The following is a 72089-nucleotide window of genomic DNA, read 5'->3' on the forward strand; positions in this document are numbered from 1 at the left end:
CCGTATCTCGTGCGAAATGCCGTCTTCGGAATGTCTTCTGCTCGTGCCTTCAATTGATGGTATCTCGTTCTCAAATCGATTTTTGAAAACATGCTTGCTCCTTGAAGTTGGTCGAACAAATCGTCAATCCGGGGCAACAGATACTTATTCTTCAACGTCACTTTGTTTAACTCTCGGTAGTCGATACACAACCTCAAGCTGCCATCTTTCTTCTTAACGAAAAGGACCGGCGCTCCCCACGGGGAAACATTAGGTCGAATAAAACCCATGTCTAGAAGTTCTTGGAGTTGTAGCTTCAATTCTTGCAACTCTGTTGGGGCCATCCTGTATGGCGCTTTTGACATAGGTGCGACTCCAGGTTCAAGGTCGATCGTAAACTAAAGCTGTCGATCAGGTGGTAAACCTGGTAAAGTTTCAGGAAAAACATCTTTATACTCTCGCACAACTGGCACGTCATCAAAATCTGCTTTGGATTCCTCCCTCTGATTTAAATATACGACATACGCGGTCGTATCTATCCTTTGCAAAAGCTTCTTGGCTCGTAAAGCCGAGATGATTGGCGTTTTCTTCCATTTTCCTTCAATGCCAACGAAGGAAGTAGGCTCTTGGCCAGGTGGCTGGAATGATATCCGTCTCTCCTTGCATTGTATCTTCGCATGGTTCTCTTCCAACCAGTCCATTCCCAAAATTATATCCAAGTGCCACATAGGCATCAACCTCAAATTTTTAGCCCCGAGCTTTAACCTTCCTAACTCGAATTCTAAGTTAGGACAAACGTGTGAAACCGTAGTAGTTCTGCCTATGGATGTAGTCACTTTCAGACATTGTGGAGCAGGCTCTACTTTCAGTTCCAAAGTATCTACACAAGTGTGAGAGATAAAAGAATGCGATGCTCCAGTGTCGAACAAAACTACTATGGGTACACCTTTCATCTCGCCTATACCTGTTAGATTACCCCGATTCTGGCCTTGAGTTTTCTGATCGATCGCAAACATTCTTTGATGGTGTTGCTGTTGATTCGCCTGCGGGTCAGCTGGCTGTCTTCCCGACTGATGTTGTCGATGGCTTGATTGATGGCGTTCTGGTTGTGGTAGCGGTAGGGCTCCTTCCATGGCCTTGAGTTACGGCTGGAATGGTTTCGGTCTTCCACCGGTTCCACTTTGTTGTCGGTTCGGGCATTGGTTGGAGTAATGTCCGACTCTTCCACAGGTGAAACAGCTATTTATTCCCATCTTGCACTCTCCCAAATGTAACTTATTGCATTTTGGGCAGGGAGGTATTCCTCTTGGTCCTTGCGCTGCTGCCGCTGGGGCTGCATAAGGTCGTTTATCTTTGCCTTGAAAATATGGTGGCGTATTCTGACCTTGCCACGGCTTCTTGGGACCTTGGTTTCTCTCGTCCCACTTTCTTTTACCTTTCTGTCCTTGTCCATAAAAGGATTGACTCCCCGATTGAACATTCGGGTTCAATTGGAGTACAGAAGGTTGACTCGTCTTTTCTGGCTGCATTGCCAGCTCCATGTCCAGTGCTCGGTTCAGTGCTTCAGCATAAGTAAGTGTGCTCTGACTTGCTAGAACGACTCGAATTTCTTGCTTCAAATCGGCATAAAATAATTCTGACATCTTCTCATCGGTATCTACTCGATATGGTGCATATCGAGCTAAGTCACAGAACAATCGGTCATATTCGGCTACCATCTTATTCCCTTGCTTCAAACTCACGAACTCCATTTATTTCTTCTTGCGATAGCTACGTGGTATGTATTTCTCACAAAGAGCTGCTTTGAATTGCTCCCACGTAAGTTCGTCTACTTGTTCTGGGGTCAAAGTTTTCTGTTTGGCCTCCCACCAAAAATCTGCGGACCCCTTGAGCCGGTAAGACATGCACATGAGGCGCTCAGCATCGTTACACCTAAGGAATCTAAAAATCCTTTCCATGCTTCTAATCCATTCTTCCGTTTCAGCGGGATCTCCAGTTCCGATGAAAGTAGGTGGATTTTGTCGTAGAAAAAGCTCTTCTACTCTTCTCTCTTGCTGTGGGGGAGGTGGAGGTGGTGGTGTGGGATCTCTGTTCTTCCTCCTCCTCTTCCTCTTCTACTCGGTTTTGATTCTTTCTTCTCGGAGGCATGCTATAAGGAAATAAAAATTCACATTAACCTCGGAACTAATCTCTCTATGTTACATAACTGATGAGGAGTAATATGTGCAGAGCAGAGAAACGATATAAATCAGAGGAGCAGGCTCTATCAGAGAAATGGGCTTCACCAATGGATAAATCAGAGAAATGGATTGTGCCAGAGGAACCACCTTTGTCAAAGGAATGAACCTCACCAGAGAAACGGGCTCTCGCAAAGGAATCAGAGGGATAAACTTTATCAGAGAAACGACTTACACCAGAGAAGCCGCTCTCGCCAGAGAAGTCGTTCTCGCCAGAGGAACGGTCTTCGCCAGAGGAATCACTAGAAATGCGGAAAATCCTCCCGCGTGAGGGCAATTTTACTATTATGCCCTTGACCACACAAGGCGCATGCTCCAGTGATTAATTTACCATTTTACCCTTTATGTGAAATCTATATCCCCTCGATTAGGTTTCACCCATAACGTAAGCTCTCTTTGCCTCTACTCTATTGTATTTCTCATCATCTCATAGTTCTCGTTCATCGGTTACTCAATTCTATCATCACACATCAAGTCAAGCAACATCGAAGATCAAGTAAAAATAAAGACCCTCTGGTCATCATCATATATATAGTGAAAATTGCCTCTTCGAGGTCTTTTACAAAAGCTGGGATCTATGTACAGCAAAATAACCCCTAATACTACAATGATGCTCCATCTAGACCAGCATCATAAGTACTAGGCATCTATAAATACGCACTACTATACTTTACCATCTATGTACATCAGCTATGCATCACTAATATATACTGACATCCATGCTAAACAGCACGGTCATCGCCCGTCATCAGCTCCAGACACTCCACTCTCTGCATCATCAACTAACATGTCCTCACTCGGCTCGGTCTCTTCATCCTCGTATTCATCGATTAAGCGATACACGCTGTCATCATCCGTCTCATCCTCCACATCGGTATCCATCATCGGCCCGTAGACAGGCACCTCGGGAATAGGTACCCACTTCTCCTCTCCATTGGCAGCCGTCTGACGCTGCAGTGGCCGGGTCTGTCCATAACCAACTGTTATCTCGGGAGTTTCCTCATCGGAATCCTCCTCATCACTATCGAATCGTGCAGGCCACGATCCTCCCTCCTGGGCGTCTTGGGATGGCGGATACAGAATCGAATGCATATACAGCTGGAAAGCCCGCGTGCCCGGCTCGGGTAAAGGGGTAACTCGCGGGTAGGGATCAAAAGGCACAGTCTCAATCGGCGGCTCAGCAAACACAACAGGCGGTGCTATCTCTGGGAGCGGTAATGGCAAAGGTTCCGTCACCGAAATAAAATCCCATGATGGTAAATCGGCACTGGGAAAAGGCATAAGTGACAAGGATGAAAACGGATCATGATCTCTCACACGCGAATAAGTCTCGAAAATAATCGGATCGGAAGCAACTGGCTCAGGTAAGACTGATATAGGATCAACTGGAGGTGGGGGAATAATTGGATAAGGATCCGCTGGCAATGGAGGTGCCTCTTCTGCTCTTCCCTGCGCTGGTCCGTCGAGGGCTCCATAAGGCGGTGAAGGTGGCTCGTCGAAAGCGTAGTAGCGGTAGCTGATCATCGCAATAAATCCACGGAAATCGGCGCTCACGAAGCGTCCAAAGTCAGTCCTGAAGATGTACTGCGATACTAGCGAAGCTGCCCAATCCTGCCACTCCGGAGGTAGCTGCGGAATCAAATGAGTGATGGCCTCTGCCTCGTCAATGCCATAAGAAGTAGTCTCTATCCAACGTCGATGGTAGAGTGCTAAGAATTCTCCCAGCGTTTCGTCCTCTCGAGGTCCAGCCTCTCTGAACCATCTACGCATCGCCTCTCCCAATTGTCGCTGCATCCTGTAATAGTAACATCGTTTTTATCAAAAGTGGACGTAGCACTTGCTTGGTATTCCTCAATCAACAACATACTCGTTCTCATTTGGTACGGTGGTGCAATGGCTATACTAGCCTCAATATCTCTCCACAAAAGGAACAATCGTCGTCTCATGTCATACTCCATCACCTCAAGCAGTCCCATCATTAAACCAATTCGTTAACTTATTAGTGAAACAAGCTTAAAACTCATCATGAAAGCAGTAAAGAACAGCAATAACTCTTACCTCAGTAAGCAGGCGGAGTTGGGGTGTTGGGGTGTCGTTTCGAAAAAAAAAACTCTCAACTAGTCTAAGATTCAAATTTAGACTAGGATTCCATTTAAGGACAGGTGCTAGCAAAGTTCGACTTAGTTAAGAAACACACTCAGAGCAGACGACCTGCTCTGATACCACTCTGTCGCAGCCCGCCGTCTAGCCAGTGATAACGTAGACTGGGTATCGATACGACTAAATAAAAGAAGGAAATAAAGGCTGGAAAACTGATCTCATCTTTATGCGGAAGCAAGATAACAATTCATACTAACTTTAGCAGCATAACATCCTTTCTAGATCATAAACATTGGCATTGCTATAAAAGCCAAAGCATCGGAGTTTTTGTCAACATTTACAAACGGTCGTAGTTCAATATTTACAAGGATTCAATATATACAGAGTTACACAACAAAAGGGTGATCAAACTATATGTATGGAGACATATAGCTGAGAGTGTATTCCTTAATTAAGTCTAGGACAACTCAAAAACATAATGCTGCCATAGAGATGAAAGTATGACAGAAGGTGATCATCCGAAACAACAATCCCCGCCAACACCAAGCCATCCTCCGACCATGCTTATCCTGCACATTTAGAAATATATGCAGGGCATGAGTACATAATACTCCGTGGGCAGACGCCGAAAGATAAGAAAAGTGCTCTTAGAGCTATATGTTTGAAGCTTGCCACATCGTCAGCAATACACAGAAATAAAGTTAGCGTAAATGAATCTGTGCATGCAGTTTTAATCATAAACATCGTAAATAAGTGTCTGCAGACAAGTAATCAACATGTATGTACCGCATCTACAACTTATCATCATAACCAATGTACTGAGAAGTAGGCCTCCTTCTCAAGCACCGTGACCGGCCGACCCGAAGACGGCTCACAGTCACCTCTGTGTACACAACCCCGCTTGTGGCATGATCCGAATTCGTCTCATCAGTAGAGGGTAACACACAAGTTCATCAAAAATTGGCAAGTCAAACAGTTCTTAAACATCATTTAACTCAACATTTGATAAGCTCATAACATCATTAAATCATTTCAGAAAGCTCGTAATATTTGCATACTCAAAGTATTGTCCACGTAATAGTGGTTATGAACATACTGCCCACCTGTAGAGCTCGGCTTACTGCAGGTGGTACTCGGAGAAATCTTCACTTGCGTCCTCGACTGGTCTCTTCAGTTGTAAACATCGGAGTAGTGCATGCGACAAGTTAGAGGAACTAGTTAGAAACTTCCTCTCTAAAAGCTTAACCTTAATCTTATTATAACATCCATCATAATTATTCTTCAGCTTATCTCCGTCTAATCACTCAACTCTATGACAATAAACTCTAATCTTATTCTCAACTTAACACTCAAAAGGCTAGATTAAAAGCAATCAAGCACATAGGCATGCACAAACAAATAAGACTACAACTCACATATAAACATATCACAAACAAGCAAACATAAGTTTGACTCGGTGACCAGAGCAGAGAAATGCTCGGTGGTCAGAGTGGAAAAACTCAGCAGAGCAGAGCAGACTAGCTCGGCAGAGCAGAGAAGAAATACTAGCCAGAGCAGAGGAATGCTCGCCAGAGCAGAGGAAAATTCACGTAAGAGCAGAGGAATGAACTCTCTGTCAGAGCAGCAGAGAAACGAACTCTCTATCATAGCAGCAGAGAAATGAACTCTCTGTCATAGCAGAGAAATGAACTCTCTGTCATAGCAGCAGAGAAATGAACTCTCTGTCATAGCAGAGAAATGAACTCTCTGCCAGAGCAGCGAAATGAAGTCTCTGCCAGAGCAGCGAAATGAACTCTCTGCCAGAGCAGCGAAATACACAACACGGCAGAGTAGAGCAAGACTCAAGGCAGAACAGTGCAGTCAAGAGCAACTCGAAAACTCATCAACTTTTTCATTCTCAAAGTTCATCAAACACTCCCAAACATCAAAATACTATCATTCAGCATCATAGCCAACTCACGAACTCTTACAAACACTAAAATCATCAAATATCACGTTAATCCATTCATAAGTTCTTACTCATCATCAAATCATCATTCAAGACATAACCTACAGATTTTTCCCAATTTCTTATATCAAACAAAATTTTGTAAAAACTCATATCTCAAGACAAAGTTTTGCAAAACACACCTTAATCACTTCAAATCATCACATATGACACATTTCTCATCTTGATTTAAGAAAAGAAAGATTTTTAAAGGGCATGAACACAAATTTTCGAAATTGAAGAAAATGGAGGAGGGGGAGTTTCTCATGCTTAAATCATCCTTTTACACACATATATCTCACAAAAAGTCTAGACCCAAAAGATCAGAACACTTACTCAAATAGTTTCAAGAAAAATGAAGTCTTCTCTCTATTCTTCAAGCTTTAAACTCCACTAATTTTCTTGAATATAAAGTAGAAAGTGTTTAAGGACTAGATTTAGCGGAGTATTTTATCACAGTTATGACTTGAGAAGCTTGAGCTTAGTCTTCAATGGAGGAGAGAGAGAATGGCGTGAGGGAGAGAGAAGAAGGTGAAGGGCCGAAAATGAGAGTGAAGGAAAGAGAGAGAGAGAAAGTCTTTTGTTTTAATCACAAATCTTACTCTCTAAGCTAAAAGCATTAAATGCCCAAATAGTACTTTGTCTCCCCACTTGGCCACTTGTCTAATCCCACATGTGAGGAAGATTAAAATAATGGGAGTGAGTGTAGGAATGTGTGGTGGTAAATAAAAATCATGTATGCTATTATTCAAAAATCACAATTACTCAATTATAAGTGCACACGTATCAAGTAAATCACATAACGTCAATCAAATAGCTCACAAGTTATCACATTAAAAACGGATCATCACTCGTCATTAATCTAATCGTCACTCTAGCTTAATCCTCTTTATAGTGACTCTCAACCACTACCTCGACTCTATCTCTCGCACTTCGTCTCAACTCGAAAACAATTAACATCTCCATCTCAGCTCTATCATCATTCTCAATTCTCTTAACATCTCTATTTTACTCATATTACCATCCAACGATAACTTCCTCTCGTCTTTAGTAAGCTAGTCCTTAATCTCTCAATAGTATTTCGATACTATTGCAGGGTAAACAAAATACGGGGTGTTACACGTGGCATACAAACCGTTGATTACATGCAAGGCTACCGTCCCCGGATCGCACTTCTAACATGCAACTCCTAATAGCTCATAGGATTAACGCTCTCACAAATATCAATTCCCTTTAGAATTAAATATAAGTGTTCTATGTTCTTAGTTCATGTAATAATTATCATCTCCCGATCTCAAATTAAAACCTATGATTATGCTAAATTGGTGGCCAATCAATAAAGCAAACAATAATAACAAGAACATAAAAAGGAATAACAATCTCAATTAATCGAATCAAACAGTCATAAATTCAAATCATGTCTACTCCCTAAACCCTGGGAAAAAGGGATTTTAGCCACACATAGACATATGACTAAAAATCAATATCTCAAATAAACCAATGAAAATTCAACAATAAAACCGTAGGAAAGTTGAGAATCTTCAGTCTTGCTCTTGCTCTGTTCTTCGTCTCTCTCAGCTCTCAGGAAAAGTAAAATATGATATAAAGTGATAAAAGCCTTTTAGAATAAGTTCTTGGGGAGTATTTATATGCCCTAGGTCAAGTAGGACTCAAAAATACCCCAAAATCGCGTAAAAGGCTGAAAAACGGACTTTTGGGCGAAAACTCGGCGACTCGCGCGGCCGCGCGCCTGGACCGCGCGGTCTTCCAGCAAATTCTGCTTCGTCGCGCGGCCGTGGCATGCGGCCGCGCGAGCCGACCGCGCGAGCTCAGACGCTTTGCGCAGCAATTTTGTTTTGGCTCGTTCTCCTTCGTCCGAACTCCGATTTACGATCTATTTGCGCTCACGAATTCCTATCGAGACGAACTGCAACTTGTATTTCAGCCAATTCTTCCAAATTCTGCTTGATTATTTCTGAAAATTCGTTCAAAAAACAAGCAAGTGACAAGTTCTTGACCATAAACCAATATAAGCTCAAATAAATCAACAAACACACAAAATCCTCATAACTAAACATAAAAAATGACACACCAAGAGGTAAAAATGCATGTTTATCACCCATAAGAGTGTTTTGAGTGATTCGGAGGTCAGAAGGGTTTTCTGACTCTGAGAGTCTTAGCACGGGTTGTGTTAAGCAAGGGAAATCCGACGCGAGTGAAGCGTGGGTACTGGAGAAGGGTTTTCTTTAGTGTACGGTTGTGTACACCCGGCAAGCACACTGTTCGGTTTGCAGTGCACCTGTTAAGCACTTGCGGAGTGGATTGTTGGTCTGATCAACCAACCGTGGATGTAGGAAAGGGTTTTTCCGAACCACGTAAAAGTCTCTGTGTTGTTTACAGCTTTCAGTTTTACATTCTTACTTGTGTTATTTCATTTGTTAAAACTGAACACTGACTAATTGCAAAGAGAAACCATAACCAACAACTTGCTCCATCGAGGCTATTTCAAAACTAAGTTTAATTTCCGCTGCGTATGATATCAGTCTGACTGATCTATCTTTTAATAGTCAGGAAGGGTGTTATCATCTCTGTTTTAGCAAACTCGACTGAAGCCCTTACTTGCATCAGTTAAGTTCCAGCAACTTAACTGATAACTCTTTACTGAAGAGCTTTCAGTATCAGTCGTCAACCCTGTTTGGTCAAAACTGATTTCAGTAAAACATGCGTCTTTGTTTGCATGCAAAGTTTCATTTTGATCTCTGACTGAGATCCCTCTGATTGAGGATTAATTGAAAAATAGCCCATAGGTGTATTCCCCCCCCCCCATACACCTATTCGAGACCCTCAGGACCTAACATCTAAGTTGTCTGGTAATCTATCATATTTAAAGCTCTGTGCCGGAGAGGTGGCCACCTCTCACGGACACTTGACCGGCCAACCCGCTCGATGACTCACGGTCACTGGTGTACACTAGCCCTAGCATGATAGCTATCAACTGCTCAAGACCCGAATTTGATTACATAATTGCTGATAGATGTCATACTAAAACTGAAATATTTATGGCAGACAATAATTGAAATAACTTTCAGTTCAAAGATTTTGTAACGAAATAACTTGTTCAAATGAAACATATAAATCATTTGATATATATATATGAAAGTAAACCCACTTGTCTTCGGTGTAGGTGAAGTAGAGCTCAACATCGTTCTAACATCGACTATCACTCGTATCTTTAGTAATTGCCGTCGTCGAGGTTGCCATGTGACTAAATGAATTCTAGTTAGAAATTAATCTAACTCAATCTCAACATTATATTCTTATCAAAACCCTCAGCCTTAGCTTATAACCCTTTTACTAATTACCCAAGTAGACTTCTCAAGTAGGCGACATCTTGCCTAACTATAAGGTTCTCAGTTCTATAGGTGAATAGTACTCAAATAGTCCACATAAGTCATCACACACAAATAAAACTCATATGAATGTACAAGTACAAAATCTGGAACAACCGCACTCACTACCTCTGCACTGGCTCAAATTTGGAGAATAAACTGCTTTCACTCGGAACTCTTCTGGGTTCGAAATTTATATCATTGGAAAGATCTCTGAGTCTAGTTTCATTTCAAAAAAAGTAGGCTGAAAAACTTCAAGTGGATAAAAAGATATGACCATTTTCCCACCGTTTTTGCAAAATATTAAAATGATCCATTTAATTATTTAATTATTTTAATTTTAAGTTTTCTTAATACTTTAATTTTAATAATTTAAATTAATGTAATTATTAATTTAAGAAAATGTATTATTTAAATTGATGTCATTTCAATTAAATTAATGTAATCTATATTAATGCTGAATTGAAATTTATTGAAAGAAAGAAAGAAAAACCTAAAAATCTCGATCAAAGCACATAACGCTAACTAAGGGGTCGGGCCTTATCAAAACCTTTCTGGAAACCCTGTGGAAAAAACGTCGATAAATCAAAAAGTCCAGAACGAGACATGAGTCTGATAAAACAGACATCGCGCAAAAGAGAAATCCAACGGAGCCAAGTTCCAGCGCACCAGAAACCTGAAAGAAGTCGCCCAACCACTCCTAAAACCAACGACCATGTAAAATAAATGCACAAGAAATTCAAGCACAAACATGATCCACCATAAGAACAGACAAAACCAAGAAGACATAAAGTGTCAAACAAGAAGACATCAAGGTCTTGGGTTCGAGTCCCTTGTGGCACGACCATTAAATGTTTTTATTTAATACTGTTAATTATATATGAAAAAAAAAAAAGCAAGAAGACATCAAGTGGCAAACAATAATTTAAATTAAGAGTAAAATTTTGAAGTAGCCAAAATGAAGCATAAAACACAATTTATGGCCACACATTGAAATAACACAAAATTTGGCCATTTTTATTGATTTTGACGTTTTTACCCTTAATGAGGCGGACCGGGTAGGATCAGGCACGCGGGTCGCGTGCCGGGTCGGGTTAGGCACTTATAGCACTATTAGTGCCATAAGTGTCAATATTTTACTTTGATTTTATTTTGGATTTCCGTTGGCACTTATGGCACTAAATAGTGCCATAAGTGCTAACGGAAATTCAAAATAAAACTAAGTAAAATGGTCATTTGGGCACTTATGGCACTAATAGTGCCATACGTGCAGCACAAATACAGAAACAACAACATCATTTAAACCCTAAATGGAACATCTAAACCCCAAATGGATAATATAAACCCTAAATAGAATATCTAAACCCAAGGGGGAAGTGTGCACGTATGGCACTTATGGCACTATTAGTGCCATACGTGCAGCACAATACAGATCAGATTAGATCTGTCGATGGCTGAAATCGAAGGAGGCGGAGATCAGATATGCCAAGGGAGGAGGCAGCGCAACGATCAGATTAGATCCACTGTCGCCGCCTCATCAGATCAGATCCACCGCCGCCGCCGAGGAAGGAGGGAAGCATGCCGCCGAAATTAGAATCACGATCAATTTCTACCGATTTCTGCTCTTCATCGACGCGGAAGAGAGAGAGAGGAGGGAAGCACGCCGCCAGAATCACGACCAATTTCTGCCGTTCATCATTGACGTGGAAGAGAGAGAGAGAGCGCGAAAGAGAGGGCGCGAGAGAGAGAGATGAGGGAAGCTTGGATCACACGTACTGTTACTTGGTTGGAGATGGGTTGGAGATGGAAGGGTAAGTTAGTCATACCACCTAAAAAATGGCCAAATTTTAATTTTTTTCAATTGAGGGCTAAAAATTGAGTTTGTAAGCTCAATAGGGCCATCCGGCCCTATTGTTTCTTAAATTAATGCAATTAAATAGGCAAAAGCAAAACTAATTCATATGAGTCACGTGGATGAGTGAGACCAATGCAGGCCTTGATTTATAAGTGGTCTAACATCCATACTCAACTTATAACCTCAACCAATATGGATGCTCTAACATCCATACTCAACTTATAACCTCAAGCCCATAGGTACATAACATGGAATATTTCATAGTTTTTCACAGTGATATTGTAAAATATATTGGAAATATAAAAACATCTCTAATTAATATGATATTTTTCATAGATATACTAGACATCCTTTAGTTAAACATACTAATATTCCATGACCACACAAAAACATGATGAAACAGTCGCATGAAGTTATGGTATTCGCAAGGAAGAATTCCATATATATTTTTTGTACAACTTTATAACTCAACTTGGGCTTGTTCATTTTCACAAATTCTCACATGCAACTCAAACAAACACCTCATATGCGCACATAATGAAATAGCTATTTTATTAGAAAAAAAAAAAGAAAAAAAAAAAACAAAAGAAACCCATCAAAGCAGAGCCCTCATCAAATTTTTACAGACGAAAATTCAACGGAAAAAACATCAAGTAAAGGAACAAGAGTACACGTCGATTACATAGATGAAGACAACAAGGACGAGATAAAAGACAAGCGCCAAACCAAGAAAGAGACGCAACTTAGCCCACCAAAGAGACCTGGCCTATCGAAGCCCAAACCCGAGTGCACCAGCTGTTTGTAGAGCAAGTCATCCCTACCACCCCTGCCAAGTCGTACCAACAAACAATCGCACAGCTACAACACAGCCACGTGAACTCATGCAACCAAGACCAACGTCGCGCAGACGGTAGGCCCGTAGCCAAGGGCTCTGAAACCTAACATGAAGAGCATCTACTGTGAAATTAACCTTATACGCACACATACAATAACATAGATTGGTGAATCTATCACGTAGTTCACATTTCATGTAAATCAAAATCCATAACTTCATTAATCAACCATATGAATCAACATATAACCACAGAAAATCAACACACAATACTCGAACTTATTACCCCAATACACATCTTTTGTAAATCTAAACCCACATATAACATCATCTATCCACCATAAGATTCAACACGCAACTACACAAAATCAACACTGAATACTCAATCCTGTTAATTTTATGTAAATTATGAACATGCAAACATATGTCTTAACAAGTTTATTAAGATCAAGTAACTAGTCACTTATGCATATTCGGGTCGGCTCCTATAAGCTTCCACAATAACGAGATCACCTTGAGGGAAAGATTTCAACAAGGATTTAGAAGGATCAGGAAAAAAGATGAAGTTTTGGCTTGAGATTGTATCACTACCACTTTACGCAATGGAGCTCAAGAATCTATTCAATTGCGGAAAAATAGTTTCCCCTTATAGAAGATGAAGATAGTGAGGAATTTATCTTCAAAGTATGAGAGATAAGAGGTGGAGTCCGCACCTTAGGAAAATGGTGGTCGTCGGTCACCTTTCTTATGGTCGAGGGATGCAGCGGTGCTAGAGAATGAGAGTGCATTTGCTTTAAGGTATAAGGAATGAATAAGCTCATTTATCACTTTATACCTCGTTTGTTTAACGTAATACAATAATTTAGGTAGGCCATATGAAATTTCGGGCAATACATTTTATCTAGGGCAAAGTATAATTTTGTGAGAAATCTACAAGTCTTGTTTAAGAAGTGAATCGATTATTCATCCCAAAGTGACAACAATTCAATATATTATTATTAAGATGATGATGATGATGATGATGATGATGATGATGGTGATGATGATGATGATGATGATTATTATTATTATTATTATTATTATTATTATTATTATTATTATTATTATTATTATTATTATTATTATTATTATTATTATTATTATTAATTTCTTATTCTATAAAATCAATATCAAATTCATCTATTTTGGCTTCACTATTTTAATGTATGTTTCAATAAATGACTTGGCTGAATTAAAAAATTTCCTTATGGCATAGCATTATAAAGCCCATCAAGAATTATTTGTGGTGTTACAATAATAAGATTTTAGTATCTCCAGTCTTGGCAACTTCATCCTGCATTTAAGTAATAAAGAAACAAATGATTATGTATCCATAGGGAAAATAACTTTATGAGGTCTTACCAACTATCATTTAGACTTCATTCCAAAAATCGATGTTTGATTTTCTGCAGCTCAACAAGAGCTTCTTTCATGTTAATCCTTTCCATAGGGGAATCTGAAGAGCACTTGAAAGCTAACTCCAATATGGATGATGTGAATTTGATAATTTTGTCAGCATATTCTTCGTCAACATTCATTAGTAAGTTGGCATCTATAACTTGATATGTGCTTTGTGGGATTGACCCTTCAATCCAAACCTTCAAGCTTATATCTCCAGCAAACATATCATCATTTGGTCTTTTCCTTGTAAAGGTTTCCATCAACATCACACCATAGCTATAAACATCGCACTTTATGGAGACTAGTCCTTCAAAACCATACTCTGGAATGACAAAAATGACTAGAATTTAGTATAACGTTATAGTATTCTTGAGGCAGCGATGCAAAATAATAATCACCTGGAGCAATATAACCCAATGTCGCTAGAGTGTTTGTTAGAACAATACTTTCCCCATTACCCAATAGTTTGGATATACCAAAATCGCTCACATGAGCAACCATTTCTTCATCTAACAAGATATTACTAGGCTTCAAGTCACAATGAACAATTGGAGTGGAATAGCAATGATGAAGATACTCCAATGCCGTCGCTACATCAATCATTATGTTCAACCTTTGTATGAAATCCAAGAAATAATTATGTGAATACAACCATTTTTCAAGGTTTCCCTTGGGCATGTATTCAACTACCAAAGCTTTGAATTCTTCATTGGAACAACTACTTATGACTTTTGTCAGATTTCTGTGACGAATATTACGTAGAACTTCACATTCAACATCAAAGCTCCTAAATGCAGCTTCAGATTGCAATTTAAACACCTTTACAACAATAACCTTACCGTCTATAAGAATTCCTTTATAAACAGAACCAAAACTTCCCATGCCTAGTAAGTTGCTCTCATTGAATTGTTGAGTTGCTCGTGAGAGTTCATAATATGAGATTCTTTCAGGCACAACAAAAGGAATTCCCTCAGTTTCACTAATTGCTTTATATTTCCTTTTATATAAGAGGAAAATAAATCCCAAACAACAAATTGTGGTAAAGGCCACAATTCCAACAATAATGAACAAAGCTAATTCCACTTTCATCCTTTGTGACCTGTGTTTATTGGCAATGTGACAAGGTGGGACATGGAACCTTGGAATTCCACATAGTGCTTCATTACCTTTAAATGACTCCATTGTGAAGTTCACAAAAGGACCACCACTTGGAATTTCTCCACTTAGAGCGTTGAAAGAAACATTAAAGTAGATGAGGTATTGAAGTGCCTGCAAAGATTTTGGCACTGAACCAGAGAGGTTATTGTAGGATAAGTCAAGAGTGACCAAGTTGATCATATTATCCATGGACATTGGGATGGAACCTTCAAATCTATTATGTGCTAAAGATAGATTAACCAAATTCTGCAAATTACCAATCGTGCTTGGAATAGACATAGACAATTCATTTCTCGATAGATTTATGTAGATCACTGCTACCAAATTACCAACATCCAAAGGTAAGAATCCGCTTAATGAGTTCTCAGATAAGTCTAGAATCAACAAATCATTTAGGAGCCACAAGCTTGATGGTATGGTTGAAGTCAACATATTAGAGCCCAGAGAAAGCTGTCTCAAGGCTGTGGCATTTCCTAAACATTTTGGAATTGGACCCGATAGTTGATTCTCACTCAAACTCAATTGAGACAGACTGTGTAAATCACACAGATCATCTGGAATGAAGCCTCTCATGTTGTTATTTCCTAGATACAAACCTTGGAGCTTTCTCAAATGCTTTACTGTAATAGGAATATTACCAGACATGTCATTGTTACTCAAATCAAGGTTTACTAAGTTGTCTAAGTTGCCGATCTCAGGAGGGATTCTTCCTTTTAATTTGCAGTCGTATGCAGAGAATGTTTGGAGTTGGGAGGATAAGTTCCCAATAGAAGATGGAAGAGTGATATCAAGAGGATTAGCACCAAAGCTCAAATAATACAACGCCCTGCAATATGTTAAAGAAGTAATGAAGCTCACTTCAGAAGTTGATGATCCAACGGTTAGACTGTTGCTTTCGAGATTTAGTCTTTCAAGGAATGTTAAGCTTCCAAGAGAGTGAGGTACAATGCCATTAAATTGGTTATAGCTGAGCTCGAGCTCTCTAAGTTGAGAGCAGTTGGAAATGAATTCGGGTATTCGTCCACTCAAGTGATTAATCCCAAGGTAAAACATCTCAATAGAAGAAAAGTTGTTGCACAAATCGGTTGGAAGAGCACCTGACAGCCTATTCCCTCCAAGTGCAAATACTATAAGAGTTGAGATGTTAAAAATGTTAGGTGGAATTGAACCACTTAACATATTCGATTCTAATCTAAGTTTCTTCAGGTGGTAAAGACGTTGGTCAATTTCTCTCGGTATAACACCTGCCAAAAATATTAAAAAAAAAATTAAATTTGAACTCCATGAACATTGTTATATAAAAATATTAGTTCAAATTGGTAGAAGAGTCTATTGTGTTCACACCTATTAAATTGTTGTACGCAAGATCTAAATATATAAGCATTGTAAGATTCCCGATATCACTTGAAATGTTCCCAGTGAATTTATTGTGCCATAGTTGCAAGGTTTGTAGAGAAGACATATTCATGAACATTTTGAAATCAATCGAGCCTCCAATCTGATTTTTCTCAACACCAAAAGCAATCAGACTTTGAAGATTGCCAATCTCCTTTGGTAGTATACCTGCAAAAAATTTATGATTATTGAATACATTTCCAACTTTCCTCAAACTAAATTTAATGAAGCTCTCAACCTAATATATATAAACAAAAGCTAAATCATAGCAGAATTGTTTTCCCACCTAAATTATTTTTAATTCAAGTAGTATGTTATTTCGTTACTAAGTTAATTATTACTAAATTAATATAAGTAAATAGATAGAAAGAATCTATTGAGAAAAATCCTTATAATGAGAAATGAGAATAAATCTAGAATGTTAAATATTTAAATCTTATGATTAATATTCATTTAAATTAATCGAGGGAAATGAGATTAATGAACAAGTCAATAACATCTACGAACAAATCAATGTATCGCACAAATAACATTCACACCTGAGTTCGAATATTGGAGGGGCAAAATTTCATCACATTTATTTAATACGACTGTTCGTGTATTATATTTTTTTTGGTAGATTCTATGAACTTTGTTCGTTACATTGATTTGAACATAAATCTAGCATCTGTTAGATTTGGACCATAGATATGACGATCCAATGGTCTATAAGTTATCTTATATCTTTGAATAAGGCGAATTTTTCCTCTATCCACCCCTATTAACAATAGACAAATTTGGGTTAATGTACATATAGACAGTGGCAGAGCCATATGTAGGCTAGGGTGGACTCCCTAATTTGTACTTTTTTCATATAGTAATTGGGGAAAATAGTACCAAAATTCTTGTGGTTTCGCGAAATTCGCATATTTCCCTTGACCTTCAAAAGGTAGTGATTAAATCCTTGAACTTAATCCCGATTCTTATTTTTTTCCATAAAATTGATCGGCCCCTAAACTTATGCTGACATGGCTGTCGGAAATCTACGTAGGATTAAATTTTCGGCGAATCGCTGACTGTGTTTAAGTGAGAACATTAAACGTCATCGTTTTAACTGAAATTAGGGTTCTTCAGAGATGATGAAATTAGGGTTCTTCAGAGATGATCTGCCCATGTCCTCTCTTCTCCTCCGGCTGCCGCGACTAGGCCGCCGGTCACCTCTCTCCCGCTAATCCCTCTCTCCTCTCTTTACAGATCCCCTCTCTTCTCTTCTCCTCCGGCCGCCGCGACCAGGCTGCCTCTCTCCCGCTAATCCCTCTCTCCTATCTTTACAGATCCCCTCTCATCTCTTCTCCTCCGGCCGCCGCGACTAGGCCGCTTCTCTCCCGCTAACCCCTCTCTCCTCTCTTTACAGATCCTTTTTCCTCTCTTCTTCTCCGGCCACCACCACGGACATACAAGCACGAGGCGGCCACCGCTGTAACTCCGGCGAGGAGCGTTGGCCTCGTCCTTCGTCTGTACTCTCTCAAATTGAAACACCCTCCGAATCTCCCTCTCTGTCCTCTCTCATCCGCCCTTAGTTGGGCAGCGCAGCGACACCACCGCCGCTGATCCCAGCCTCCCTCATTTCTCTCAACTCTGTCCCTAAGTCAGACGACGGCACATAACCGCCGACCGCCTTGTTCCCTCAACCAAACCAAACACCCTTAACAAGAAGCTCCGCAAAACGGCGAGAAAACATCATTTTAAGGTCAAGGGAAAAACGAGAATCGCGCCAAACTTCAGGGATTTTGACGCTATTATGTTAGACGTAAAACAACATCGTTTAGCTTCTAATTAATCTACTCAGCATAAGTGTGCCATGTTGGTGACACGTCATCTAATTAATGGCCGAAAATATCACTTAAGGGAAAAAAGAGCATCGAAGCAACGGTTAAGGATTTTATCACTACCTTTTGAAGGTCAAGGGAAATATGCGAATTTCGCGAAACCACAAGAATTTTGGTGCTATTTCCCATAGTAATTGAATCAAGATAGGGGAAATATAATAGAACCAGTCACTTACCCACTTCTGAAACATTTAGGACACCGCTGCAATTAGCAATATGGAAATTTCAACAATTTGGAACATATCTACTTTTCGAAAAATTGATCGAGGTACTGTACATTATTGAAAAAAAGGATTTTTGGAGGTGCAAGCATTTGAGACAGAAGATTGTTGTTGCTTATTAATTGCTGAAGGTGTTATGAAGAAGGAGCATTTTATTATGATTGAAAAAGTTTATAGAGAGAAGATATGAAAAAAGAAGATTTTTTATTATCTATTAATTTTTTTAGTGTAAGGAAGAAGGAGGTTGCCACACAATTACTTCAAAAACAAAGTCGTAAATATTATAGGAATCCTAAACTTTTTTGTAGTGTGTTTTCTTCTATCTATTTTATGTACTATGTCTGTCTTATAAGAGTGTGAATGATTGTTGGCCATACGAATTTTAATAAATATTAGATGCGTGTGTTATGAGTGGAAAAATGACCCCACTTTTATTGTAGTATTATGATAGTGAGATAAAAAAGTACTCCCTCCGTTCCAATAATAACGTTCCAAATTTCCTTTTTGAGTGTTCCATTTATAACGTCTCGACCTAAAAAAAGATATAATTTACTTTATCTATTCTATCTATCTCTCTCCTGATTTACTTTATGTACCTCTTACTTTGTCACTACTCTCTCTATCTCTCTCTTCATTTACTTGATATCTCTTACTTTATCTATATTTTCTTAATTTGCATGCCCCATTTTTTTGGACGTTATTATTAGGACGAAGGGAGTAAGAGATTTGTAGTGGGCCATATAAATATATTGATACACTAGGAGTAAAAAAGAATGAATTTGTGGTGGGGTAGTATCCAGAAATACCAATACACACTTTTGTGGGAAGTCGCAAAATGGATAAAAGTGCAAACTATTATGGGATGGAGCTAAAAGGAAGTTGAGTCTTTTAACTCTTTTTTTTTTCAAAATAGGTTAATGGGTTAAGTAAATTGTAAATAGCGTTGGATTTTTTAGTGATAGGTTGTTTGTATATTGCATATCAGAAGATAATAAATTTTGTATTATTAACAAATAATATTTTTTCTCGTAAATAATAGTTGAAATGAATTTAAGTATTAACTATATAAAATAAGAATTATTTTTAATCTAGGGTTTAGGTGCAGATGGACCCCTGAAGTAGAGGACTCTAGATCATATACCCCTCATTCTCGACCTTAGATCAAATACCCTCCATAGTCCAAAAAAATTGTGCAATTAAACCTAGGCCTCTAACGACCGTTAAGCGTCCGTTAGCTTTATTTTTTTTTAAACTCTGGGGGGACCCACCAATCCTCCACCACTAGAACTCTAGCTCATCTCCCTGCGACTGGCCGAAAATTCAGTGCTACGGTGACACCATCACCGGAATCATCCTCAGTGGATACAATCTAAACGGCACTATTCCAGAATTCATCTTCTCCCTCCGGAATCTAACCGTTCTCGATCTTTCCCATAATAATTTATTCGAAGATTTTCCGAAAAAAATTTTGAATTGCTCAAATTTTTGTTATCTAGACCTATTGCAAAATATGTTCGAAGGGAAAATTCTAGTGGAAATTAGCCGGCTGAAACAATTGCGATACCTCAACCTCAACGGCAACAACTTCACCGGATATATCCTTCCCACCATCGGCGAATTGGACGAGCTGATCACTCTGAATCTTCACATGAATTTATTCAACGGTAGTTACCCTAAGGAGATTTCCATATTAGCTAATCACTTGAGTCTATAGCTGGCTTACAATGACTACCTCTCGCTGGCGAAAATACCGCCGAAATTCGGGAATTTGACGAAGCTGGAGTATCTCTGGATGACGGAGGCGAATGTGATTGGCGGACTGCCACGGAGCTTCACGAATTTGTTGAGCCTTCAGCATTTGGATTTGTCTGTGAATGAAATTAATGGAGAAATCCTGCGCGGATTGTTCTTGCTCAAGAATTTGTGGTTTATTTGTACCACAACAAATTTCCTGGCATGATTCCTCAAACAATCGAGTCGTTGAATTCTGGTGGAGAAGCTGGTGTTGAAGACATATAGGTAGGCCCCACTTCAGAATTTTAAAAAATAAAATAAAACTAACGGACGCTTAACGGCCTAGGTTTAATTGCATCCTTTTTTTGGACTATGGGAGGGTATTTGATCCAAGGTCGAAAATGAAGGGGTACTCGCTCTAGGTGCCTCTACTTTAGGGGTGCATCTCCCCCTTAACCCTCTAATCTATTTAAGTGGATTCTTTATTTTGTTGAATGAATTTATGATCCAGAGTTCGAATCCCATAAGTGACGAAAATCTTGTATTTATTTTAATTCATATTTTATTTACATAGTAAATTCAAAATGAGTCATAGCAAATTCATACTGAATATCATTTTATATGATAAGTGTAGTTTACATGATAACCATTCCTCCCTCCCCTCTCCATACACACACACACATACACACATATGATAAGTGTAGTTTACATGATAACCATTCCCCCCTCCCCTCTCCACACGCGCACGCGCGCGCACACACACACACACACACACACATATATATATATATATATATATATATATAGAGAGAGAGAGAGAGAGAAGGGATCAATAGAGAATGCTAAATATTGAGAGAAAAAGAGAGTGAGAATCTGAATAAGTCAACAAATTTACTGAATACGCCAACAATTTTACTGAACGGATAAATGTGCGTGTTTATTCAGTAAATGTCTATTCATGCGGTCACGTGATTTATTCTGTAAAGTTATTAACTTATTCAGAATGAAATATATTGACTTCTCCAAAGATCTCAACTCAAATCTCAGCTGTTGATCTTATCTAATCTAACGGTCAGCATTTATTCACGTCGTGTTCAACGGATTTTTATATTGAACATATAAGGGGTCGAACCTCAGAAACCCCAAAAATTTAGCATTTATTCACGCCATGTTCAACGGATTTGATGAACGTTCATTATATGTTCAACATAAAAATCTGTTGAACATGGCGTGAATAAATATTGACCGTTAGATTAGATAATATCAACGGCTAAGATTTGGTCTCTGTTCTTTGAATTTTTAGTGGTCTCCCATTGAATATGTATATTGGGAATAGTTCAATGGAGACCACTAAAAATTCAAAGAACAGAGACTAAATCTTGGCCGGTAATCTCTAATCTAATGGTCAGCATTTACTGACGCTATGTTCAACGAATTTTTATGTTGAACATATACATGGTCGAACCCTAAAACCCCAAAAAAAGATTCAGTATAACTTGATGAACGTGGGCGTGTTCGTGGTCTCCATTGAACGCGACTCTATACATATACATACACATATATATATATATATATATATATATATATATATATATATATATATATATAGAGGGTCGCATTCTATGTAGACCACAAAATATTCAAAGAACAGAGATCAAATCTCAGCCGTTGATCTTATCTAATCTAACGGTCAGCATTTATTCATGCCATGTTCAACGGATTTTTTTGTTGAACATATACGAGGTCAAATCCCACAACCCCCAAAAAATCAGCATTTATTCACGCCATATTCAATGGATTTGATGAATGTTCATAGCGTGAACATGGCGTGAATAAATAATGCTTTTTTTATGGTTGTGGGATTCGACCTTGTATATATTCAATAAAATAAATCCAGGGTTGTGGGATTCGACCCCAAGAAGTATATTCATGATAAATGCTGATTTTTGGGGGGTTGAGGTTTGGAGTTTGAGGGTTGAGATTTGGTCTTTGTTCTTTGAATATTTTGTGGTCTACATTGAACTCTTCCCTATATATATATATATATGGTTAGGTTTCATTGAAAAATTAAATATTTTTCGAAATTGCGAAACTTTGAACAGATCAATAATTTTAATGAACAACTCAATAATTGTGATGAACAATGGTGTTTTTGTTGGGAACCTTGTGGAATATCATAATCCTTGTTTTGATGATTCCAAAATCCATAGGTCTTAATTGTAATAAACTAGAACTGTTTGAACTCAAGTGTTAGAGTTCGTTTCTAGTTTAGCTTGCGGTTCTAAAGACTGAAGGACGAAGGACTGAAGACTGAAGATACCAACTGAAGTATCAGTTGAAGAATCAGTTCGGAACTGATTACTTAATGCGTGCCGCGTGGACTCAGCGGACTGATACTAAAGTCAAGTATCAGTTAAACATTCTTCCTCGGACTGAACTTCCAACGTTCAAAGGAAGCCACGTACTCACAAAGTACAGCCACATTAAATGCAGAGATCTTAGGATCATCCCTCTCTGCAGAGGTCATTCCTATTTGGTGGCTACTTTATCAGAGACGTCACATCTCCTGCTCTTCAACATAGCCGTTCCCACCAAACAAGGAACCTCGAAGATTGAAGTCTCAGCCCAAATTCGAAATGCTCTGCAACGAAAGAAATCTTGAAGACGTTCTCCACCAACGGATCTATTCAAGACCTCTCCTATAAATAGCGTTCGAGGATTACTTCAATCTTCACCGATTCAACGACACAAGCTGAAACTCTGCCAAAATAGTTTCTCAGCCAAAAGCTTAACCTCCCCAAAGCTTGAATCGAAGAAGAGAATTTCAAAGCCAAAAATCAGTCACTGCTAATTACACACATTCTCTTAGACCTTAGGCAAACCTCTGTTTACCCAGAAGCCTAGGTCAAACTTGCTCCAAAGAACTTGTTCTTTGAAGTATAGTTGGCAAGTTTTCAAACCTCCTTTCGAGAGATAGAATCGAGTGTTTGAGTGTTTAGGAGTTCAGGAAGGTACTCTGGCTCCGCGAGATCTTAGCATGGGTTGTGCTAGGAGTGAGAAATCCGACACGAGTGAAGTGTGGGTACTGAAGGGTGGAATCTTCAGTGGTACGGTTGTGTGCACCCGGTAAGCACACAGTTCGGTTTGCAGTGCACCAGTTAAGCACTTGCGGAGTGGATTGTTGGTCTGATCAACCGACCGTGGATGTAGGAAGTGTTTTCCGAACCACGTAAAAGTCTATGTGTTATTTACAGCTTTTAGTTTTACTTTCTTACTTGTGCTGTTTTAATTGATAAACTGAATACTGAATAACTGCAAAAAGAAACATAAGACTAGCAACGTGCTCAACCAAGGCTATTACGAAACAAAGTTATTTTCGCTGCGTATGATATCAGTCTGACTGATCTATCCTCTGATAGTCAGGAAGAGTGTTATCATCTCTGTTTTAGCAAACTCGACTGAAGCCCTTACGTGCATCAGTTAAGTTCCAGTAACTTAATTGATAACTCCTTACTGAAGAGTTTTCAGAATCAGTCGTCAACCCTGTTTGGTCAAAACTCTTTTCAGTTAACAGGTGTCATAGTTTGCTTGTAAAGTTTTGTTTTGATCTCTATCTTGAGATCCCTCTGTTTTAGAGGAGAAAAATAGCCCATAGGTGTATTCCCCCCATACACCTATTTGAGACCCTCCGGACCTAACAGTTTTGAATCTTGGAGTGACGAGATTTTCAACATATTGAATAAAATACATATGTTCATCAAAATTATTGATCTGTTCAATATTTCACAATTTCGCAAAAAAATTAATTTCTCAATGAAACCTTTCCCTGTATATAAATAGTTATAGGTATAGTTATAGTTATAGTAAAAATCTCATTTAACGTAAAAACATCGAACCTATCATAACCTATAAAATAATTGCACTCTTGCGGTCCTTTAAATGCAATTTAATTGCAGTTCTCTAGAATTCGAACTTAGGACCACGAAAGTACAAATACTTTATATGTTTTTGCAAATGGTTCATAGTTTCTATAATAAATGAGGTTTTCATTTGAATCACTCCTTATAAGGCTTGGTTATCGTGGGAACTATATTTTTATTAGAATGTAAGAATAATGCACTTTTCTATATGATTAACACATTGGTTAACAATTTAATGTACTAAAATATGAAATTTTCGCTCGTCATATGATTCGAACTCAAGTGATGCATTCAAATAAGAACCCTTATTTAAAATGAGAATGGAGAACCACACATAGTTGTTCTATTGAAAAGATCTACAGTGAATGCCTCAACTTGATCTCATGAAAAATATTATTCTCATGATAACAATGAGAACTACATTTATTGTGAGAACGTGAATAATGTATTTTCCTATAAAATTATTGCATTCACTGTTAAGTTAATGCATTTGAAAAAAAAATTTCTTCAGGATTCGAACCAAGAGTTGTATTCATTTATCAAGAGGATGCATAGAACTTTATCATCGTGGGACTGTGAATGGTAATTTGTTCTCATTATAAATAAGGGTTCTCATTTAAACATCTGCCTATATAAATATATACTCACTTCATGCACGAAAGAACTTCCTAAGTGGGAGTGGCACAAGTTTTTTTTTTTAAGTTGTCGAATGTATTGAGAGTGAAGAAAAAGTTGTTAAGTGTATTGTAAGTGGTGAAAAGATATTGTAATTAGTATTAGGAGTGGTGATAAAGTGAAAATTTATAGTCCAAAAATAGGTAGGAAGTCCTTTTGTGAACGTCCAAAAAAGGAAAAGTAGGAAGTTATTTCGTGAATGGATGGAGTATATAGGAGTTGGTTATTTTTGTTTACTCCTATTTTTTTGATGATTCTATGGGTGTTTAGGTGCGTTATGGGCTTATATTTTTGGTTTCGTTCACTCAGTAGTTGATTGATTTGAGCTTATATGCTTATTTTGATGCTCTAATTGATTAATTAGTGGGAAATTATAGAGTTCAAATTTGGTTGATTGGTCTGAACTATAATTTAAGTTCGTCTCAATACGAGTTCGTAGGCGAAAACGGATCCAAAATCCGACTTGTAACGAGGGAGAACAGGCTAAAACAAAAATAGTGCGCGCTGCTATGTCAATTCCAGCGCCGGCTGGGAATTTCCGGCTCCCGCTGGGAATTCCAGCGAGTTGGGGCAGCCGGCTGGAATGCGCCCAGCACTTCCAGCGACCTCCTTTCCTCGCTCAAAGTTCCCAGCGACCTCCCTTCCTCGCTCAAAGTTCCAGCCGCGCGATTTCTCTTCCCAGCGACCTGTCCAGTGGCCGCGCAAGCTCGCTCACTCAACACATCGCCAACTCGCTCGGATTTCTAACCGTCTCACACAGCCCCGCTCACCAAGTCGCTTAACACACCCTGCAACCTCGCCAGCCTGCGCACCAAGTCGCTCAACAATCCCAGCACTTTCGCCAGCCGCTCACGCTCGCTCGCTGGACTCCACACCAACACCCAGTGGGCGAGTCCCTCTTCCCAGCGAGCATTCAAGCGATTGAAACTCAATTTCCAGTGGGCTCCCCCAATCCCAGCGACCATCCCAGCCGGCTGCCCCATTCGCTCAATATTCAAGCCGGCTGTCCCTCTCGCTTGCCTCGCTAGCTCGAACACCCCAGCGGCCGCTGGGTTGTCTCTCACTTATACCCAACGCCCACTGGGTGTATTTCCTCATGCCTAGGATATAAATAGCTATTTTCTCATTTTCCTAGGACACACTTTCCCAGATAGAGTCTAGCCATCGTTCCAGGCACCAGTTTTCCTAGCTAGGAGTTTATTGTCATTTACTGTAAGTTTCCATTTATTGCCTAGATAAACTCTGTATTTATGATTTTCATTACAGTATCTATATTTCTTCTTGTATGCTCTTTATATTAATTCTTATTTATGATTTAGATTGCTATCTAGATAATTATTTTCATGATAGCTTGTTTAATTATTGAATTATTACTTTCCTCACGAACCCTAGCGTAGAATTACATGTTATTTCATTATTGCTTATTTACAGTTGATTTTCGCCTAGATAATTTTATATGCTTTATTTCAATTACGTTCTAGTTAATGAGAGAGAGTGTCAGACCCATAATATTGATTAGAGTGTTTAGGTTGAATTTCTTGTTAATTGTGTGCAACACGAACGAACGCCTTGTTTAGCCTTCCTTGAGAGTACGACTTGGGTTAACTTATTCCACTGCAATTGACCTCGTAAGATTGCGAGTCAATTCAATAGGTGTTTTGAGTTGAGTCAATTGTGAAAACCAAATTTAATGATAATAACGGAGAACACTGCATTATGTTTAAATTAGTAATTGCATTTGCTGTTAAATTGAAAAAAAATAATAATTTGCTACATCTAACCTAAGTGCTGTATTCATTTATCAAGATGGTGTATTCACTGTTGATCTTCATAATCTAAAGGCTACGAATGGTTCTTCGTTCTCATTTCAAATAATAATTCTAACTTGAACTTCTTCCTAGAGAGCAAATGAGAACGAAGAACCATTCTCGGCCCTTGGATTTTGAAAATCTACGGTAGATACATCATCTTGATGCATGGATGAATGCAACACCTAGGTCCAAGAGATCAATTCTTTTTTAATTTTTAAGGGTGCGGTTAATTTTCACGATGAATACAGCAACTTCACATGTCAATATAATGCTCTCACTGCTCATTTTAAATGAAAGGACTTCAAAACTGCCCAAATAGAAATAGTAAAAATTAAAGTTATCCACTAAGATTAAAAAAAATTAAAACTTAAAAGTTAGCCATGCGTACCATTTTACTCTTCACATAAAAAACTTAAAAATTATCCATTAAATTTCGAGTTATGAATTCTAGTTTTTAAACTCAAATTCACAACCAAGACTATTTCTACTTGTGAATTCTAGCTTTAAAAATTCAAATTCAACACCGAGACTATTTTCAGTTGTAACTTCTAGTTTAAAACTCGAATTCACAACCAAGACTATTCCTACTTGTGAATTATATCTTTAAAACTTGAATTCACAACCAATCTATATTCGAGTTGTGAATTATAATTTTAAAAAATAAATTCACAACCAAGACTATTTCTAGTTGTGGATTCAAACTTTAAACTAGAATTCACAATTAATCTATATTCGAGTAGTGAATTCTAGTTTTAAAGCTCGAATTCACAACAAGTTATGAATTTATCGAGTTGGTTGTGAATTCAAGAACATTAACTATACAAACTAATCTCGACATTGTTGACAATTCCATTGTATCCCCACCCTACCAAAGCAGCCTCTTTTCCAACTTGCCTTCTCCTTAATCACCAAATGAGCAACGTGCTCCACCACTTCCTTGGCCCTTTTTCTCGTGTACATTGCCTCCTTAACCCGCCTCTCAGCTTCAGCCTTGGTAGCCACCGCCATCTTATTTTATTGACGTAGATGCAATTTTCACCGCATCCATGTCCATCACTCTGCAATTCTCAGCTAGCCCTCACATTCATCGCCCCATTGACCTCGAAAATTGCATCGTTGGAAATGATTGATATTGTTATTCATGATTCTCAAGAAATGGAATAAAACTGGATTGGTGTTGGAAATTAGCTAACTCGAGAAATGGTGATGAAGCCTTATTTGCAAACACTGCTTGAGTTGCCTATCCACCATCACCATCAATGTTGCTTCCTAAAATGAGTTTAAATTTATTTAAGGCCATTATCTTAGGGCTATTTGCGAAAATAGGCCACTATTTTTCGGACTTGTAAAAATAGGCCAATTATTTTAGTTTTTGGTATTTTTAGACCACATGTGTACCCAATCAGGTTATTTTTGGCCACATTTTGACCCCAAAAAGTGGCCTATAAATGCTGAATTGAACTCAAATGTGGCCTAAAAATGCCAAAAATTAAAATAATTGACATATTTTTACAAATTCGAAAAATAGTGGCCTATTTTTGCAAATAGGCCTAAGATAATGGCCTTAAATAATTTTAAACTCTCCTAAAAATGATGAAGTTTTGAGAGATCTAGTGTCGCCTACCCTTGACAGAGTACTATAAGCACTTGGAACAAATGCACACAATGTCGCTTGGGAGGGTTGGGGTAAGACTTGGAAGCATGTAGGGCAAAAGGCTTGTGGATGAAGCCGAACCTCTCCCAGTACGGTGTGGTTCGGGGACGAACCAAGCGGAAGCTGGTGGGCCTGTGACGCCCGGGGACGAAGTGCGGAGTGATCGCCGGTGCAAAAGAGGCACGGACAAGGAGCGGCTCCGGTTAAGACTTCCAAGCGGAGGGGCGCAGGGATGAACCGAAACACACCCGAACGAGAGGGATTCCAAGAATATGCAGGTATGGGACTGCATATTCGAGGAGAGCTTAAGTGATTTGATAGGTGCTACTCATATCAATAAGATGCATCTTCTTTTCTGGTGCCCACACGGAAGAAACTCCAAGGTTAAGCGTGCTTGGCTTGGAGCAATTCCGGGATGGGTGACCCCCTGGGATGTTTCTCAGGGAGCGTGCGAGTGAGGACAAAACACGCTAGAAAAGACTCGTATTGGTCTGTGGGGACAGCCGTCAACTCTGGAGCCGGGCTGTTACACAGGTGGTGCAAAGACTACGGAAGATGTTTAAGCGTCAACTCTGGAGCCGGGCTGTTACACAGGTGGTGCAAAGACTACGGAAGATGTTTAATTGGCACAGCAGCTCTTCGCAGGGGTAGAGAGAGAGATCGATAGAGACAGGAGAGAGAATGGTAGAGAGGGATTAGATTTTGTGAGAAGAAAGTTGATGGGAATTCAATAACAAGAAGGTTGACGGTGATTCAATTCTCATGGTAGGGGTAGACTTGTCTTTTTCCACAAAAATTGGTTAATTTTTAAGTTTTCCTTTATCTTATTGGATATTTTTTTATTTTTGCTATATGAGTATGAATATTTTGACACATTGACTCCATTTTAAACGGTGATTTTCATGATAACCAACACACACACAGGGAGAGTATCAAATGAGAATGGCCAAATGTGGTGAGAAATGAGAATGAATATTTAACGTTAGATTTTCAAATCCTATCGTTGATATTTATCTAAAGGGAGAATTTTTTCACCTGAGTTTGAATCCTGGAAGAGTGAAATTTTTATCAATTAATCGAATGTAGTTTTGTAGTCATTACAAACAGCTATGCAACACTATATTCTGACTTATGCATTATTCTTATTTTTCACCAAAAATAGCATTCTCACTATAACTTAGTCCTATATATTATTAAATTGCGGTTATATATATATATATATATATATATATATATATATATATATATATATAAAGGAAAAGAAAAAAAGAGCCCCATCAAAGCACAGAGATGGAGACTATGGGTTGAGCCTATAACACCCCATATTTTTTTTCTAGATTTGTTATATAAGTTAAATTTCTAGTATTTTCTTTCATAGTTTTTTTTTTTAGATAATTACATGATAAATATAGATATGCACCATTAATTTTTCATCTAGACTATTATTATTATTATTATTACTATTATTATTATTATTATTTTTATTATCAATCTTTATCCTAAATCCTAATAAGAGATATACATAGACTATAAACTCTACTCTTATTAAAACTCTTTAGAAACTAGTATAAATAGGGGACCAAATTTCTACCCTAAAGCAGACACACGAAAAGCTTAAGCAGTAGGCTTTTTTTTTCTTCTTCTTCGGATACTTCTAGTAAGTTCGTTTATTGTTATGTTGGCATATGAGTTATCATAGTTTCATTCACCGAATTCAATTAGTTAATTACTTTTTGTTCAATACATCAGAAATTCAGAACTTAGGTATAAGTCAAATTGGTGGCTTTTGATTACTATTATTATTATTTTTTTCGTTTCCTTATTTTCGAAAATAGCAAATCAGATGGCTATATATTTTTTTTGAAAACTTCTTATAGTCTTTAACTATAACAGTAAGTTTAATTCCAATAATATAGACGTTGACTTTTTAATAAGTATAACCAATAGAAGAGTTTTTATTTCTTTTTATTTTCTTTCGTAATATGTTAAATTTTTTTAATTTGTTTTCTCAATTCATAATAGATACGTAAATTCTTTAAAGGTTTCCAGGTCATGTTTTGAACTTCAATTTTTTATATAATTTCATACGTTTATATATATATATATATATATATATATATATATAGATACATTATAAGCACGACTAGATTGGTTATAGTATATACTCCCTCCGTCCACGAAATGAGTACCCATATTTCCATTTTCGTCCGTCCACGAAATGAGTACTCATTTCCCTTTTTAGCAAGTGTACCCCACACAACACTTTAATTAATACACTCAAAAAGGTGGGACCTCTATTCTATTCACACTACACTCAATACATTTCTTAAAACCTGTGCCGTCCACAAATGGGTACTCATTTCGTGGACGGAGGGAGTATATGATTATATTATTTCTGGTACAAAACAGAAAAGTCTGCTTTCTCTCTCTGGAAACACGCATGCTCTCTCTCTCGTGAGTCAAAGTGGGTGGCCGCCCACCAGCTTCGCGCCGCTGACCGGCGCTGCACCCACGCGCAGTCGGATCCCGGCCACCAGACCTTCTTCACGGTCTGCCGCCACCGAAGGAAGATCCGGCGCGACTTGCAGATCGGCAGCATCGGCGAACGGCAGAACGAGCAGCAGCGGCGACCGGCAGCGCGGCGACTTGCATCCAGCAGCAGCGGTGACCGGCGATCCAGCAGCAGCAGCGACTTGCAGAGCGGCGACCAGGTCCAGCCGCAGCGGTGACTTGCAGCGCGGCGACCGGCAGATCCAGCAGCAGCGGCGACCGGTGCAGAGCAGCAGCGCGGCGACCGGTGCTCCAGCAGCAGCAGCGCGGCGAAGGCCCGGCGTTAACTACGCCACCACCCCGACGCTGCTCGCCGCACGCCGGAACCGGTCTCTCCAAATCAGCTCCGCCTCCGGAAGGCCTTCTGCGTCGGAGATCAGCCATGGTTCTTTCGCCGACGTCGCTCTCCGGCGCCGCTAAGAGAACTGCTTCCTCTCTGTCGCCGACTGCTTCAGGAGCCCGTGGTTTTCCTGAGAAACCTGATAGCCTTCGCCTGCCACAAATCTCAAACAACTTTTATCAACAGCCGAGGGATTTGGAGCATGGGAATTTGAAACTTGTTGAGGTTTGTTTATCGGATAATCCATCAGGATCTGGAACTACCTCTACAATTTCGTCTAAAGGAACAGCTTCGGTGCCTAACTTCACAAAACAGCCGCCACCAGAGGGTAGGGTTTCATACGCCTCGATCATGCAACAACGGGTTGATCGACCTCCAGATTTACCAGCACATAAATTCTCAGCTCTTAAGGCTGAGAAACTCGCCGATGGGTTCTCTCTCACCATTCCGAAACAGATGTATCAAAAACGTATTGCTGAATTCGAATTCTCTGTTATTGGAAGGGTATTACTACGGAAAGGAAGCAAGCCACAGGCGACACATCAGTTGAAGCTTGAACTCAACAATTTGTGGGGTATCCAATCAGAGTGGAAGCTTCTCACTCTGGGTAAGGGTTTTTTCACCATGAAATTCTCTAATCTTGAAGATAAAAAAACTTGCGAAAGCTAAAATTGTTTGGGATTTGGCTGCGGGTTCCATTCGCCTCCGCGATTGGGTTCCATGTTTCAATCCCTACAAGGAAGTCTCTTCTATTTGTCAAGTTTGGGTTCGGATTTATTTACCTTCCGAATGAGTTTTGGGATCCTGAGGTAATAACAGCAATTGCTAGAATTATTGGTTTTCCAATAAAAATTGATGGTGTATCAGCTCATGGAGAGGTCGGCCATTTCATTCGTGTGCTAATTGAAGTGGATCTCGCTCAGCCATTGCAGGAATCGATGCTTATAGATTGTGAACATCCTTTCTATGTCGAGTTTAGCTATGAACAATTGCCTTTCTTTTGCTCGAATTGCCGCATCACTGGACATCAGGTGGAAAAGTGTACAAAGCTTAAGCGGAAGGACATCCAGGACAGTAAAGAAGCTCTGATCGAGTCTGCTACAGATTATGAAAACAAGAGCAAGAAGGTTAAGCCTAAAGCTCAACTAGCTGATAAACCTGTTGCGGCTTGGTCAAAGGTTACCGAACAGGCGGTAAAAAAACAGATTGTTGTTCAGGTTCTTGAAAAAGAGGCTGTTGAGACGCGGAACGCATTTCAGGCTCTTGACTTGGAGAATAATGCGGAGACTGTTTTGGATATGGGCGTCGATCATATTTCTGGAACGTCTTTCGGGGTTCATTTATCTGGCCCGGATTTGTTGCATAAAATCCTGGTTCCGGTTCAGGGGGTTAAAGATGTGATTATTAAAGATAGTGACTTAGTCATTAACGAGGAGGACTCGGATGTGGAGGAAACTTTGGAGATGGAGGCTCCGAATGGCGCGGTTTTGAACAGCCCGATTATGGACGACACAGTTGTTGATCTCGAACGTGACCCAACTTTGGACAAAAGAGGGGGTGTTTCGCATGAAGGTAACAAGGATTTGTCCGCTCTTGGCCCGGACAATATTGCTAGTCGCATTAGTCGGTTAGAAGAGCAGGTTAATCAGGGGATGCAAATGCTCTCGGACAAGACGACCAAGCGGGGACGTGGCCGCCCAAAGGGCACGGGAAAGGGCATGGGAAAGGAGCCGATGCAAGCGGTTCCGGAAGGTAGCATAAAAGGTCGTCTCAGGAATGCGGGTGAAATGAGCTACAAGCCGAGGGACTTTGTAGTTGATTGTAGCAATAGTGATAGCATGAGGGCAATGAATAATATAGTAAATAGACGTTGGTCAGATGAGATGGACGACTATCCTGAGTTATGGGATTGCTAGTGTCTTCAGGATTCTCAGCTTAACGATCTCTTTTCGAGTTTCGTGCCCTTAGTCTGCGTTTTGTGCTCTCAAGGGTTTTTTTTTCTTTTTCTTTTATAATAAACCTCAATTTAATAATAGTATATATATGATCACATCGGATTTGATATAGGATTTTAGTCTAAATTTTTGTAGGATTTTTTTTAAAGCGTTGTATTTATTGAATTAGGTGCGGTACGATTAAGACCTTCATTCCGGATTTGAGTTTTAGTCTCGACTTTAAGGTGAGGGATTATATGCTTGTGGTTATATTCATGTATGTTTTTATATGTTCTTATTTCATGTTTGATTATACTTGCACAGCCATGTAGAAATACATGTTCAGAAAATCAGCCATGAAGAAATACATGTTCAGAATATCAGCCATGTTGAAATACATGTTCAGGGGTTTTCAGTTCGCCCGTCAGATTATCAGTATATGTGTATGACAATGTGAATTATTTGCATGTTTAAGCATATGTGAATATGTGCATGGTTTCTCACTGAGTATATTTTCAATATGCTCACCCCTTGTCTTTTCAGTTTTGCAGTTCCAGAGTTGAAGTGGCCATGGAAGTGGAGAATGACTAGGGATAAGGATTTTTACATTGAACATTTTAGTTGAACTTGTTAAGTTCTTAGTTTATCGTTTTATTTTTATTATATTTTATGTTCCTACTTTAGTTTTGGCAAATTAATTTTTTTTTAAATTAGTTTAAATTTTGATAGTCAAGAAGTTTTATTTTATCTATTAGTTCTTCAAGATTTTAAATTAAAAAGTTTATGAAAAATGGGGTGTTACATAGTGGTATCAGAGCGGGTCTACGTTTCTGTAGACTCGTGTTTAAAGGAAAATTAGCTTTCAAAATTTTAAGCAAGCCTAGTCATTCGAAACTCATGTGCTGCATCGACTCCACTTCAAGGTATGTGTTCAAATTGTTCAAGTATATGGCAAATATGATGTTTTAGATGACATATTTTATTTATGATGCTTTTATATATGTTCTAGTACTATTATGTTTAGCTCTATTAGAAATAGTTGTAATTGTGAATTGTTTAGATGACATGTACACATCAAACCAATACTAGACCCGAAGTTACTTTACACGCACGAATTAGGAAATTGCAAGAAGAACATGAAAGATTAAGCGAGAATTTGCGATTTAAAGAATTTAGGTTTCACTTAGAAATTTAATGTGTTTGTCTTCTTGATTAAGTGAGAACCATGCCGCCGCGTAGAGCCCCTACCGATCAACAAAACGGGATGCAAGAATTTATCGCCGCAATGCAAGGATTCTTCCAACAACAAGCTCAAGGTGCGCAAAACCCACAACGCAATAACACAAGCGTAGTCGTAGAGCAGTTCCGACGTTATAATCCACCAAGATTTGACGGGAGGAGCGGACCCCTAGCAATGGAGGAATGGATAAGAGAGCTGGAGAGAATATTTGAACATATCGAGTGCACCGATGCCCACAAAGTTTCATGTGCTGTCTTTCAATTATGCGAGGATGCTAGCCATTGGTGGGAGTCCTTTAAGCGATCCATGACTGAGCAAGCGCGACAAGGGTTGACATGGAATAGGTTCAAGGAGATTGTGACCAACCAATACTTCCCACGTTCCTACCGCAATCAAAAGGAGGCCGAATTCTTAGATCTCAAACAGGGAGAGCTGTCCATCACCGACTACGAAAGGAAGTTCAACCAACTTTCACGCTATGCCACACGCCTAGTCAACACCAATGACCAAAAGGCGGATGGGTTCTTAAGGGGACTACGACCAGAAATCCAAGGAATATTGGCGGCACAAGGAATTGTGGATTATGCTTTGGCCGTGAGACGAGCGCAAGAAGTGGAGGCGGGTTTGGAAGTGGATAAACTACCACGTAAGGATTTGGTTAGGAGTGAAAAGAGGAAATGGGAGGATCCAAATGATGGAAAAAGAGATGTGCAAAATAAGAAGGAGAGAATGGACGACAAATCCAACGAGGCAACGCCACGATCCTATCCACAATGTTCTGAGTGAAACAAGTATCACACCGGAGAATGCTTGTATCGAAAGGGAGTTTGTTATTTTTGTCGCAAACCGGGGCATAAAGCAACTTTTTGTCCAGACAAGAGAGGGAGGGAACCCGAAAGGCGAGGAAACGGACGATTATTCTATATGGGACAACAAGACGAGACGGAAAAACCTTAAAAAGGTACGATAAGTTTTGATAAAATAGAACTTAATGTGCCTGTAAGATCGCTTATGATAGAGCAAATAATGATGACACAAGAAGCATGACTAGAATTTCGAGGACGAAATTATTTTTAGTAGGGAAGGTTATAACACCCCATATTTTTTTCTAGATTTGTTATATAAGTTAAATTTCTAGTATTTTCTTTCATAGTTTTTTTTTTAGATAATTACATGATAAATATAGATATGCACCATTAATTTTTCACCTAGACTATTATTATTATTATTACTATTATTATTATTTTTATTTTTATTATTAATCTTTATCCTAATAAGAGATATACATAGACTATAAACTCTACTCTTATTAAAACTCTTTAGAAACTAGTATAAATAGGGGACCAAATTTCTACCCTAAAGCAGACACACGAAAAGCTTAAGCAGTAGGCTTTTTTTTTCTTCTTCTTCGGATACTTCTAGTAAGTTCGTTTATTGTTATGTTGGCATATGAGTTATCATAGTTTCATTCACCGAATTCAATTAGTTAATTACTTTTTGTTCAATACATCAGAAATTCAGAACTTAGGTATAAGTCAAATTGGTGGCTTTTGATTACTATTATTATTATTTTTTCGTTTCCTTATTTTCGAAAATAGCAAATCAGATGGCTATATATTTTTTTTGAAAACTTCTTATAGTCTTTAACTATAACAGTAAGTTTAATTCCAATAATATAGACGTTGAGTACTTTTTAATAAGTATAACCAATAGAAGAGTTTTTATTTCTTTTTATTTTCTTTCGTAATATGTTAAATTTTTTTAATTTGTTTTCTCAATTCATAATAGATACGTAAATTCTTTAAAGGTTTCCAGGTCATGTTTTTAACTTCAATTTTTTATATAATTTCATACGTTTATATATATATATATATACATATATATATATATATATATACATTATAAGCACGACTAGATTGGTTATAGTATATATATGATCACATCGGATTTGATATAGGATTTTAGTCTAAATTTTTGTAGGATTTTTTTTAAAGCGTTGTATTTATAATTAGGTGCGGTACGATTAAGACCTTCATTCCGGATTTGAGTTTTAGTCTCGACTTTAAGGTGAGGGATTATATGCTTGTGGTTATATTCATGTATGTTTTTATATGTTCTTATTTCATGTTTGATTATACTTGCACAGCCATGTAGAAATACATGTTCAGAATATCAGCCATGTTGAAATACATGTTCAGGGGCTTTCAGTTCGCCCATCAGATTATGATAATCTATATGTGTATGACAATGTGAATTATTTGCATGTTTAAGCATATGTGAATATGTGTATGGTTTCTCACTGAGTATATTTTCAATATGCTCACCCCTTGTCTTTTCAGTTTTGCAGTTCCAGAGTAGAAGTGGCCATGGAAGTGGAGAATAACTAGGGATAAGGATTTTTACATTGAACATTTTAGTTGATCTTGTTAAGTTTTTAGTTTATCGTTTTATTTTTATTATATTTTATGTTCCTACTTTAGTTTTGGCAAATTAATTTTTTTTTAAATTAGTTTAAATTTTGATAGTCAAGAAGTTTTATTTTATCTATTAGTTCTTCAAGATTTTAAATTAAAAAGTTTATGAAAAATGGGGTGTTACAGAGCCATTAAAACCTTGCTAGGGAAAACCCCTAACGAGAGAAAAGAGTACTCGTTTGTGACAAACATCCTAAGAAGGAAAGAAGAAAAGCGAGATATGACGAGAGTGCGAGCTTCGGACTAACCATTGCCCTAAGTTAATCGACAGGTCTCGAAAAGAAGGAGCCAAGGTAGAAGGCAAACACAAAAGACGCATATATATATATATGTATATATATATATATATATATATATATATATTTGTGTGTATATATATATAGGTATATATTATTTTGTCATTAAAATTACTGCGAGAAAATTTGAAAAATATCATATACCCCCTCTGTCCTTTTTAGGACGTCCACAAAAGAACTTCCTATTTTATTTTTGGACTATATTGTATCACTTAAAATACCTCATTTATCATTATTTTCACTTTTTCAACACTCAAAATACTAATTACAACACTTTTTCATCACTCACAGTACGCCCAACAATATTATCTTAAAACTCATATCACTTACCCTCCTAATAAGTTTTATCATAAACAGAGAGAGTATTAAACTGAATACAATACCGATGAAAATATCTACCCATTAAGTGAAATTAAATGATAACATAAATTCTTGAAAGTTAACATGATAATCTTATCATTATTTGCAAAACTATATGAAAATAGCATAGATACAATTATAATAACACAAAATCTTTTGTGCAACCGATTGTATGAAACAATCGGTTCTTACCCTACTCAGATCCAATTCACTTACTATATGTATTTGGGTTTGGATAGTACAGGATCTCCAGATGAATAAGAATATTGATCTTGGGTTACCCGGTTGTACAAGAGACTTCCTCTTATAATAAATATAAATATTCTTTTTTCGTATTAAATTAACTAGATTTACACCCGTATAATGCGCGGGCCAACATTTTTCTTGCCCAACACGCAGGTGTAAATCTAGTTCCGATAGAAAATCAAACATTATATAATGACAATCTAATGCGATAAAAAGATGAGTCATACGTACCGTTTAAATTATTAGTACCGAGAGCTAAATTCTGAAGAGATGTTAAGTAGCCGATTTCTGGAGGTATCTGCCCACTAAAGGAGTTGAAAGAGAGCGACAAAGTCGCAAGTCGTGAGCATTGAGACAGATTTTTCGGAATCTCACCACTCAATTCGTTTCCGGTAAGAAATATCCCAGCAAGAAATGGAAGATTACTGCACATGTCTGGTGGAAGACTTCCACTCAATTCGTTGTACGTGAATGCTATATATTGAAGGGTGGATATGTTAAATATGGCTGATGGTATACCACCGGAAAGACCATTGTATTCAACCTCCAAATCTTGTAGACTACCAAGTCTCCCCAACTCTTCTGGAATTTCTCCACTTAGAGAATTGGCATATAAGGAAAGAACTTGTAGGTTTGTAAGGTTTGAGATGGATTTTGGGATGGAACCTGTGAAACTGTTATTGTCTAAGACCAAGTACTCCAATTTTGATAACTGACTTAAGACTGGAGGGAAGGCTCCGGTGAAGTTGTTGAGTGCAAGCGATATGAACTCCAAACGGCGAAGGAGAGACAGCTCATAAGGCAGAATTCCACTGAAAAGATTGCTGGTGAGGTCGAGGGTGACGAGGAAGGAGAGTCGCCCGAGTTGAGGTGGAATGGTGCCGACGAGATTCATGAAAGAGAGATTCAAGGCTGTTACTCTTTGGTGTGGCAAACTGCAAGTGACGCCAATCCAGCTGCAGACGGAGCTCGAGTTATTGCTCCAATTTGTTGCAAGCATACGGAAAGGGTCTGAGGTTATGCGCATTTTTAAGGCAAGAAGGGCAGCTTGATCAGTGGCAAGGCTCATTGCACAAGGAGGCATTGGGAAGGTTATTATGGTGAGGACTGCATATGCAAAAATGTAATAAAACTTTTTCTCCATGGCTGCAAATTGGAAGGTTTAACTGAGAAATGACCATTAATTTACATAATTCTTATAACTAATTAATTAACTGTTTCTACAAAGTCTTCGACTTGTATTTATGAGTCTATCTTGAGTTAGGCTTAGGCGTCAGTGGCAGTGAAGGGTTGTATTATTTCACTTCCATGCAATTTGTATTACAGGTCATATATACTTCCTCAACCAATTGCAGACATTTAATGTATTTGGAAATAAGTTTGAAGTTGATTTTGTATTTGATAAGTTTCAATACTTGGCTCGAGATCGGGTTTTCTTTTCTTTCTTTCTTTCTTTATTTTTTTTTCTTTTCTTTTCGAGTAGTATGAATGGAGAAGACATGCACCTTTTATAAAAGAATTATGATGTTTTAAAATTTTGTCTTAAGTTGCCTAATATATTACACTTATGTGCATTTTAATGGTGATAATGCAATTTAATATATATATTTATTTATGAGAAATTATTAAACTATTAGGGTCATATTAATTATTCTTTAATAATTATGTTAATAGTGTTGTATCACTAGAATTCTTTTATCCACGTAAATTATTATTAATTATATTGTTAACAAAAATAATTTCATGTTACAATTCATACTAATTAATTCTAGTGGAAGTTTAGTATTCCTCCTATGTCAAGGGAAATATGCATAAATAATTATTACTATATTGATTATGCAAATTTTTAGTTGAATTTGAGTTTAGGAAATTTTCTACAATTTATTATTGAATAATGCAGATTTGCGTCAAATAGCTCATTATTTCATTGCCAGATTTTCATTAAAATATAAAATAAATTTGATTTCAAGAATTGGGAAAAAGCTTTCAAGTTGACTAATCAGAAGGATATATGGAGACAATTCCAAAATCTAAACTAGAATTAGCAAGTTCAAAATTTGAAATGCATCACGCATTATTAAAATAATCAATATTCTAGCTAGAAGCTAGTACTACTTGTACTCTAGCAATTTCCAAGTTGGTGGCTTAATCGACATTGTCAACTATAAATATGGACTAGGAGAATTGAATTAATAATGAAGTGGAATTGAGAAGACAATAAATTAATCTATCTATATATCGTCATTCTATAATTTGAATCCTAACTGGCACCCTTCATGAAATTTCATTTTTTCTAAATATTTTATTTTTTGCTTCAATTTTATCTTCTAATTCCACATTTTCAAATCTTAAAATCTATTTGCTTAACCGCAATAATGTCTATTTTTTCAGTTCTTAATTATATATTGTACACTGTTTTTGTTGGAATATAAACTTGATTTGTATAGATATTTTCTAAAGAGTATTCTAGAATAGTTGAGAATGAGATAGAGAAAAAAGAGCATTCTAGAATGATTGAGAATAAGTTAGAATTAAGAAGAAATAGCTAGATTTAGAGAAATCTAGAGTGTATACAGAGTTCTAGAGAATATAATAGTTGAGAGAATCCTAGATAATGTAGGAATTATCTAACTACTACTACTTACCACTATAAATATGTAACCATGTAAGTGAAGAAAGTAATGAAGTGAATTGAAGAAAGATTGGGTTAGTAAACTACAATCCTCCCACTCAAATTCCTAAGCACACACACGTCCACAACCAATTTCTCCAAATTTCCTCTTACCAATTAAATAAATACTCCATTATATATACTTATATTCCAACAAAGTGGTATCAGAGCCACAAGATTCTACTTGTGGTATGGCGAATTTACAATCGTTTCAAGTCCCCATGCTCAACAAGAGAAACTTCGACAATTGGAGCATCAAGATGAAGGCGCTATTGGGAGCCCACGACGTTTGGGAGATCGTGGAGAACGGCTACGACGAGCCGTAGGACGAGGCCACACTATCCCAACAACAAAAGAATAGATTGCGAGACGCCAGAAAGAGAGACAAGAAGGCTCTCTGTCTCATTTATCAAGCGCTGGGGGACGACGATTTCGAGAAGATGTCGAATGCGAGTACCGCCGAAGAAGCGTGGGAGAAGCTCCAGAACGCGTGCAAAGAAGCCAAGCAAGTAAAAAAGGTACGACTTCAAACTTTAAGAGGAGAGTTTGAGTCTTTGCATATGAAAGAGTCCGAATCGATTTCGAATTATTTTTCAAGAGTCTTGACGGTGTCTTATCAAATGAAAAGAAATGGTGAAAAATTGGAGGACGTAAGAATTATGTAGAAAATATTGCGGTCACTAACCCCAAAGTTTGAGCACATTGTGGTGACGATCGAAGAAACTAAAAATTTGGAGGAAATGACCATTGATCCCTTGTTGGGGTCGTTACAAGCGTACGAGGAGAAACCAAAAAAGAAGCAAGAAATTTCAGAGCAACTTTTTAAGTTGCAAGTAAGCTCAAAAGATAAAGAAGAAAGCTCGAGCAACAGCCGCGGACAATACAAATGAGGACTTGGTCAAGGTCAAGATCGAGGCAGAGGCCGTGGACGTGGACGTGGACGAGGACGAGGACGAGAAGGCTTCATCAATAACAATGAAAGAATCGAGTATACAAGTAGTCGAGGGAGGAGCAACCCATAATCGAGCTACGATAAATCTTCAATAAAGTGTTATAATTGTCATAAATTTGGGCACTATGCTTCCGAGTGCAGGAGTGAAAAATTAAAGATAGAAGAGAAGGCCAATTATGTTGAAAATACAAGTCAAGAAATTGGTAATGTGCTTCTGGCATATAAAGGAAAAGCTGGAAGACAAGATGACATGTGGTACCTTGACACTGGTGCTAGCAATCACATGTGTGCGAAGAGAAACATGTTCGTGGAGCTCGATGAATCGGTAAGTGGCAATGTCTCCTTTGGTGATGAATCTAAAGTTCCAGTTAAAGGAAAAGGGAAAATTTTAATTCGCTTGACAAATGGAAATCATGAATTTATTTCCAACATTTATTACGTGCCCAATATAAAAAATTATATATTGAGTTTGGGACAACTCTTAGAGAAAGGTTATGATATTCACATGAGAGATTATAACCTTTCAATAAGAGATGGCAAAAATAATCTTATTGCCAAGATGCCAATGTCTAAAAATATAATGTTCTTATTGAATATTCGAAATGAGGTGGCAAAATGCCTGAAAGCGTGTTACCAAGATAAGTCTTGGTTATGGCATCTTCGGTTTGGGCACTTAAATTTTGGCGATTTGGAGTTGCTATCAAAGAAAGAGATGGTGAGAGGCCTACCATCCATCAAACATCCCGATCAACTCTGCGAAGGTTGTCTATTCGGGAAGCAAAGCCATTCCCAAAGGAATCAAGCTCAAGAGCTCAAAAGCCAGTAGAGTTGATTCATGCTGACGTGTGTGGGCCGATAAATCCAAGCTCCCTCGGTAAAAATAATTATTTTTTGCTCTTCATTGATGATTTTTCTAGAAAAACATGGGTATATTTCTTGAAGCAGAAGTCAGAAGTATTTGATGCATTCAAGAAATTCAAAGCTGCCGTCGAGAAGGAGAGCGGACGAGAAATCAAAGCCTTGAGATCTGATCGAGGGGGAGAATTCGCATCCAAGGAATTCTTGGAGTTTTGCGAAGCAAATGGAATTCGGCGGCCACTGACAGTTCCAAGATCCTCCCCAACAAAATGGAGTGGCAGAAAGAAAGAACAGAACAATCATGGAGATGGCGAGGAACATGCTAAAGATGAAGAATCTGCCTAAAGAATTTTGGATCGAAGCAGTGGCGTGCGCGGTGTACCTGTCCAACCGATCGCCGACAAGGAGCGTATGGGTAATGACTCCACAAGAAGCCTGGAGCGGGAGAAAACCAGGAATTTCCCATCTAAAGGTATTTGGGAGTAAAGCCTATGTGCATGTACCAGATGAGAGAAGGAAGAAGCTCGATGACAAAAGTGAAGCATTCATCTTTATCGAGTACGACTCTAACTCTAAAAACTATAAGTTATATTATCCAAATACCAAGAAAACAGTGATAAGTCGAGACGTGGAGTTCGACGAAGAAGGAGTCTGAGATTTCAGCTCCAGCGGTGACTTCACCTACATCCCACAGTTAGAAGAACAAAGAGCAGAAGAGCAAGATGGAGAAGTCCAACAAGAGCCAGTGACTCCACCAGCTTCAATTGTGCCAGTCACTGAAGACTTGCCACCACCATCTTTCTTAAATGAAAGAGCCACACCACGCGCAAGGAATTTGGACGAGATATATGAGAATAGGGAAATGTTAGAAGATCTTACCTTATTCTGCCTATCTGCTTATTATGAACCTCTTAGTTTTGAAAAAGCAGCAAATAATGAATATTGGCGAGTCATAAGGGACAAATAGTTCAAATCCATAAAGAAGAATTATACGTGGGAACTCGTGACACTACCGGAAAGACACAAGGTCATTGAAGTCAAGTGGGTGCATAAGGTTAAGAAGAATTCCAAAGGTGAAGTTGAAAAATATAAAGAAAGGCTCGTCGGGAAAGGATTTCGCCAAGTTCGAAGTTTTGCTCAGAATGACAAATCAAGTTTAAGGGGGAGTGTTGGAATATAAACTTGATTTGTATTAGATATTTTCTAAAGAGTATTCTAGAATAGTAGAAAATGAGATAGAGAAAGAAGAGCATTCTAGAATGATTGAGAATAAGTTAGAATTAAGAAGAAATAGCTAGATTTAGAGAAATCTAGAGTGTATAGAGAGTTCTAGAGAATGTAATAGTTGAGAGAATTCTAGATAATGTAGGAATTATCTAACTACTACTACTTACCACTATAAATATGTAACCATGTAAGTGAAGAAAGTAATGAAGTGAATTGAAGAAAGATTGTGTTAGTAAACTACAACCCTCCCACTCAAATTCCTAAGCACACACACATCCACAACCAATTTCTCCAAATTTCCTCCTACCAATTAAATAAATTCTCCATTATATATACTTATATTCCAACAGTTTTTATATATTTAATAAACTATAATCAGTCAAGCAATATCATGTTTGTATGAATGTAAATATGAAAATATTGAATCAATTGAATCAACTGATATTTTACTAGCAAAACTGATATTTTACTATAGATTGCAGTGTGTGAAGCAGTGTAAAGTTGCTTTTTCCGCACATTTCAAAGCTAGCTTTTTCCATGCATTTCAAAGCTAGCATGCAGAAGCTTATTAGATTAACATATGAAGCTAGTCTAGAGTATAATTATTCGGAGGCACAATTCTTCGCAATAACAGTTGCTCGCTGGGTATCCAGCGACCGCTAGGGTCCAGCGGTCGCTGGGTGTATGTCTATCGCTCGTTCAATCCCCGCGCTCGCTTGGTTTGTGGATTTCAAGTCCGAAAATATCACGCCAAATTCTTGCTAATTCATTAAAAATCCAACCAAGAATTCATTTAAAATCATGAAGAATCTGTGAGAATTTTATAGACTTTTAAAATCCACGGACTTTTAAAATCTAGATAAATCTTGAACTAATACACCCCCCTTAAAATAGGGTTAAGGTACAGATACCCCCTTAAACATGACCCCCTAGAACGTATACCCCCCATTCTCCAACTTGGTACAAATTTCCCCCCAAACTCGACGGAAAGTATACAACTAACCCCAGCCCACAGACGGACGTTAGACACCGTCCATGGGGGCAGAGCAGAGCTGCGCTGGGCAGCGCATAGTGGCAGAGCAGAGCTGCGCTGGGCAGCACATAGGGGCAGAGCTGTGCTGGGCAGCGCATGGGGGCAGAGCAGAGCTGCGCTGGGCAGCGCATAGGGACAGAGCAGAGGTGCGCTGGGCAGCGCATAGTGGCAGAGCAGAGGTGCGCTGGGCAGCACATAGGGGCAGAGCTGCGCTGGGCAACGCATAGGGGCAGAGCAGAGCTGCGCCGGGCAGCACATAAGGGCAGAGCTGCGCTGCGCTGGGCAGGGCATAGGAGCAGAGTTGCGCTTCTGCTCTGCCTCCTTGGGCGGCGTCTAACGTCCGTCTGTGGGCTGGGGTTAGTTGTATACTTTCCGTCGAGTTTGGGGGGCAATTTGTACCAAGTTGGAGAATTGGGGGGTATACGTTCTAGGGGGGGTCATATTTAGGGGGGTATCTGTACCTTAACCCTTTGAAATATATATAGACATTTGTCCTGTAAGAATGAAGAAGAACCTAGCTACAACATCATCGCCGATAACATTAACATACTGGTTGCTCTTGGAGATTGGTGGAATGATCTTGAAACCTAAGTAGTCAAAGAACTCCTCCCACTTTTCTAGCTTGCTGTCTGAACTATTACATTAGTTTAAGTATATTATTGGCATTGACAAAGAATTCTGAGTGTGAAAATTTGAGGTGCAACTGATCATTAAAGCAATCCAACACACATGTTTGCATGTTTGAATATTTGTCTTGACTTTTCACTGAGCAAGTGGTTCTCATTCTTGCAGTTTTTGTGACTTTTTGCAGGTAAATGTGTATTATGGTATGAATTGGGCAGAAGTAAAAAGGAGGAAAACGGAAAACAAAAAAAAAAAATTGTAAAGTGATATATATAGCGACTTTCACATTTTGAGAAGGATAGGGAGATGGGAGGAGAAGTGGGGTTTGAGTTTCTATTTTTTTAAAAAAGGGTGGTGGGTGGATCTTGGTGGGATTCTTTGCCCGCCAGCGCGCGGTGGTCTTACTAAAGTTGTACAAATCTCTTCTTTATTTGGATTATGAAAAAGGTTCTACTATTCTAGCCGGAGTTCATGGTGGTTTATCTTTGTGAATAGTTGAATGTATTGTTGAATGAACGATGTTTGAATGAATGTATGAATTTTTAGTATTAATAAATGTATTTTTTTTTTTGCTTTCTATTATGAGTTTTTAGATTTAATGAAATATATATTCGAAAAAATAGAAAATTTAAATATAATTGCAAAAAAACAAAATTGTAAAATTTGAAATAGACAGTGAATAGGCGACGATCAGGATGTTCGTCGTTTATGAGAGAATAGACGACGGACAGAAAACCGTCGTCTATTTTCTAATAGATGACGGACAGGATGTCCTTCGTCTATCAGCGCCTCTAAATAGACTACAATTTCATTTATGACAGACAATTTTCTAATAGATGACGCTTTTGACCTGTCATCTATTACCGATTTTCTTGTAGTGCAACTACGCCTTTGTTAATTAATCAAACTCTCTTCATTCGAAATGCATGTAAATTTCGTAATATAGAATTAATTTGGATTGTGTTGCTATAATTACATATTGTTTGTAATTATAAATAGAGGGTTTACTATACTTTCCAATTCCACCTTTGTTTTTCTTCTTTTTTGCTCAAATCAGTCTTCTAGCATATATAAATTCTATCAAAATAATTGTACTTAGTTGTATTGTTTTATTACTTTTACTATAATGATATATAGAGAAATAAAGATCTCGTTATTGTTTATTTTATTTCTTGAAAATCAAATCTGATTTCCATTATGAGTTCAACATGAACTTTCATAAGAGAATTTGAATCAGCTTAGACAATACAGTTGTTTATTCATTACTTTCGTACGAGAAATTTCCATTACTAGGTAGTGAGTCCTCTTATGTGTACATGTAGTGGCGGCTGAGCCACCTAAGAGCAATGGGGTGCAGCTGAAAAAAAAATAAAAATAAATTATCCGTACTAGTTTGCAACCTGTTAAATTTTGATGGATATTATTAATTATATTATTATTTACAAGTAGAAATTATAAAAATAAAAATTAATTGTAGATCAATTACTCAATTTTTACAAAATTGTCATTTTGCTAATGAACTTTAAAATCTATATTAAAATTACTTAATTATAATTTTTTTTTTCTCATTTTGCATACTCGCATATTTTAGGCCTAAAACGACATCGTTTCCATCCACCTATAAATAGGAAAGATGGAGCACATAATACAATGCACCATAAAGAAGTTAAATTCACCCCCTTATCTAAGAAGTAGGCAAAATTTTGTCTTCTAAGATCGTGAGATTTGTGTGCTCGTTTCTCAGCTCTATTAATTAGACTTGTTAGACCATTGTCCATCTGACATTCAAGTTGTAGGAGGAAATAAGCTAGATGATTCTTAGGTCGAATCCATGGCTGCAAAAGTATTCAAATGACATAAACTACAATAAGGTAAACTATCAATATCTTGGAACATGCTAGGGCTTAAGTTTTTCGCCTTAGTGTAGCTATAGTATTTATTTTGTGATAGCTATGGGAATTAAATATTCATGACTATTTTAGATTTCATCCTATGAGGTCCTTGGCAGGGAGCTTCTCACGCGGGTTACATCAGGTTATGCTTGTCGTGCAACGCACGAGCGTGCGTAATAGTTAATAAATAGAGTCAATATACAAAATGTTGGGAAAACTTCATATTATCATTAATGCCAAACTCCAACTATGCGAACCCTGATGATGACCAAAACTAGCTGAAGGATCAGGAAGTTCCCAGTTAAGAATGTGAAATTTAAGTCTAAGAGATTTATGACTTAGAGAAATTCTATGAAAAAGTTGAAGACTGCCAGCTCAAGATGAAGTTTATATTAAAGAACGAGTCCTAGCTGAAAATGAAGTTTTAGCTGAATTGAAGATCCAGCTCAAGAGGAGAACCAACTGATGAGGTGATTCAATTGACAAAGAAGACTCAACAATAGAAGAAGAAGAGTCGATGAATGTGCAGATCTAACTGAGAAACAAGAAGCGGTTGACAAAGTATTGCAGCTGATGAGTTCATCCTTGCCGATGAAGAAGATTATATTGAAGAAGAAGTCCCAGCTGAAGATGGAGTTCCATTTGAATTGAAGATCCAACTCAAGATGAGAACCAACTGATGAAGAGATTCAACCGACGAAGAAGAGTTAGCAGCTGAACAAGAAGACTCAGTAAATGTGAAAATGGAGCCCACAACACATCATCTAGTACAGATCTGTACTTGATAGACTGCAAAAGAAAATTTAAAGTTGTAGAGTTTGTCGTACAAAGTTCCAGGACTCGACAACAACATCTCAGATGCAGTAGAACAGACAGATTTCAATGGACAATAGAATGGAATTGAGGAAGACTCTCTCTAATGGCTCTATTCAACTGTTGTATGTAAATACAATAAAAGATTAAGCTATGCATGGGTCCGAACGTTGCTGTGTCTTTAACCCTCAAACCTTCATGGTTAACCATAGACAACAACAATGATTCGAAGATGAACTTATTCTTCACTGTAACATTCCAACTTTATACTTGTGAATCTATATTTAGTTCCTATGAATAGACAGTTCCTTAGCCTTGATCACTAATTTATTAGCAACAAAGATACTGCAACTAGCACAATGTAATCATAGTATAACTAGTAATCGAGTATCGCATTCACATGAACTGATAAATGAAATCACTCTAAGTAATCCTAATAATAACTCTAACAATATTCAGGCAAGCACACAAATAAGAGGTGAAATAAAAAATACCAGACTCAAATAAAATAAATAAATAAAACAGATAAATAAAATACTGATCCTAGGGATGTAAATTCATTAATCAAATTCACATAATCAACCTATTAATCCTAATTACCAGCTTAATTCAGTCCTGATGAGAGATCACATAAATAATCAAACACTCTCGCTAGAGCATCATATGACAGTAAATTAATAAATTCTTTATCTCTGTTAGGTCTCAAGAAAATCTACTAACTCCCAAAATCACATAAGAATAACTCCCTATGATCCACCTATCTCCGTTAGGTCTCAAGGTTAAAATCATTTCATATATTCCTAAATTCGCTAAACAGTTATCTCCGCTAGATCTCAAACCGAATAGGTAAACATGCAAATTATTGGTCAGATAATCCACAAGAAATCAAGCACCAGAAATTATGAATCAGAAACTGGAAGACAAAAAGGTATTAACAAATCAATCACATAAATTCAATCAACTATTTACAGCCTAGAATCAGATAAAATAATTAGCCAGACATAATAAAATAAACCAAAAACATAAATAAAAAGAAAGCAAGTGAAATAAATAAAATAGATAAAACCCAAAAAGAATTCAGGATGAACAGTTGGAATCTTGAATCTTGTAGGAAAATAAATCTAATCTATAAAAACTATAAAATTCTAAGTTTAAAACTGAAAAATATGAAAAGATGTGAAGAAAGATGTGTCTAATAGGTCAGGAAAATGACCTATAAAAAGGCACAGGGGATAAATACAGTACAGAGCTCGAAAATATTGATAAAATCCAAAAATCCTGAAAATTCGAAAATTTCTCTCGGGCACTATTTACTGCGCGCGACGTTCTTGTTTTTGGTCATATCTTTCTCGTCCGAACTTGGATTTACGAACCGCTTGCGCCTACGAACTTGAATCACGATGATCTACAACTTTCATTAAGACCATTTATCCAAATTCAGATTCAATATTTCTGTAAAAATCACCAAGTACAAGTATCATATTTCACAAGATAAAACAATTTAAGCACAAAACAATCATCAAGCACTCAATTCCTTATAAAATTTACATCATAAGAACATTAAAATCATGAAAAAGTGAATGTTATCAACTCCCCCAAACTTAAGACAGTGTTCGTCCTCGAATAATGAGAAGAACACAATCAATAACACGAATGTATAAGAAATTAATCTAGCTCATTGATGCCTCCGAATAAAAAAATCAAGAGATTTCCTCAAGCTCTCAACAATTAAACACAAAAACCACTAACAAACATGATTTAAAGTAAAATCAACCTTGACATTCAACAATTGACTCTCTCGAGAATGTGTATCGCTCAGCTCACAATTGATGGAATGAGACGTGTATGCTCTCATCGAATTCAATGCAATGCAGATCTCTTACCATAAGATTGCCAATTATCTACAATCTCCATCGCTAAAAGTGTGCTAGGATTAAGATCAAATAGGTCTTTGTTTTGGGTTATAATGTAGGGACATTGGTTAAGGTGGGGAAATATAGGCTAAGTGATTCAAAATAAATTAAGAACACTAACTCCTTGTAACTTCACAAAACAAGTATGGAATAAATTTCATCTTCCTCCCAACTATGCTCTCCATTTATTTCCAACAAACAAAGTGGATTCCCAACAAATATCGCAATTCAAACTCGACTTCACAATTTTCATTCTTTTTTTTTTCTTTCTTTTCTTTCAAATGTTTTTTTTTTCAATTTTCTAGAGCTTATAAGAGTGTATAGCAACACAAAATCATCCAATTTTTTCTCTTCAACCCACTAATAAAAATTACCACACAAAGATTCTCATATACTACATCACCCCCTATTATCCGGCTAAAAAATAAAAGCTAAATAGGCCCGAAGTGGATAACAAAGGATAATTTTTTCGTTAAGGACAGTGTTTGGGTAAATATGTGGCTAACAAATGATGGCCTAAAATCATCTCCTAATACTGGGCACAAAAGCAATCTCGACACAGAAACCATGACAAGTTTTAAAAGATCACCACATGCATGACAAAACTCACAACAAAGAATAAGCTGTGTATGATATACAGTTATGGGTTATGGCTCAAATTCTCACAGGCTTATTCAATGTCAAAAATCAAGGCTAAAATCACTTTTCAATCATGCAAATTAGTTCAAATCATGCTAAAATCATCAACAAAAATTGAAAATAAAATTTTTTCACAAGAAATTTATCACAGACATCTCACCAAAAATCTAATCTAATGGAGCAATAATCAACTAAAAAACAATCACATATCACCAACCAAGCAAGATAAAACAATAAAACCAACAAAAAAAATGATAAAAGTGATACACATATCTACTCTCACCCCCTCCCCCAAACTTATTACAGAACATAAGTTTGAAAATAAGTTTGAGGGACGAAGATATGGGCGTCACTACTCACAGAAAAATATGCTCCACGGTGGTGATATGGATGAAGCTCAAAATCAGCATCTTCCAAGCTTAGCTGCGATCTCCCCAAAAGAAACAAAACAAAGAAAACAAAAAGAATCAAAGAAAAAGGAAAAGGAAAACAAAAACAAGAAAACAGTTGGGTTACCTCCCAACAAGTGCTTAATTTAACGTCTAGAGCTCGACGATACCTGATGGCCTCAATGAACATCAAACACAACGGGTGTGATAGACCGGCCAACACGAGCAGAGGTAGAAAACCCATGCGCCTCATCTAAACAAAATTTGATACTTTCATTCGGCACATCTATCATAGCTCGCCCCGTAGCTAAGAATGATCGACCAAGAATAAATGGCGGGTTCACATCTTCCGGTATGTCAAGAACCAAGAAATTCGCAGGGAAGACGAACTTGTCAACCTTCACAAAGACGTGCTCAATCATGCCTCTCGGCTTCACTCTTGATCGATCCGCCATTTGAATAACCATCGGAGTCAGCTTGACATCTCAAATTCCCAAACGGTCGAAGACAGTAAGGGGCATCACACTGACACCAGCCCCTAAATCACATAGAGCATCGGGAAAGAGCTCTCCTCCAATCTCACATTCAATGGTGAAGCTGCTTGGATCCTTCTTCTTTGTTAGTAGCGTCAAAGGCAACTCGTCACTTTGCTCCTCGGGAGAGACAACTTCCTTGCCATGCAACGCCTCATGCTTGGGTGCTTCGGTTTTCACCTTCTCGACTGTCTCCACAGTGCATGGATCTTTCACCACCACGCTCTTCATCAGCCTACGAGGAAACAGAACCTTAGGGATGTATTCCCAGGTGGAACAAGAGCCTTGTATGGTTCCTCACTTGGATATTTGACTCAACTCAAAACACCTATGAATTGACTCGCAATCGTACGAGGTCAATTGCAGTGCAATAAGCTAACCCAAATCGTCTCTCAAGGAAAGCAAAACAGGGTGTTCTCTCGTGTTGCACACAGATAACATAAAATAAACCTAAACACTCTAATCAAGATTTTGGGTCTGACTCTCTCTCTCTTATTTAGCGCGTAATTGGAATAAAGCATGTAAAATTATCTAGGCAAGGATTTAAAATAAATAAGCAGGAAAGAAATAGCATGTAAATCTACGCTAGGATTCTTGAGGAAAAGCAGTAATTCATTAAAATAATCGCGCAACAAAAATAACAATTATCTAGATAGAACGAAATTATTAAGCAGAATAAATCTAAAAAGCATTCGGAAAGAAATAACAACTACGGTATTGAAATCATAAATTCAGAGTTTATCTAGGCAATAAATAGCAACTTACAGTAATTGACGATAACTGGAAATAAATCTCTAACTACGAATTATTCTAGGCGTAAGAATGAAGAATGAAAGCGAATAAACCCTAACTAGGAAAACTGGTGACTGGAACGATGGCTAGAGTTGCGTCTAGGAAAGTGTAAGTCTGCCCTAGAAAATGAGAAGTCAACCTTTTATATCCCCGAATGTAAATACGTCTTTCTCTTCTAATTACCGAACTAGGACACGTGGCATGTTCTAATTGAATGATGACAATTGCGCGGCCTGGGCGAGGTGCTCGACTGCTGGCGGGCGTGGAGGAAAGAAGATCGCCCGCTGGGCTCGCGAGCGGGCGAGGTGATGGAGGCCAGCGGGCGAGGGAGTTGGCCGAGCGGGCATGTGGGATGGAGAGCGGGCGCTGGGATCGTGCAACGGGCGAGGGAGAGAGGCCAGCGGGAGAGGGAGAAGGGCCAGCGGGAGCTGAAAATCGCGCAGCTCGATCGCTTTTATGTGATGCAAATCAAGATTATCTACTTCTTTCTGTTATTTGAGGCCTTTAGTTTTTTGCTATATTACAGGTTGGCGCAGATACCCTCGGCATCTAATAAGTCTATTTTTCCGCTTGCTATATCCGAGGTACTGGCCCTCATCTTGTTGGAACTTTGTAGTTTCTTGTATATAAGCTCTGTTCTATTCTGTGTTGAGTCAAATAATATTATTGACATTAGCTCTATTAGGATTTAGTAATGACTATTTAAATGGCGGTCAAACCGTGTTTGGTCATTTATGTCTAGCATGCACAACACTAGTACCTTTGTTTCAAGGTCGCATGCCACATTATGCTTTGTATTTGTATTAACTATCATTATTTGTTTCAATGTGGCATAACACTAGATTCTTGCTAGAGGCTTTGCTACTATGGATTCTAATGCAATATTCACTAATGGGACTATAATAACTTTCTGACCAAATTCTTGAATTTTAGGGGACAGATTCGATTATGGACGTTGGAGGTAGAGAAGTACAGAGTGGGGATCATCCATGAGTTCTTGAGAGAAAAGAGCATACATACACAATGTTGTGGAGTTTAGCCTCACGAAGCACACGTATCCATGAGTTATTTTTTTTGCAACATTTTATTTTAGCTACCATCGATTTATTTTTTATAATAGTCATGAATAATTTTATTATATTATAAAGTTTATGCTATGGCAGATACTACAAGGGGTTATTGCCATAAAATACTCATAATTTGTGAATTTTTTGATTTATAACATGACCTTAAAATTTGGTCAGAGAATACATCAATTTTAAATTTAATCTTAATTTTAACATAATTTGAATTTATGAGAAATAAAAACCTATGTGGCATATTAATTTATATTTTAAATCTAGATGACATTAATTTTTGTTTAAACCTATGTGGCATGACCACAACACATACACCTCACACACACAAACATACACCAGACGCACACAACACACAGTACTCCCACCCCTCTCTCTCGGCGTTCCTACCATCGCCGGAGGCGGCATCTCCGCCTCTCCGTTCGTTCTCTCTCTCCTTCCTCATCTCTCGTCCCTCAGCTCTCCCTCTCTGAAGTCCGCCCCCACACACAAGAATGAAATATTGTAGTCAAAGAAGAGCAAATCATCAAAAACTGAGAGAATCTAAGATTGAGAGACCATACCTTGAAACATAACCTAGGTGCCCCGTGGGAGCTAAATCATTCGTGAAAACCAGTTGGTGCGCCTTGTTCACGGTCTCAGTATCCCTCTCTATATACATAATTGTTATATTTAATTGGTGGCGCTACTATAAAAAAGCTAATAGACAGTGGGCATTGCCTATTGTCTTGCCTGTTGTTCGAATCTGCAAGGGATTAATGTTATACATGAATTTAATTTATTTTCTTGTGCATAAATTAAATCATTATATCCCTCCGTTGATATTCTTCGATTTCTTAATCAGTTCAAAAGCTCTTTCATTCATACAAAAACTATTTAACTCAAGCTAAAACTAAATTTACCATAGGTTTTACTCTCTGATAATTTAAAGTAAATCAGCCATTAATTAAATTCATCAACAATAGCTTACTAGTCAGTCTATTAAGTTTTAGTAATCTTCAACAATACCTTTTACCCTCGACTTTAAGTAAAATGCCTAATCTTATTGTGATATCAAATTAAATTCATGAACAAGAATTGAATCAACACAAACTGCAATAAAATATTTCGATTAATTAGGGCTCGAAGTAGAGAAGATATTAGTGGTACCTTTTTGTCGATGTAATCAGTCCACACACGGAGAGCAAATCGCGAGAGGCGGTGATTATTTGTATATGTAGCAGCGTTTACTGAGTTGTCTAAATATACAGAAAATATATATTCATCCACACATACACATAAGTTCGGTGTCTAAGCACATTTTTGTGCTAAAAGACCACAGACAAAATCCATATGACCACAGACTTCAACAAAAATCAGCGTCGTATGTGTGATGTCATATTCAATTTTTGTTGTAGTGTGGAAATCATGAGATGAAATTAAATAAATAGAACTAGAAATAGAAATAGAAATGGTGGACCTTGGCCGCCGAGAGCCTCAGATTTGCAGAACTTGAGGGAACAAATCCTGCACTCGTAGACTTAATTTAGGGTGCATTCTCTTTAATTGCAAATTTATTATAAAGGGAAATTAAAAACAGAAAAAGAATAAGAAAAGACCGATTTTTTTTCGTCACATTTTAGAATACAACTCTTTGATGGAAAAGATTGGAAAACATATAGTTTAACTTTTTTTCCACTCTTTTCACATGTTAAGTAAGCATGGAAAAAAATTTCACCTGCAACTGGTTCGGGCTTGCTCAAACCACAGTAGACAACAATGAACGGTATAATATATATGTATGTGCGTGCGTGTGTGCGTGCCCGGTGTCTTTTTTTTTTTTGATTAGTTAGGAGTTTAGTAGCAGAGAATCATAATCGGAGTTAGGTCTGTCTAAATGGTTATCGGACTTTGGATAATCCATTAACCGAATCGAAATTTCCGGGTTTGGGTATCCAATAACCGAATTTTTTGGTTATCGGTTCGGTTTCGGGTATCATTTTTAGAAAAATTTCGGGTATCGGTTAACCCGATAACCGAAACGGGTTAACCGAAATAACCGAAAATTATTTATTATATGTAATACCCCGTTTCCTCGTAGCTAAGTTTAGAGTAATTTTGAACATAGAATTTAAAATGATTCACGCCGGTTAAAAGAAAATAAATTTATTTTTAATTCCAACAAATGATTTACAAAATTATTTGTATATTTAATTATTTAAATTATCATGCATTGCATAATTATTTAAAATTGAGTATTCGAGCATACAACAAGCTATTATCTAGCAAAACCCAGAAAGATTTTTACAGATTCTATTTGTCCAATCAACACCTCAACTTACCCATACCCCATGTACCTACCCGCAGCTATACATGCCCCAATTTTAAGCTTAGGCCATGCCTTGGCAGGCTTTATTTTGGTGAAGTGTTCTCTGCAACCCATTCCTTGATAAAGCTATTAAGTTACAACCATACATCATTTTCATCTCACTTTTCACAAATCAGTTCACAATTCATATAACCTTCTCTGGCAAAGAAAGAAACTCGGATTCAAGAACAATATAGACACGACATTCAACAAATCTCTTCATCACCATTTCCGCAGACGTTGACAGACCAATAAACAAACACCCCATTTCATTTAAGGTTTCAGCTTTGAACACTCTTGAGTATTTCATTTTACACTATGATTTAAGCACATATTTCGCCTTCTCTGCAAACTTCACCAAACAGGAATCACAAGCATACACCAATTCATTGAGTCTCTGAAAATGAACTTTATTACGAATATACATATATGATATAACATGTGCATATTTATATTGAAAGCATCAATGTATTTGAAGAAGAATAAAAGTCGAGTCTTGAGGCTTTGCTTTTCCTTTGATTTCGAACTTGCTGTATCGAGTCTTGGATAGTGCGTATGTGTGTCATGTTGAGTTGTGGGAGTCGAGTTGGTGGAGAGACCGTGGCAGTGGCGGCCCTGCCGCTGCTGCTCGGTCGAGGGCGATGGAAGAGAGGTGAGACGGTGGTCGTTGATGTCGTCTGACTTAGGGGCGAACGAGAGGTGGATGGTGTACCTAGGGCTCGACGGTGGCTCAACTGCCGTTCGGCTGAAGAGTGGGAGTTCAAGCGGCTGCCTTGTCGCTGGGAATTTAAGGGAAGGGTCTCAGGGGTTGGGGATCTAGGGTCTGTGTATTGAGGGGCGATGGCGGCGGCCCTATCGTCGTCGCTCGCTGGAGATTCAGAGGGAGGCGGCGGCGTTCTCGCTGCAGCCAAGTAAGGAGATGGCGATGGGGTGAGGAAGAGTGATGTGTGATTTGACAGAGAGAGACAAGTAAGGTCGAGGAAGAGCAGGTGACCGGCGGCGGTCGCCGTCGCCGGAGGAGAAGAAAGAGTGAGAGGAGGTGTGTGTGTGTGCGTGCGTCTGTGTATGTGTGAGTGTGTGCGTGTGTTTGATTTTTTTTTAGAGGGAAACAGAGAGATGTTGGGGGCGCTGCTTAGGAAGAAGAAAGGAATTTAGGTCTGGGCTGAGGTTGGGCCTATGTTGGGCCGGTTTTCAATTAAATTGGCTGGGTTCTTGATTTAATTCAGTTGGGCTCATGTTTATTTAATTATGTTGGGCCTCTGATTTTATTAAAATGGGCTGCCTTCTTATATTAATTAGACTTTATAATTAGTTTAATTAATTAATTTAAAGAATGATTTGCATAATAATATTAATATTATTATGTGCATATATGATTAAGCATGAAATGATTTGCATCAAGTATTTTTGTGAGTGAAAGCATTCATGATTTAATTGGTTTATTTATAAATCCAATTATTTAAGAAAATCGAGTAAGGATATTGTTGGTGTCCTTAACTCAAGAATTTAGTTTTCAATTATTTATTTACTAAATTTTGGAAACCCGGCGTGATGATTCAAGTATGTTTAGTACATCCACTAAGACTTTAAGTTAGCTTCACGAGACCTATTAAGAATAGAATTTCTTGTAGGCTTTATGAACCAAGGGGATCAGCGCTGTTTTCCCAAGACGAGTTTATGTGATTATGATCTCCAGGCTTTGCCTATCCAGGTGGGCTTACTTTCCAAATGTACAAAGTATGATTGAGTTATTAAGCTCTAAATGTTTCAATGAAATGCAAATTATTTATTCAATGAAATGCAAACTGTTTATCCAATAAAATGTTTATGTGCACTCTGCTCTGTTTAAGGCTCGCCGGAACGAATCAATTGAGGTTCTCTTATGGCCTAACACGTTATTTGAGAATTGTGTACACTCGTTAGTTGACTCGGTGGGTTGATCTCCATCGGGCACTAACTAAGAGGCGTTATAAAGGTGCTTGCAGGATGTGTTCCGAAGCATGTAATGTAAGGGCCTGCCTGGGTAGCGTCCCGAGGTCAATTCAACTTGTCTGAGTTACGTCCTCAGGGCAAGTGCAATGGGAGAAATGGATCCGTCGGTGGCTAAAAGGTCCGGGATCACAGCGAGTAACAGAAAGGGAGTGTGACATGTGCGCACAAATGAAAAATATTTTAACATGCTTAGAAGTTCTTTCAATTTAAAACCTTCTAAGTTATGTCAATTATGATTGGATAAACTGTCTTTACGAAAATATGAAATATTTCAGAAAATGCATGCCCACTGAGTACATTAGTACTTAGCCCAAAAATACTTTCAAATATTTTCAGGTTGGCTGGCTGGTGCTGACGGGACTGAGCTGAGGCTAGAGTTCAACTTCCTTTTAAGACTTCCGCTGTAGCAGTAAATAATATCTTGTCTTCTGTTTTCTAACTTAAGACTTTCATATTAGATTTATAATGACATCTCTGATTCAGCCTAAACACTTAACTCCTAGTTTTATGCTAATGAATACTGGTTATCAGAAGCATGAAACAAGACTTGTGATCCAAATGGGGGCTTAGCCCGACTTGTTACCTTCTATTCGGTTTCAACAAGGATTTTCCCTTGTGTTATTTTCATGATTTAGTTGCACCTCGATTGTATTTATTCATTCAAGAATTGGGGTGTGACAATATATTATTTAATATATATAATATACATTTTAATTATTAATTCATTATTTAATTGGTAGAAATTAAAAATTGAACCCTAGTACCGTGCACTATTAATCCAAGTGCTTGGGGTGAATGATGCTTCTTTTTATCCAAATGAAGTACTATTGGTAATTTTTAGCACAATTTGGGATCGATTTGTGTTCTTCCTTTTTCTTTTTATGGTGTTTTACTCTACAAAATGTAGATTTGCAAGAATATTAAATAATAGCAGGAAGCATGCACCATAATAAAAAATGATGCAAATTTAGTAGTATTTGTGTGCATGTATTTTCATTGTGAGAAATCATTTTATCTAGCAAATTATTTGAATTTTAATTTTTTAAATAGGTAGTTTGGATACCCAAATAACCGAATCGAGTAACCGAAGCGGTTATTGGGTAACCAAACTCCTAAAACGGTTAGTGAAATTTGACAATTTCGGGTTCGGGTAACCGAAAATTCGGGTACGAGTAACCGAACCCGAACCGATCGACAGCCCTAATCGGAGTGACCTATTATGAGATACGAAGTTGGAGGTGGTAGTTTTCGTATTCAGATTGTTGCTCCTACTGATTCTGTTTTGCTAAGGCCACAACATAATCGCTGCATCCATAGAGCTCAAGCATTATTCTTTCCTGTAATGCATAGTCCAGTGCCATTCATTAAGTTCCAGCTATAAATTCAGCATTCAGATTCTCCTTTCCCACTTCCAATGGAATAAGAAACAAATTGCTATAATGAATTCTACCAGACAAACACAAACTTCAGATACCGAAATTACCTTATCATTATAATCCCCTATTTTCAAATAAATCAAGCTTTTGCATTAAAAAATATTAGCTCAGAGACCGTTAATTTCGTGACTTATTTTAGCTCAGAGACTAGCAATAATCAATCAAAAATAACGATTCTGAGATGTTCAAAAACCTTGCTAAATCAAAACCATTATTCAACAAAACAACACAACCAATACCTTGCCTTTGTGATGCCGGATTTCGACGGGAGACGAGATAAAATAAGCCGACGGCGAGGCGAGAGAAAAAGAACGACGACGAAGAGGATTTAGCCTAGATGTTTCGGAAGTCTGCTCCTTTTCAATTAGAGATTTCCAGGTTAAGACGAAACATCCGTCGTTGATGAAAATTAAATTTTGATATTTTTTCCCAATTTTTCGAGACGGACGAAATTCATCGTTGTATTATTATTTTTTTTTTGTATTTTTTTTATAAATTTTGAGTCAGTAATATATATCTTTAAAATTTAATTTTTGATATATTTATTTTCCAATTTTTAATTTAATAATTGATTATTAGGATTTACTATGTATTGGTTATAGAGTCTGTAGTATTTTTATGGACTTTGAAAGTTTGGGTATTCAATCCAGACTTTTAAAAGTCATTAAAAATATCAAGGTATTCAATATGAATTTTAAAAAGTCTTAAAAATCCTTAGATATCCAAAAATCTGTGGATTTTAAAATTTTATCGATTTTGAAGAATTCTCCTTCAAAAATACAGAGAGAGAAATCTCACTTCATCACACGAGATTTTTGTGAATTCTTTCACCTCTCTTCTGTCCACGAGTTCTATGTAAAAACGATCACCAATATTCATATTTATAATCATCATTGTACCAATTGTAAAAAAAACTTACTCCCTCCGTCCCATGAAGCATGACACACTTCTTTTTGACACTAGAATTAAGAAATTGATATTTTGTGTGTTAAGTGTGGTGAAAATATGAATAAAAGATAAATTTTTTGTAATTTTAGAAACTTGTCATGCTTTGTGGGACAGACCAAAAAGAAAACCGTATCATGCTTCGTGGGACGGAGGGAGTATATCCCAACTCACCCTTGAAATGAATAGAGATGATTGTCATTTTAAATTCATAATTTTAATCTGATATTTAAAACGTTGCAGATAAGTACTCAAATCTTTCAATTTCTTTAGCAATTAAAACTTTTCTAATGAAATTTTCAATTTTTTTGTCGTTTGATATCTTGATTGGAAAAGTAAAGGTTTGGGCTTTGATTTGAGAAATCAATTTTGTTTGCTTAGGCCTGGGAATCGGGTCGGGTTCGGGTACCCTACCCGAAAAAATCGGGTACCCGAACCCAAAAATCCCCAAAACCCTATATCCGACCCTGACCCCGAAAACGAAATCGGGTACCCTAATACCCGACTCGGGTACCCGGAGCTCGGAGCTTGGAGGCGCGCGGAGGGACAGCCGCACAGGGGGGAGCCGTCAGCCGAGTGGAGGCGCGGGAGGGCGACGGTGGGTGGGCGAGGTGCGCCGGCGCGCCTCTGGGTCGCTGAATGGTAGGCCGGAGGAGGGAGTGGGATGGGAGTCATGGGACTGTGGGAGGCGTGGGGGGGGGGGGGACGGCGGGAGTGGGACTGAAATTAGGGTTGGGGCCGCTGGGCTGGGCCTGGACTAAGTGGGCTGGATTCTCAAAGCTAATAATTAATTTCAGCTACATAAAATTCGGGTAATTCGAGTATACCCGATACCCGATTATTTCGACCCCTAAATATCCGATCCCGTACCCGATTCCAAAAAAATCGGGTATCGGGTACCCGATTACCCGATCCCGAAATTCCCAGCCCTATGTTTGCTGATGCATGTGTATATGTTGAATACTTTGGAGTCTGGAACAAAAAAGAACACTCAAACTAAGGTGGTCGTTTCTTTTTCTTCTTGTCTTCTTCGTCATCTTTTTCAATTAAGTTTAAAAAATTAAATGAAAACTAGATTTTCACGTATATTCGTAAATACTATATTCAATTGATATTAATAAATTAGATAGAACTATGAATTAAAAACAAAAATATTAGTATATTTTAAAAACGTATTAATTCACAAACAAATTCAAATTATATGCTTCAATACTATACTATAAAGAGTATTTTAGAGTTGTTTTGCTAATTTGCTTACAGAAGTAATCGACACTATACTGAATGCACGCTTATAATCGTTATTAGGGTTGTATACGAATCAAATAATTTTGTTCGATTCGGTATTCGTGTTCGAATTTCAATATTCGTATTCGAAAATTTATGAATCAAATCCAAATACAAATAATATTTTTGATTCGGTTAGTTACCAAATACAAATTAAAAATTTTGATATTCGATTCGATATTTGTAATTATTCGATTCTATTAAATATTTATTATATATATATATATATATATATATAATATGTTACTTATAACTATCTAATTTAATTATAATTAAATAGAGATAACTAATGAAATAAACGTATAACAGCAACCAACCTAAACCTTATGATTAAATAGATAAGCTAATAAATTACTCCATCCGTCCCAATAGTAGCGTCCCACTTTCCTTTTTGGGCCGTCCCATTACAAGTGTCTTGTTTTCTTTTTGGTAATTTATTCTCTCTATACCTAATATTTAAATAATTTTCACTAACCCAATTTATCTATTTTTTACACACTTCTTAATTTTCGTGGCCAAAAGTAATGGGACACTACTAATGGGACGAAGGGAGTATAATTAAATGAATTAAATAAAAAATAAAAATAATTAAAACTAAATCTTAATATCTCTAAGTCATAAACTTAAGAGCAAATGCTTACCTTTCTTTCAGTTTCATATCTATAGGTTAAATATAGAATTTTATATTGTTTAGAATATTATTTTAGATATTTTTTTAAAAAAAATTTGAATTGAATCGAATATTCGAATCAAATACGAATAGTTCTAATATTAATTCGAATCGAATACGAATCAGATATATTATTCGAAAAGTATTCGAATATTGATTCGAATCTTGAATGATTTCAAGAATACAAATCGAATACAATGATATTCGCTTCGATTCGATTCGTTTACAACCCTAATCGCTTCGATTCAATTCGTTTACAACCCTAATCGTTACTTTGTAATTTGTTTATATTAGCACTACTTTTGTTGATTTCATCAATATTTATTTTAAACAATTCTTAATTGTGCATATACGTAATTTTTATTCATTCATCAGATTTAATTACTATATCAAAAGTAAGCATGCAAAATAAGATAAAAAGAAAATGTGAGTTACTAAAACAAAAATGAATAAAAGTTGTCTTCCTAATTCTTATCAAATCGATGAAAATCCATGAAAATCAATAATAATAATAATAATAATAATAATAATAATAATAATAATAATAATAATAATAATAATAATAATAATAAAAAGCCAAATTCTGCATAGAGTCTATGGATTTTCTAAACCCACGAAAATCCATAAAATTTTTAAAGTACAAAAAAATCCAATAGAATCCCAAACAATACAACCCCCTAAAGTTAAATGATATAAAAGTTTTAATTTTTAACAATAAATATTAATAATGATTTATTATATCTAATATATATATATATATATATATATAGAAGGATGCTAAAATAAAAATATTTCTTAAAATATAAATAGGACTTATTTTAGCCCTTAGATCATCATTCTTTAGGGTTGATTCATTACAAAAATTTTATTTTTTGCAATTCGTACATTTACGTACATAGAGTTCTATGTAGAATTCGTATATTTTAGCTAGTTATTTTATATTTTAAGAAGTGTTTATAGCCTAGTCATCTCGTATATAAATATTTTGTAACAAGTAAAATTAAAAATGAGATAAAATACTGTGGGAGCAGAGGACTAATATTAAAATCTAGTGAAAACATTCAATCTTAATAATAATAATAATAATAATAATAATAATCACTGTAGCTGCTATAGCTTGCCTAAAAGACCAATAGAAAACCTGAAATTCTCTAGACGATCAAGAAAATATAAGATAGAGCCTAACTACATGATACGATCGAATTCTGCGTTGGAAATAAAGAAACCATTTGGTCTATCTAGTGATATGGGCAATGAAGGAGTCCAACTCAATCCGCGAAGCGCCGCCGGGGTCCGTGGCCCGCCTTACAGCGGCGCTCAGCTCCTCCGCAGTCTTCCTCATCTCCTTCCCTTCTTCCGAAGCCATTAATCTGTTAGAACCGGGTACACGATCGAGATATTACAAAATAAATATTTTGAGATATTACAACTCAAAATAATTGAAAATATTACAAAGAAAATAATTTGAGAAATTACAACTCAAATAAATGTATACAACTGAAATATACTGTATAAATAAATTATACGTATAAACTAAGTCGAGTCGAGATAAATCTCTTCCCGCAAGAAGATTATCGCCCCGGTAGTGCTCTTCGGTTTGGCGTATCTCCCCCAAAGGTAAAACGACTTCGTCTCGTCGGATGTAGCACCACAATCCGGCGAGCTCCGGCGAACTGAATAAGGATCAAGAACTGAGCTAGAACCTCTAGGATGAGGTGGAATGCAGAATGCAGAATATGTTGTGAGTTGTGAGTTGTGTATTATGATTCGTAAGTTGTGTGTTATGAAGCTCATAACACACCCATATTTATAGGTGTTAAACCAAGTGTGAACGGCCGGTGTGAACGGCCGGTGGTCAACTCCGTCGGCTGCGGTAGGTGGCCGCAATCGTTGAACGCAGAAGTAGAAACTGATTTTTCCTCTTCAACATCCAAACTTTGACATACAATATCTCACTCACCGGAAATCAGTTTTGAGACTTCAAGTATATCACGTTGATCTACTCGAGATGTAGATTAACATCCAATTATTATTTTAATTAAATAATAAATATTTAATTAAATAATAATTTTCAGATATGGCATAAAACCATATTTCCAACAATCCCCCACATGAGTGAGAAATCAGTATGCGAATGTATGCAGACATTTAGCTCAGTTCTCTTAAGAAACAACATTGCATTTGGAAAGGTAGCTTGTGGCTTTGAACCTGCCATAGTCAATATTATCGAGTATACCGGCGGCCTAGTGGATATGGTTCCTTGAACTAGTCCTCCTCGGTGTATACTGAGTCAACAATATTGACACAATATTGCTTCAATCCTTATTCGTTCTCACGTTTGTGTCCATTACAGGCCTTGGAACACCTCTTTGGATTCATAAGTGTTTCAATCGAAGCGGCCCCACTTCACACTTACATAGGTGACTCTTAACTCAAGTATCCTGCTATACTTGTCCCCTTCGAGGAGTTCTAGAGTCATTAAAAGTCAAAGACTTAACCTCACCACGTGCAGGTTTCGAACACTCACTGTTCTACAAGGAATAGGCAATTCGAGTGTTCAACACACGGATTTTCATAGCTTAGTTGTCCCATTGAACCAAGTTCTTGGGATCCTCCAGTCATCATGGTTGGGTTGCCACTATGATTATCCTTAATTTGTGGACTTCAAACCCATTCCCCCTAACAGTTTATACATCTGATCTCGATGGATACTTTTTGTCAAAGGATCCGCTATGTTATCAATTGATCTTATATAATCAATTATGATAACTCCACTAGTGATCAAATGTCTCACGGTATTATGTCGTCGACGAATATGTCTCGACTTACCGTTATACAAATGGTTTTGTGCTCGTCCGATAGCAGCTTGACTATCACAATGAATTATTACGGACGACACAGGTTTCGACCAACATGGAATATCCTCGAGGAAATTTTTAAGCCACTCGGCTTCTTCACCAGCTTTATCCAAAGCTATGAGTTCTGATTCCATGGTCGATCTAGCAATACATGTTTGCTTCTTGGATTTCCAAGACACAGCACCACCCCCCACAGTGAATACATAACCGCTCGTTGAAAACGAGTCTTTGGCATCAGATATCCAATTTGCATCACAGTACCCTTCAAGTACAGAGGGTTCCCTAGTATAATGAATCGCATAGTTTTGAGTATATTTCAAATATCTCAAAACCCTTTCAAGAGCTTTCCAATGTTCATTACTAGGGTTAGCTGTAAAGCTGCTCAACTTATTGACCGAGCATGCTATATCGGGACGAGTGCAATTTGTTAGATACAACAAGCTCCCAATAATCTTCGCATATTCTATCGCGTCAACAGGTTCTCCCTTGTGTACACTCAAATGCACACTAGGTTCCCATGGTGTCTTAGCTATTGGCTTGTCAAAAGCGTTGAATTTCTTTAACACTTTCTCAACGTAGTGAGATTGTGTTATAGTAATACCATCAGGTCTTCTTAGAATTTTAATTCCAAGGATAACATCAGCTAAGCCCATATCTTTCATGCTAAAATTTTTACTTAGTATGCCTTTGGTTTCTTGAATCACTCGGGAATTACTTCCCATGATGAGCATGTCATCTACATAAAGACAAACAATAACATATCCGTTATTAGAATTCTTAATGTAGACATATTTATCGCACTCATTGATTCTGAATCCATTTGACAACATTACACTGTCAAATTTTAAATGCCATTGAAGCGGTGCTTGCTTCAACCCATATAAAGACCTTTGAAGTTTGCATACTTTGTGCTCTTGCCCAGGTACTACAAACCCTTCAGGTTGCTTCATATATATTTCATCTTCCAACTCGCCATACAAGAATGCAGTTTTCACATCCATTTGGTGAATCTCGAGATTGTGCAAGGCAGCAATAGCGAGAAGCATCCGAATAGATGTTAGTCTGGTCACAGGTGAATAGGTATCGAAGAAATCGTACCCTTCTTTCTGCCTGAAACCTTGAACGACAAGTCGGGCTTTGTACTTATCTATAGTACCATCAGATTTGTACTTCTTCTTTAGGATCCATTTGCATCCTAAAGCTTTACTTCCAGGTGGTAGATCCACTAACACCCAAGTATGATTCTGCATAATGGAATCAATCTCAATATCGATGGCTTCTTTCCAGAGAGCTGCATCTGAGCCAGACATAGCTTCTTTAATCGTCACCGGTTCGCCATCTAGCATCAAGACAACATAATCCGGTCCATAGACATTAGCTTTTCTAACTCGTTCCCCACGTCTCGGTTCTACATCCATAGGTTTAGACCTTGGTCTTTTCCTATTAGGTGGTACATGATTAGAACCCGTGGCATCATCTACTTGAGTAAAATTACTAGCTACTTCCATAGGTTTAGAACCTGTAGCATCACCATCAACTCCATCATTAGAGTTCGATGTACCTTTATCCTTGTTAGGATAGATATTTTCAAATAATATAGCATTCCTTGATTCTATCGTTGTCCCAACATGTATATCAGGTATCTCCGATATGTGCACTATAAAATGATAGGCACTGCTATTAAGTGCATGACCAATGAAGATACAATCCACCGTTTTAGGTCCTATTGTAACTTGCTTTGGTAAAGGCACTTCTACCTTGGCTAAACACCCCCACACTTTGAGGTATTTATACGAAGGTTTCCTTCCTTTCCATAGCTCATAGGGAGTTACATCTTTCCCTTTGAGTGGAATCTTGTTCAAGATATAGTTGGCCGTTAAGACAGCTTCCCCCCACATGTTCTGGGGTAATCCTGAACTAATCAACAAGGCATTCATCATCTCCTTAAGAGTTCGATTCTTGCGTTCAGCAACGCCGTTAGATTGTGGTGAATAAGGAGCCGTCGTTTGATGGATTATACCACTTTCGTTGCATAATTCAGCAAACGGAGCTACATACTCTCCACCTCTATCACTTCGAACCATCTTAATTCGACATCCAAGTTGATTCTCGGCTTCATTTTTGAAGTTTATAAAAGCTTCAATAGCCTCATCTTTACTTTTCAATAAGTAAAGGTAACAATACTTTGTGCAATCGTCTATAAAGGTGATAAAGTACTTCTTGCCACCTCTAGTTTGCACGAACTTTAAATCACAAACATCGGTGTGAATAAGTTCCAAAGGTTGAGTGCTCCTTTTTACCGATTTAAACGGTAACTTAGCCATTTTGGCTTCAACACAAACTTCACATTTTTCTTGTGAGTTGTATTCATCAACTTTTAGTAAATTCATTTTTACTAATCTCTTTATAGCATTTAGATTAACATGTCCAAGTCTACAATGCCATAAATCAGAACACTCAATCAAGTAAGCAGAAGAGGTTGATGCATCTTTATTGATCTTAGCCTTGGCAGGCTTACAAGCTCTTACACCAAGTTTGAAAAATCCTTCGGAGGCATAGCCTTTCCCTAGGAACTTTCCCCACTTGCGTATTACAACATAGTCAGATTTGAAAAACAATTCAAAATCCTTATTCGTAAGCCTAAAGCCCGAAATTAAATTCTTTCGGACAGTTGGAACGTGTAATACGTCTTTCAATGTGATCTCCACGCCCGACGTGAGTTGAAGAATCACATCTCCCATGCCAAGGACTTGGGATGTCCGCTCGCTAGCCTCCATTATCGTTTTGTTTTCCACTTCCTTGTAGTTGTGGAACAACTCACGATTTATGCATATATGGACGGTAGCGCCGGTATCCACGAACCAAGCGTTCGGGTTGTCCACATGATTCACCTCGGAGATCATGGCAGCAAAGTCATCGTGGTTCCAATCGTCGAAGTCCTTCTCGACGTTGTTCACGTTGCCATTTGCTTTCTTCCGCTTTGGCTTGCGGCAATCCTTAGCCATGTGACCTTTTTTGTCACAATTATAACATACACCATCAAACTTTGATGGTTGACTACCGCTTTGCTTCCCTTTACCCTTATTATTAGGGTTAGGGCGACCACGTTTATAGGAGGGACCGCCTTTCTCGGTGAGATTGGCCTTTGCCTCCATCGGAGCTTTTCCCTTTTGATCACGACTTCTCACGTGATCCTCCATTTGAAGCTTGGATATTAATATCGGCACGGACATCTCCGAGCGCTCATGCTTCAAAAGGTTTTGAAATTTCCTCCAACTAGGAGGTAATTTCTCTATGATGATTGCAACGAGCAATGCATCCGCCAAGGGCATCCCTTCGGCTTGAACCTCATGTGAAAGATTTTGGAATTCTTCCACTTGGTCCATCAATGGCCGGGAGTCGACCATTTTGTATTCCAACCATTTGGCGACAATATACTTGGTAGTATTTGCCTTGTCCACTTGATATTTCAAATCAAGGGCCTCCCACAATTGTTTCGCGGTTTCATGAACCTTGAAAACACGGTAGAGCCGTTCGTCCAGAGACATGAGAACGGTGTTACGGCACAAGTAGTCGCCGCGGCACCAGTTCAAATATCCGGCACGAATTTCTTGGCTCGTCTCCCCTTCACTCGGGGTTGGAGGTTTATCCTCCATTAAAAATCCGGCAAACCCCACGGTTGTGAGGTAGAATAGCATCTTCTCTTGCCAATATTTGAAGTTCTTGCCTGAGAACGTTGATGGTTTCTCGGCAAGACCAATAGTTCTAGATGTTGTCGATGAAGCCCCCGTTGATGCAAACGAGGAAAATATTGACGACATGGTTGAACCGATGGTTGCAGAGGTGGTGGAGCCATCCATATTGACGTCGTTGTGAGCCATTTCTCGAACGTGTATCAACGGCAGAGAAATAATCTTCTTGCGATTGTTAGAACCGGGTACACGATCGAGATATTACAAAATAAATATTTTGAGATATTACAACTCAAAATAATTGAAAATATTACAAAGAAAATAATTTGAGAAATTACAACTCAAATAAATGTATACAACTGAAATATACTGTATAAATAAATTATACGTATAAACTAAGTCGAGTCGAGATGAATCTCTTCCCGCAAGAAGATTATCGCCCCGGTAGTGCTCTTCGGTTTGGCGTATCTCCCCCAAAGGTAAAACGACTTCGTCTCGTCGGATGTAGCACCACAATCCGGCGAGCTCCGGCGAACTGAATAAGGATCAAGAACTGAGCTAGAACCTCTAGGATGAGGTGGAATGCAGAATGCAGAATATGTTGTGAGTTGTGAGTTGTGTATTATGATTCGTAAGTTGTGTGTTATGAAGCTCATAACACACCCATATTTATAGGTGTTAAACCAAGTGTGAACGGCCGGTGTGAACGGCCGGTGTGAACGGCCGGTGTGAACGGCCGGTGTGAACGGCCGGTGGTCAACTCCGTCGGCTGCGGTAGGTGGCTGCAATCGTTGAACGCAGAAGTAGAAACTGATTTTTCCTCTTCAACATCCAAACTTTGACATACAATATCTCACTCACCGGAAATCGGTTTTGAGACTTCAAGTATATCACGCTGATCTACTCGAGATGTAGATTAACATCCAATTATTATTTTAATTAAATAATAAATATTTAATTAAATAATAATTTTCAGATATGGCATAAAACCATATTTCCAACATAATCTTCTCACAACATTCTCAATCCTTGACGCTTTGACTAATTCAAATCTGTCTTTCCACTCCCTCACCACAATCCCCGTTTTCAAAATATCCGCAACCAACGCGGCGTTTCTGGGCTGGTCGGAATGCATAGGCCACGCCGCCATCGGCACTCCCGCGGTGACACTCTCGACGCAAGAATTCCATCCACAGTGGGTCATGAACCCCCCGATGGACGGGTGCCCCAAGATCTGCGGCTGCGGCGCCCATTCTCTCACTACCATTCCATTCTCTCCAAACCCTTCCGGCAGCTCGGCTCTTCTCACATCCCCGTCGAACACGTCGCCTTTATCGGCGTCCCTCAGCACCCAAAGGAACTTCACCCTGCTCCGCTCTAGCCCGTGAGCGAGCTCATTAATCTCCTTGTCGGATAAAGAAACCGTGGTGCCGAAAGAAACGTAGATCACTGATTTCTCCTCCTGCTTATCGAGCCACTCCAAGCATTCATGGCTGTCGTTGGAACGCGATGAAGTTGGAAGGATTGGTCCGATTGCCCAACTGGGCCTGCCCTTTTTGAGCTCCTCTCTCTCTATAACCTCCATGTAAGGCCCTTCGATCAATCTGGATGTATTGAAGATATTCCCAGACCTAATTTCGGACGGCTTTGCTTGTATGGCGAAGAATTTGGGGGCCGTTTCGGACGTCCATCCCTCGTAAGGGGGCAGCTCTTTGGGGTGTGGGACAGGGAAGGGTAACCCTAAGGCTCCGCAGATGAAGGAGATGTGAGAGAAAGCAGAGATGCAGACGAATCGGTAGGATTCGGCGTTTGGAATCTCGGCAACGTCTTGGACCACGTACGACATGAGAGGGTCGTGGATGACGACGACCCTCGTGAACTTGTGGGCCATTTGCTCGAGGTAGGCAGCGAAGGGGCCGCGGAGGCTGAGCGTGGCCTCCGTGGCGGGCGCCAGCTGCGTGGGGAATTTGTTGGTGGAGTTGGGGTTAGGTGGAGGAGAGAGGAAGGGTGGAATGGGGAAGTCGTGGAAGTTGATTCTGGCCACGTCTTGAGGGTTTAGGGCGTTGATGCGGGATCGGGCTTGGCGGTTGTGGAGGGCGGAGCCGGCGTAGTAGACGGGGACGCCGTGGGAGGAGATGAGGGACGACAGCTGCAGCATCTGGTTCAGGTGGCCTTGTGCCGGCAGCGGCACCGCGATCACGGCCACCGCAGCTGATTGTCGCTCATTGTTGGTCGTCATATAGCTAGTGTGTGTGTTAATAATTAATTTGTAAGGGACATGATGAGTAGTAGCTGTTGTGGTGGCTGAGATGGCATGCGGTATATATATAGGGTGAGAAAGAGAGGGAGATCGAAATTGATACGGTTTGATTTCTCGATCCGTAAAGTTCTCAAAAGAGCATTCTTGTTCCATAAGTTGATGAACTTGTTCACCAAGATATTTGTGGATTTAGTTTAGCAAGTTAATAAACTTTCGCCAATTATTGGGTGCGACCGTCGCACAGGTGTGCGACGGGTCGACCCGGCTCCAAACCCGCCCTCTTGACCCGTAACTCTGACCCGCGTGGATTTGACTCATACTCCTAATTATTACATTTGTTTATAATAATTGTTACTTTTAATAAACATAATATATACATTTGTTCATATAAATGTATATTGATATGTATAATATTTATACATTTGTTCATATAAATGTATATTGAATGAAGGTAAATATTTATATTAATATAAGTATACATTTGTGCGACCAAATGTATATCTTATGCTTATTAAAAGTAAATACTCCTATTAGGGTTTAGTGTTCAGGCTTAGGGTTTAGTTTACAGGGTTTAGGGTTTAGTGTTCAGGCTTAGGGTTTAGTTTACAGGGTTTAGGGTTTAGTTTATAGAATTTAGGGTTTAGAAAATATAATACTTTATATTAAATGAAGGTAAATACCTATATTTATATAAGTATATATTTGTGCGAACAAATGTATATTTCATGCTTATTAAAAGTAATAATTATTATAAACAAATGTAATAATTTAGGATTCAGGATTTCGGGTCTGGGCACAGGTCGGATCGGGCGCAGGTCGAGACGGACCCGTCGCACTGGAGTGCGACCGCCGCATGCAAGACCGACCCATAAACTTTTTCTTCAAGATGTTAGTAGTGTAGGTTTAGTCAAAGTAGGCACCTGGAATATACAAAAAAACCAAATGCACCGATGCACGAATCTATATTCTCATTCAAGATAGAATTAGGAAATTAAAAAAAAAAAAGATTAGAATTAGGAAATTTGTACTTATACTTTTACCAGTATATCATTTGACCGATGCAAGAGATATACACATTATACTATTATACTAACATTTCCAACACGTATGATGCCTCGAAAACCTTTTTATGTATATATAGGGGGAGCATCCATGAAGCATTGTATATATCTTGAGAATAAAGAATTGATCCTAGCCTTTAATTTGATTGCATATATACTATTATTTTTTTGTTCATCATGAACAAATCTATACATTTTACGAACATATCAACATAAAGTAATGAACAAACGTATTTAGTAAAGATAGAGAAAAACTCACCACCAGCAGGATTCGAATCCGGGGCAAATTTCTGTTCATGCGGTACATTGATTTGTTCATCAAAATTATAGATCTGTTCGTTTTTATTTCACGAATTCTCTATTCTCTAAATATTTAGTATTCTCTGTTGAACATTTCTTTATATATATATATATATATATAGGGGAGAGTTACAGTA

At 38.0% G+C, this 72089-nt stretch overlaps 2 protein-coding genes across 2 annotated transcripts; both read right to left on the reverse strand.

The window, feature by feature from the left end:
* Nucleotides 1-12087: 12087 nt before the first annotated feature.
* LOC131008048 (probable LRR receptor-like serine/threonine-protein kinase At3g47570) lies at nucleotides 12088-38857 on the reverse strand. The gene is made up of 5 exons (XM_057934951.1): nucleotides 37927-38857; nucleotides 16322-16540; nucleotides 14218-16221; nucleotides 13781-14141; nucleotides 12088-12485 (listed from the first exon to the last, which is right to left on the reverse strand). The coding sequence occupies exons 1-4, from the start codon at nucleotides 38837-38839 to the stop codon at nucleotides 13798-13800; spliced, it is 3480 nt and encodes a 1159-aa protein (XP_057790934.1). The 5' UTR covers nucleotides 38840-38857; the 3' UTR covers nucleotides 12088-12485; nucleotides 13781-13797.
* Nucleotides 38858-62880: 24023 nt separating this feature from the next.
* Nucleotides 62881-70589, reverse strand: LOC131011355 (zeatin O-xylosyltransferase-like). Its single transcript, XM_057939152.1, has 2 exons — nucleotides 69341-70589; nucleotides 62881-63153 (listed from the first exon to the last, which is right to left on the reverse strand). Exons 1-2 carry the CDS (start codon nucleotides 70568-70570, stop codon nucleotides 63016-63018), a joined length of 1368 nt encoding a protein of 455 aa, XP_057795135.1. The 5' UTR covers nucleotides 70571-70589; the 3' UTR covers nucleotides 62881-63015.
* Nucleotides 70590-72089: the final 1500 nt, after the last annotated feature.

Source organism: Salvia miltiorrhiza, chromosome 2 (assembly GCF_028751815.1).
Source record: "Salvia miltiorrhiza cultivar Shanhuang (shh) chromosome 2, IMPLAD_Smil_shh, whole genome shotgun sequence".
NCBI lineage: Eukaryota > Viridiplantae > Streptophyta > Magnoliopsida > Lamiales > Lamiaceae > Salvia > Salvia miltiorrhiza.

Excerpts from the sequence above, each read along its gene's own strand:
- LOC131008048 (XM_057934951.1), bottom strand. The coding sequence starts at position 38,839 with ATGGAGAAAAAGTTTTATTACATTTTTGCATATGCAGTCCTCACCATA. Across the intron at positions 16,541-37,926 it reads CGGTACTAATAATTTAAACG|GTATACTACCAAAGGAGATT; the intron begins GTACGTATGACT and ends AATTTTTTGCAG. Across the intron at positions 16,222-16,321 it reads TGCGTACAACAATTTAATAG|GTGTTATACCGAGAGAAATT; the intron begins GTGTGAACACAA and ends TATTTTTGGCAG.
- LOC131011355 (XM_057939152.1), bottom strand. The coding sequence starts at position 70,570 with ATGACGACCAACAATGAGCGACAATCAGCTGCGGTGGCCGTGATCGCG. Across the intron at positions 63,154-69,340 it reads GGATTGAGAATGTTGTGAGA|AGATTAATGGCTTCGGAAGA; the intron begins AGATTATGTTGG and ends CCCGGTTCTAAC.